Source organism: Poecilia mexicana, unplaced genomic scaffold (assembly GCF_051168715.1).
Source record: "Poecilia mexicana isolate PSO_F unplaced genomic scaffold, ASM5116871v1 scaffold_2, whole genome shotgun sequence".
NCBI classification, from domain to species: Eukaryota; Metazoa; Chordata; class Actinopteri; order Cyprinodontiformes; family Poeciliidae; genus Poecilia; species Poecilia mexicana.
In genome coordinates this window covers 56,369,514-56,437,819 of record NW_028263371.1, presented here as the reverse complement: position 1 = coordinate 56,437,819, position 68,306 = coordinate 56,369,514, and the positions used below count along the sequence as shown (strand labels likewise).

The 68,306-nt window shown below is 43.5% G+C and overlaps 1 protein-coding gene and 1 long non-coding RNA gene across 2 annotated transcripts; both read left to right on the top strand.

The window, feature by feature from the left end:
* Window positions 1-46,342: 46,342 nt before the first annotated feature.
* On the top strand, window positions 46,343-47,754 carry LOC148160978 (uncharacterized). Its single transcript, XR_015762410.1, has 2 exons — window positions 46,343-47,593; window positions 47,664-47,754. It is a non-coding gene; the product is annotated as an uncharacterized LOC148160978 (long non-coding RNA).
* Window positions 47,755-53,047: 5,293 nt separating this feature from the next.
* On the top strand, window positions 53,048-67,860 carry igfbp5b (insulin-like growth factor binding protein 5b). Its single transcript, XM_014973083.2, has 4 exons — window positions 53,048-53,932; window positions 62,441-62,652; window positions 62,762-62,881; window positions 64,230-67,860. Exons 1-4 carry the CDS (start codon window positions 53,593-53,595, stop codon window positions 64,359-64,361), a joined length of 804 nt encoding a protein of 267 aa, XP_014828569.2. The 5' UTR covers window positions 53,048-53,592; the 3' UTR covers window positions 64,362-67,860.
* The last annotated feature ends 446 nt before the right edge of the window (window positions 67,861-68,306 follow it).

The window sequence follows — 68,306 nt, the reverse complement described above, 5'->3', positions numbered from 1 at the left end:
ACACTGACGCTGTCCTTCTGGGACTTGGTTACCTCAGAGAAAGAGGTTAAAGTAACAGAAACTCAGTAATAAAAACATCCCACAGAGTCATTTTCAGCTCCTGTTCTATGGCTGAATTACCTGGAGATTTTCCTTTGTGATTTCAGCCGTTTCCTGCACAAAGACACTTATGCAACACGCCCATGTTCACATAATGTTCTTCTGCTAGATTGCGGTATCATTGTTGTGTAGTCTTCAATTACTAAATTCCCACAATGGACATAGAAATGAGTTTAAGGGAATATTTTTACTTTCTTGCAAGATATCAAATAGTCAAATGTTCCTGTCCTCATGTTTTCCAGGCCTTTATTTGACTGGCATGGCTAGTCGGTCCTCTCTACAACAGGTGCTGCTTTGGCTGGCTTTGGAATCCAGAGGTAGCATAGCGACAGTAAAAGAAATCATCAAAACGTATGTTATTAATAGGGAAAATGATGAAGACACAATAGGAATCCCAACTCGGGCATCAATGAGCAACACAATGGAACCAAGTAGGACACATTTATGGCAAAGTTTTCATCTTGAATGTGATTTTAAACAAGGGACATTATTGAAGGAAGAGAAATTACTTTGACACCTGACAGACGGACACCCTGAACAAGGATTTAAAAGCTCCCCATCTGCCGTTAGCTCAGTGTGGTGGAAGACCACTTGGACCTCTAATTCAAAAACAGTATAATATTTTGGCAGCTTTCAGAAAGACAGGCCTGAAAAAGACACTTCTGACCAAGTAAGATATGCGATGGAAAGAAGTTGCATTATATACACGCAATCCGTCATTCATTTGGCTCAGACACTCAGAAAAGATGAGTCAGTGGTGGATAAAATGTATCGTAGGAGTAAGAAATTCTGATTTGTTTCATATTCTCTTTTTCACAAACCCGACGCTGAAGAAACATTGAAAGTCCAAGCTCGCCCTTTTCCCATTAGATTATGTTTTTGTTGACAAAATCTGGTTTCTGCAGTGAAACTAAAACAAAATGGAGTCTGGTGGTCTCTGAAGAGATGTACCCCCTCCATGTATGGTAACTGCCCCGGTGTAGTGCCCTTTGGCTAAGACAGGCATGAAAACTGTGCCTTTTATAACCAATACGACTACTCTGGCACAGAGAAGCGATCCTGCATGTCCGACAAAATACAGCCTATTTCTGAGTATTACTGATTCACTTATTTAACTATTCAGACAAATTAGTTTTACAGATTTTTCACTTTTCCAGTATTTCTGACTACAAGATTTCAGTAATTTAAAATTTGGCACAAATACTTATCACACTTTGGTTCATGTAATGTTACATCATGAGATTGGTGGCCTCTTTCTGTTGTGGCGTCTTTTCCCAACATAAATGAACAGTGCAGACAAGTCGTGTTTTGAACTTCTGTGATCTTGACATTTGGAATATCCAGCTAAGATTTAAGAGATACAACTCTAACTGAGTTTTAGATCTGGTAAACCAGCAGAACTGTTTCGTCGTGTTTATGAAAAAGGAAGAAGAGAATCCGATTGAAATCCCACAGCGCAACAGACAGGACTCCAAACAGAGCTTGAAGTTGGCTACACGCCATGTGGCGTTCTTATTTCACTCGGCTGCAGGACAGGGATGACTGTTAAAGCTGGAAACAAATCCCCATTAATGACGCACAAGAAGAGGTGTGTGGGTGAGGGACGAAAAGTCAAAACTGGAAGAGTTCAAACAAGAGCTGGTGCAGCGGAAGAAAGTGTAGCTGAGACAATAAAAGGGTGAGTGGAGGAAGAATAAAAGGTTTTGGCCTGGAAACTCCAGCTTCCCTGCAAATCTTTAGTTTGGCCTCTTTGTGTGAGATGACTTCACGCAGCGCACCTGAATACACAGATTTACACACAAGCTTGGCTGCAGCTTCTGAAGCAGAGTGTCTGAGATCACGCACAGCTGCTGGGAATCAGCAGAGCTCCCTGCTGAAAAGGCCTCAAAACGCCAAATCTCTGCGTGATTCTTCATCTCTGCACACTCTACTGCATTTCTCTGCTTTGATTTTACTGTAATAGATAACATTTCACCCAGATTACACCCTGAACCTTTCTCCAAAAGAACTTGCCTACAGAAAGCTTCACTTAGTTTTTAATATATCAAATTTTAAATTAATTTGACAAAAAAAATTTGCAACAGATGAAGAAAGATGAATCTTTGTGTTTAGCGAGAGTAGAACAGATTTCTTTTTAACAGCAATAACAATCTAAAGACGTATAATCAAGGTAATGAACACAACTCTTTCAGTGAGAGACTGTTGCATCATGGGAGCACAAAGGAGCGTTATCACAGGTCCTTCCTCCCAGCTGCTGCTAGACAGACATAAGAGCTCTTTGGACCTTCCCCAATGGTTCTTAATAATTATGGCTAAGCAAAGATTAAAAACCCAACTAATGTTTTTAAATGTAAATATAGACAAATCCAGGTTTTAGCAGTTTAACCCTCTTATGACCAACCTGTCGGCGCCGACAGCATTGCGCATGTGTAATTCCCATTACCGTAATTTCTGAACAGTTCAACATACCAAAAAAGTTCCAAAAGTGCAGAAAGGCTGAGACATTGCGCTTCCAGGGCATATATGATACATTACGGTAGCCACCCGGGAAAGTTTGATATGAGCTTGACCAATCACAAGAAAGATTCTCCGTTGTGTGATATTTGTCACCCAACCTACTTTGTATTGTACCTCCTGAACGGTTGGCCGCATTCCAAAAAATTCAAAAAATATTAGAAAGTGCATAGAATAATCTTTCCAACGGTGTATCACATGTGCATGTTGCAGCAGATATTAGAGTAAATATTTCCGTTACGTAATTTCAGTGGAGCAGCGGAGCGAGAGAGAGAGAAAACGGCAGAGGACGAGTTGAAATCGCGCAGAAAATTATGGAAATGTCTAAAAGAAAATCCACCAGACTGATAAATGGTCCCAGAAGGCTGATGTCTGAAGGCTGTGAACATGAGAGACATATAACCAGCGAACCAGGTTGTGTAAAATATTTGTACAAGCTAACGTTAGTCATATGAACGCTGCACAGCCATTGGCTAACTGTTAGCTCCATCTTGATTCCTGCATAATTTGTGCAATAATTATTTATTATGCTGAAAATAAAATTGTGGCCTTCCAAAAATAATGTCCTAAGTAATATTTTTACCTAACATGATTTTGGCAAAAAGAAAAAAAAAATCACCACCACTTTTTCTTCTGCCAAAAGATGAATTGTGAGGAAAAAAACAATAACAAATCAGCCAAGTGAGGGATTGGTGACCTGTCCAGTGTGTCCCCTGCTTCTTGCTCCTGACCACTGGAGACGGGTACCAGCACCTCTCAGCCTGAAGTGTGATAGATAAAGTTTGGATGGATCCAGATTGGGATTCTGTCTGCAGCTGGAGAGGAACTGCTTTAGAGTCTACCACAAAAAATGAAAACGCCTGAAATAATTAAATAAAAAAACAGGCATAAAAACTTGTAAATTGGAGGCCAGGCTTCACAGTTTTCTCTGCATTTATGTAATAAAGCTGAAAGTTGTAATTGTTCATCTGAAATTGTTTGCCCCCGTCATCAGAAAGTTTTTGTTCAGTAATAAACCTGAAAATTCCAATTCCAATTTTTGTTTTTTCCTCTTTAAACTGTTTGTTCACAATTTTTAATAGATAGAAATGTTAAATAACCATCAAATACTGAAAGCTGAGGTTGTTCTGGAAAAAAGAGCAAAAATTCAGACTCATTGCACATTTTTTGAGAATTTTACAGCCATAAAATCAAAAAAATACCAGGCGGCCCAGTTACAATTATGGTCTTAAGAGGGTTAAATATTTAAGAAATCATTACATTGAATTCAATGTAATGTCAATCATGACATTGAAGGTACTGCAAAAATATTGCAGTACTTGTAATATTTTTAAAAACCAAGTTTTGTTGAAAATATTGTTTTTGTTTGTTTTAAAATAAAGAGAAACAAACATGCGGTTCCTTAAATTTGACATTTCCTAGGTTACTAATCAAAAATGATGTCTTCTTTCAAAAGGTCAGGTAACATTTGTGGCTCTAACTGAATTTTAGTTAAATGGACAGAGGACAAAAATGGTTCATTGGATTGTAAAGGTTGCAGACCCCTACTCTAGAACAATTACTGACAGAACAAACTCAATGAAATGTTTACCTTCCTGTTGTTTTGCAGATTATACATATTCTTCTAAATAATGTGTTAAGCCAACTTTATTATGTTCTTTCAAAGACACCATAACTAGATTTTATGCATGAGAGCTAAATTATTAGCTACCTACACAATATATGGTTCAACCAAAACCTAAAAGTATAACCTCAAATTAGAAAAAAGATGTCTGGCTGAATTGGTGTAGCTGCTCTACATCAGGAAACTCCCATTATGAGCCATAGGCCTTAATGTTACTGGTCTGCACCTAAATCAACCACATCTGAACCTTTAAAACATGAGAGTAACAATTATTACCCAAAAGAAAAACATGGTAGTGATATATTACACTGTTGATTGTTAGAACTGAAATACCCGGAACGTTTAGTTTTTAGTGCTCGGTTGGCGGTAGTCTACTACATGGCTGGAACTCATTGGAGTATTTCTGATGTGTAATTGTACTCACAATTACCTCAGGAGATCTCATCCGTGATATCCAGTCAGTTTCAAACCCTTATGTCCAGGTAGCTTTAAGGTTCTGGTTCTGGTTCTCTGCCCAGGCTGGAATGAACATGGGCCTCAGGGTTAGCAGAGACAGCTTCCTGAGCGCTTCCGTGGCTACAGCTTGAGTGACATCTCTTCAAAGCCCTACATTAGATTTTACACAAATCCCAAATTAGTTCACAAAACAAATTACATTCATGAAACACAAACTCCCATACAATGCTTTCAGAAACTGCTTGCCCAGGAGCACATTGAAGCTAACAAAATAGTAAGCATGGGCATCGCCTTCCTAACAATCTAGGCTCCATAAAAAAGTGACAGCACTAAACAATTTTCTTAATCTAATTTACAACAAATGACATCAGACATCCGAACATTAAAACAAGTTACTGTTAAAACTAAAACTCACACTATAAAAATCTTTAACGAAGCGCCGCCATTCTTCCTTTCCGTTTCTTCACGTATCCTCTTTCCCTATCGGACTTGATCAAGGTCCCGCCCCCTCAAACTTTAGTCTTTCCTGATTGCCCAACTGTTACTGACAGACACCTGTTCGTCCAATTGCATTACGGGGTAGGGGGGAAAACCATAGACATAATGGGCTCTTTGCACCTCAGCTTCCGTGTTCGGGGTAAAGCGGCTCGATTGTTTCCGATCCAATACAAATATAATTTACATTAGGTGCTTGCAGTGCTTGGCCAAGGTTTGTACATCGATCCGAAGCCCCAACAAGTCAGCTGGAGAAAGGTTTTAAGATGTTCGCCTCGTTATACATTCACTGACATGAAGGTGAGTTTTACTTAAACTTTGTGGCTAACATTAACGTTAGCTTATGCTAGTAGGCAATATTCTCGGACATTGTTCTTGTAAAATGTGCTATTTAAGTATCTAAACATTCTAACGGACAATGTTTTTACCTTATTTTCAAGTATATTATGTGTGTTTATTGTCGTTAGTGTCACAGACTAACGGGGTTCGGTTACGGTTCGGACTTTTTACTTCCGAAGCCTGACGAAGCACAACAAGCCTCATAGCTTAACAGTAGCGCAGCTCTGGTGTCAGAGATCTGGTTCAGCTGTTCAGGTTCAAAGTTGCTGCTTTTAGAAAAATATGACCGTGTTGCTTCATGTCTCCGTGTTATTTCGTTTTATTACCTTTGCATGTTTCTTGTGAAGAGCTCAGATAGGACGGTGTTTACAGCAGGATGTACAGGCGGATCAGTTGCTCGGCTGTCTGGCTCTGGTCTGCTCTCTGGTTCCCATAAACTCTTTCAGGCTGAATATAGAAGTGATTCCATGGAAATAACTCAGGGAGGCTCCTTTATTTACCATCCGTATCCCCGGTAGTTTTAGGCTGATCCGGAGTGAAGTGAAGGCTGCAAACTTTGCTGTGTGGCGTTAGCTGGTAGCCACAGATATTTACAAGCCATCTTCTTAATTCAGGATCGCTTGGAAATTAACGAAAACTTAAAAGCCCATTATATTAGGAAGACAACAATGTTAATAGTATTGTTTATTTGCATCTGAAATACGACTTAGTCTTTTCTACCAGTCATGGTAACTCAAAGCGGAAAAAAGTGAGCCGCATTAGCTCCTGGAGATGTGACGTCAACGCCTTAGGTGCAAAGAGCCCATAAGGTTATATTATATTGCTTATATTATGTCTATGCATGTAGCCACGTGGGACTGTCGAGGGGCGTTTCTGGGCGGGGCTTGGTAAGGTCCATTCAAAATAGAGGAAATGACAGATACGACGTTTTCAGACACGTTTCAAAACAGACTTGTCTATTTTTTTATTTTTATTTTTTTTTTTTACATATATACGCCTTAAGCCATAGACATGAATACGCCTGAAGTAGTGCACTACATATTGGGTGTCCAAATTCAGGGATTGCTTCCATCCGGCTGTGTAGACCGGAAAGTGGGCGGCCTTTATTCCCGCTTGTCACTTAGCAGCTGCGACTGCACTAAAAAGAAGCTGATAAAATGGATCTTAATATCTTGCTGAGCTTTTTTATTTATTTAGCTATATATATATATATATATATATATATATATATATATATATATATATATATAAAAAAATTCCCCTCTCACCCTCCGTGGGTGGTCTCTTTCATCCTCTGAGCTCGGGTCCTCTACCAGAGGCCTGGGAGCTTGAGGGTTCTGCGCAGTATCTTGGCTGTGCCTAGAACTGCACATTTCTGGACTGAGATGTCTGATGTTGTTCCTGGGATCTGTTTGAGCCACTGCTCCAGTTTGGGGGTGACTGCCCCGATGACCACAGGCACCACTGTGGTCTTCACCTTCCAGGCCTTCTCCAGTTCCTCTCTGAGGCCCTGGTATTTCTCCAGTTTCTCCTTTTTCCTGATGTTGTGGTCACTTGGTATTGCTACATCCACCACAACGGCTTTCCTCTGTTCTTTATCCACCACCACAATGTCCGGTTGGTTCGACATTACCATCTTGTCTGTCTGGATCTGGAAGTCCCACAGGATCTTAGCTCGGTCATTCTCCACCACCTTTGGGGGTGTCCCCCATTTTGACCTCGGGGCTTCCAGTCCATATTCTGCACAGATGTTCCTGTACACTATGCCCGCCACTTGGTTATGTCGTTCCATGTACGCTTTCCCTGCCAGCATCTTGCACCCTGCTGTTATGTGCTGGACTGTCTCAGAGGCCTCCTTGCACAACCTACACCTTGGGTCTTGTCTGGTGTGGTAGATCTGAGCCTCTATTGCTCTGGTGTTTAGGGCCTGTTCCTGGGCGGCCAGGATGAGGGCCTCCGTGCTGTCCTTGAGTCCAGCTTTCTCCAGCCATTGGTACCTGATATATATATATATATATATATATATATATATATATTAATTTAAATAAATTAAGTAATTATTTAAAAAAATATATTTAAAAATAATTAAAGCTTTTAAATTGTGTACTTTGTCATCCATTCTTGGAATAACTAAATTACCTGGCTGTCATAATGAACTATGAGTTTCTGTACTTGATTATCAATTAATATCTGTGCGGCTATCCAAGTCTGTGAGAGTCACCATTGTGACTGGGTTCTCATGTGCTTACTTCACCCAATGACTTTCTGATTAGTTTTCATGTAAATTTGGGGATTTCAAATTTTTCTTTGCTTATATTTGTATCGTCAACTTTGTAGCAATCCGAGCATGCAGGTGGTGATGGTAGAAAGACAAACTCCATCTGAAAAATAATTCTAGTCTGAGCTCAGCAGGAAATTAACAGTCATCCAGACTTTTGTCCATTTAAGAAACGTATGTAGGAGTTAACTATTTCAGTTCATGTGAGATGTTATGGATGAATAACACTATCATCAGCATATTTATTACTAAATATGAAATGTAACAGAAATTAAATGGGGATAACAGATGCAAAGTGTTTCCACGCCAAAGGTTTAGCACAATCCCAACCACAACCTTTTGGTCAGGATTTCTCGACCTAAACTCTGATTTGGTCCTGATTCCTACAGAGACGCTCCTATGAGTGGAGGAAACAACAGAGAAGCCATACAGAGAACCAGAGAAAGCCAGGTATAATAAAAAGCTCTCTGCAGGTGGATGAATCCTCTTCTTCACAGATGAGTTTTCTCACTGAGGTCTTTACCTCCTCAGAGTCCCAGCATCCTACACCAATCATTTCTTGGATGTATAAAGTCCTGAAGCCTTTCGTTAAAACTACTAGTGCCTCGTTCATAAACAAACCCCAATTCCCTCCCCTCTGCCGGACGTTTTCCACTGCCGAGATGGACGGTTGGATGGTTATAATGAGAGTTCCAGCATCCAGCTATTTTTAAGGCAGGAGACAGACCGTTATTGAGCAGGAGGTAGCGAGGCCTTTGGGGACGGAGGATTATTCCATGGACCTGCAGGCTGCAGACTTTATGGGTCTGAAAATATCTGTCCTGCCACGCTCCTCCCGAGGCAATCACAAACTGCAGCCATCCAGAAACGAATGTGGGATCTGCTGAAACTGTCATCTCTCCCCAATATTTACCCAAGTTCAGGTCAGAATCTTTGCTTTTAAATATGCAGCAGTTCTTTATAGGAGCTGCTGAATTTTTGTCAGTCCATATCTCCAACAGTTCAGCTTCTTACTCCAGGACTCATTCGGACCCCAGGAAGAATAGTCTCTACAGTGGTAGAAAATAATGGGATCCTTAAATAAACAAATAAATTTATAGCAGCAGAAGATGTTAAAAGTCCCAAAAGTAACCTGGCCTGGATTAATATGGGCCAGTAAAGCATATCGAATGTTCATTTTCGGGCTGTACGGTGGAGCAGTTGGTAGCACTGCTGCCCTGTAGCCAGAAGGTTTCGGGTTCAAATCCTACCCTGAGGTCTTTCTGCATGGAGTTTGCATGTTCTCACCATACATGCACAAGTTCTTTGTGGGTACAAAGTCCAAAAAACATGAATGTTAAAGCCCCCACATGCTCTGGGGTACTTCACTCCTCAAAGATCAAGTCATACTCCAGACAGACTCAATGCAGACATCTGTCAGATGCATGTGCTTAACGGTACATTTTTACATCACATTGAACTGTTTTGTACGCGACACCAAGCCGTTAAGGTGGAGAGTCAGCACAACTTGTTGCCCAACTCACTTATCATACTTGTTACTATCCATTCGGATTGTGGGAAATGAAGGAATTTGTCATAAAAAATTATAGGCAATCAGGAGGTTATGAAATCTCAACTGTCCGAGGACAGTGTGCGCAGAGTCCGCACAACGTGTTTGCCTGAATATGTGGGAACCTTTAGGACAAATGTCCTGTGTTGTCCTGGCAACCAGTCCATTCCCAACCCGGCTTTCAGCCATTGACCATTGGTACCAGACTCATCTGACCCTTCAAGGACAAGCAGGTAAAGATGATGGATGGATGAATGATCAGCTTCCAAACTGTTGCCGCCAGTCAGTTTGGTCCTCAGTGAGAAAAGATGCAACAAAATTTGGAGTTGGAACCTCATGGTGTGAACCTGTAACTGTTTTATGGATCCCTGTTCTTCTCACCTTATCCAGGAAGGGAAAACAGAAGGTCTGGTTACTGCTTTAGCCGTGTGATTCTGTTTAGTCGGGCTGGAAAATCCACAGATCTGGATTGTTGAAGTTAAGTTGGAGTGATTTACTGAACTTTGACTAGATCAGGGTGATCTCTTGGGTTTTCATTCTTTCATTCTTCCTGCAGAGTTTGTTGCACTTGCTCTGAACAGGTGGCATGTTCCTGTAAAGGTTGGCCTACCTTCTTGAAAGTCCAGAAGCCTTCTTGTCTTCAGCAGATCCTCTGATTCTCTGGTTTCTGAGGCTGTTTGGATGCAAATTGATGCTGGCTGCAGCTTTTCTTTCTGCTCCTCTTTTATAGCAGCCAGTCTGTGGATCAGATCGATGGATTGATTTCAGTCGGACTCTCTCGCACCTTCACTGTGTACTAATCATACAACTGTGCTGACATTTGCTGGCTGATTGGGGAAAACAGTAAAAGTTTGCTTTTGTTATCAAGGTTTTGACTTATTAGCCTCTTTGTAAGGAGATAATCTGCATCTGATCACGCCGCACAAAAAATTACAAAGTGTTCAAAGCACAACATCTGTGTGGTGGTGTGTTGGTGACAGATGAAGGCCATGACCTTGACGGGATAACTCAAAGGGTTTCTTCTAAAGTTCCATCACTGCAGCTGTATAATGCCTCCTTTCTTTGCCCTTCCTTTTGGCATTTTAAATTCTTCAATAAAAACGATGACCGCCTGATTCTGGCCGGACTCATATGTGCTTTGGCACAACCAAACACACCAGTGGACCACAGAGTAATAGTAAAAAAAAATCACATCCTGATGAGTCATGTGTGCATTTTGTGCTGGAAGAGGAAACAAATAAACCAAAGCAGAGTCAGGATCCGTCCTTCACCCTTTACTCAATCTGCTGGACTCAGCAACAAGTCCTTTGATTTGTTTGAATCCTCCTATAAACAACATGACGGTACAGTTACACATCCGGACTATTACCTTGGAAGGTAATCAGTAGGCTGATTAGAGAGGCGTTCGCTGGGTTTGTATATGGAGCAGATAATGGAAACAAACAAGGGTCGACCCATTGACCCCGAGATCTGTTTGGCATTTAAAGTTACATCCAGTGAAATCCAGCAGACCAATGCTCAGATACAGCAGCAGAGCAAAGTAACAATATCATCCAAAATGTCATTTATTGCAGTGACTTAATTCAAAAAGTGAAAGTTTTTGTCACAGAGTGGTAGATTTAGCTTGGTGAATTAAACCACAAAAACAAACAAAACCAGCATGGAGGAGGCCCGCCTGCAGTTCTGCTGAAGAAACCCAGGTTGCTTTGACCATCAGCTCATCTGCAGTATTGGTTCTGTTTTTCCTCTTCACAGCAACCAATAGGCTCTCTGTTTATGTCAGATTAGTTTACAGGTGTTACCATGGTGATTGAAGCACCATGGTAACACTTTAGTACTTTAGGCAAACCGGGCCGGTACCATGTCCTCCGTTCAGGAGTCGTCCTCCTTAAAGGTGAACCTCCATTCCAGTGTCAACAGGTTTCCCTCTGGGCGTCGACCTCATCCTGCTCCAGATCTAACACGCTAATAACAGAGCTAATTTTTTGTTTAGTGACTTAGCATGTTTGCTAACTTTTAAATGTTTAGCACATTTATCTTTCATAGTGCATGTAGATTAAAATGTTGAAGACAAACTGATGCTAAAGCGTTGCAGTCTGTCAAGGGCAGATACAATTTGAATTGATGTTAGTGCGTTAGCATTAGCTTCTGCTAAATACCATGTTGGTATTGAGCTTTAGCATTAGTGTACACATATAACTTTTTAGTTAGCTGTGTCCACTACTGTAAAAAACTAAAACTGTAACAGGAAATTTAACTTCTATTAAATATTTGTACTTCCTCCTTTCTTTCTTTACTTTTACACTGTGAACAACGTGATAAATGGTCCGCCTGATGTAAAAATCCCATCAGACAGACGTGACTTCTCCTGCATATGTGCAGCAGATCTGGCTCGACTCTCAGAGCCGAGCTGATGGAGACCCTTACATCACCTGGAAGTGAGTTTTGATGAAGCTGTTTAACGATTTCATAATTTCATAAACAGACGAGATAATCCTTTGCAGCACGAGGCAATCAGCCACAGCGGACCGTCGAACAAGAGGAATGTCAGACAAACACAGGTGGTTTCCATCCCGAAGTTCCAGCAGCAGCTGCTGCTCAGCTTTCAACACCAAAACCTCTCTGAGATCAGGACATGTGATTATTTTATGAGATAGGATTATTTTTGGTATGAGGCGATGAAGTTTCAGCAAAAAAATCCATGAAATCTCTCTCTTCTTAGTTGGAAACAGCACTGAGCTGATGATTGGGGGGGGACTGTAAAGCAAACAGCTTAATAATTCACTCAGCACTCAAAGTGTTATTCCTGAAAATAATACTACAGCTACTCAATTAGGACCTTAAACAAAACAATTTCCCCTTGAAACAGGAGACGCATTTATTTACAGGTTGCCGTGGAAACACAGGATGCAGTCTCCTGCAGGCAGGAAGCCGCGGTGACATGAAGTGGCGACTGCGTGTTGTTGTTGGTAATCAGTCAGCTAATCAAAACAAGTTATTAATTTGGTAAAACAATATGTTTCCTGCTGCGTGTTTTCAGAGGTCGCCGTGGAAATCCGAGCTCCGCCTCCTCTCTGTGATGGGTTTCACAGAGGCTGGAATATCCTGACAACACCTGGTTCCTTCCTGGGAAAGCATTCAAGGAACCCTGAAAACTCTCCGGGTCACATCGGACTGGGTTTAACGTTTCTGTGCCCAGAGCACGAATCAAAACAAAGAGTCCAAGTCCAGTTCAGAGGTTTAAATCCAGAGATCATACAGTGTAAATGTAGCTTCATGAAAGACTGGAAGTCAATTCAAACTGATAAAATAGTCCCCGAGTACGGATGCTAAGCTAAGCACAGACCTTGGAAGCTTGTATGAATGTAAACTTTCACAGAGGAACAGAAAGTTTTCCATGGGCCTCCATCTTTTTTCTAGATCCATTTACCCAGGCGGCAGGAATTTGGGATAAATTTCCATTTCAAGAGCATTTCCAGGAAAGGCCACAGATTTACTGCATTTATCTGGTAGAAATTTACCCCAGAAAACTATTGGAGTCCCGTTTGTACAGGTACACAGTCAGAAAACGTACAGGATATTTAATTAGTAAGCCAAATATTTAGCCACAAACTGAAAATATAGTTGAGAAACTGAGAATATTTATTTCCAAAAAATGTTGGTTTTGAAGCTAAATATTTAGTTTGTAAACTAAATATTCAGCTTTCTCACTGCAAACTGAATATTTGAAACTGGGACGTTTATGAATGAATGAATAACGTTGAGGGAATTACTTTGAAAAATGAACCCCATTTTTTTCTTATGACGACGTAACTTTACAAATGTCACGCCGTGGCAAACAGCCGCCTGGGAGGTAAAACTTTTCATTTTGCCTGCATTAAAACCAGATCGACTCACACTGAGAACTGCTTGCTGTTATTTATGAATCCCCTCATAAACATGCACCCAACATCGTATTGGCTGTGTGTTTGGTTTGCTTAGCAGTAAAATAATGTGTGCATCCAACAAGCTTAGGACACATGAAACATTTTTCCTAAAATTGTCTTGGTGTAAACATTTATAGCTGTGTGGGCATTTTGTTATTTTTAAATCTGTGATTAAAACTGTTTTGTTTTTTTGCAGATGCAATTACATCTGCTGGTGCACATCCACGCTGAGTAGATTAATGAGCTCTACAGGAATACCAGGACAGCTGCAGCCGGCTCCGTTTCATTGTTTCATGCCAGATGAGAAACTCAAACCTGGAGGATTAACTTGTGATTTTAACGTACAGTACATGACAGGAACTTTATGATCCTTAAAACTCCATGTGGTCAGATACTATGTATTAATCATATAATGGTTTTAATTGTCCAGAATAACTTAGAAACTATATTTCTAGGAGGAACAATGAGAGACGAACCTGTTTTTCTGCTCCAGCTTCATCAGGGATTTAAGGTGGACTGAGATCTATAATGAGTTTCACGTTGGAAACTGCTGAAGATAATTGGTGTTTCTTTTTAAATTTTACGTTCCTGCAGGTAATAAACTCGGCTGCTGTTTCACTCTGACTCTGCAGAATGCTAATGTTAGATAATCAGCCATTCATTCTAACTGGTCAAAATAACTGATACAAACAGAGGAGGTGGAATTTGTTCCTGCCAGGCCGCTGATACCTGAAGGGACTGCTGCAGTTTCCCAGCGGAAAAGTTGCACAATATGTGGAATAAATAACAATGAAAAACTTTAGCCAATGCCAGACAGCCTGAAACAGGAGCACAAAGCAAAGCGCAACAAGCCCATTGGACAAAGCCAGCATATCATTTATGAAAAATCTACTTTTTCTGCTGATAAACTGTCTAAATATGTTAATTAGGGCTTTATCTTTATGTTTTTGTGCGTAGTTTGACTTTTACATGTAAATGTTTTAGATATTTTGCTATCTCAGTGCTGCCCTCTGTAGGTCGGCGATGGCTAACAGCTGAACGCTATCTGACCACGCCCCTCTGTCCACACTGGTCCCGCCCACTTTGTTGTAACGTATCTAAACTTGTTAGACTTAGTTACACTTTAAGTTTAGCTTTTAGTTGTCTTTTTTTAAGTTGCAGTATGTAACTTTTATTTTAAAAAACACTTTTGTTCAAATTGTCACTGTGACGTAAGACTTTGATATGAGACTAATTGTGGAAAAAAACGAGCTCCCAGTACTAACTAGAAACAACCAATCAGAGCCAGGAGGCGGGTCTTAGCGCTGTCAATCATCCTCATTCCCTCCTCCTTTTTCCACTCTTACTTTCTCCTATGTTGCAGTTAGCACAGTTTGTTAGCATAGCCACTGATGTCGGATAAATAAGCTGTTAGCCATTAGCATTAGTACCATTAGCACATTTAGCAGTGTACATGAGATTGATTGACAGCACTAAGACCCGCCTCCTGACTCTGATTCGTTGTTTTTGGTGCATCTTTTCAGACAGCAATAGCAGCTCAGAAAGAAGATTGATCTTCTCACAGATTACTGTCTCATATTACACCGTGAAAACATAGTGACAGTTTTAACAAATAAGTAAAGAATATATTTTTCATACTGCCGGGTCACCATCAACATTAAGTAGAAGTAACTGACTTTCAAAATAAAGCCCAAACTTCACCATAACATGATGATGTTGGATGCGTTCCCAAAAGCTGTTATCAGGTCCCCAGTTTTCACACAGGCAAGGCTCAGCCATCCTGGCCCTGTCACTCGCCATCTTGTCCTGAGCACTGAGAGGCCCGAGCTTCTGCTTTCCAAAATAAGTCATCAACAGGAGGCTTTCTGTGGGACAAGACAAAGGGACGCTGATAGGAGCTGGGAGCTCTCACATTATGGAGCCCAAACAGCTGAAGACAAGCGCGACAGCTTGAAACTCCGCCGGACGAAGGCATGTGAAAAGGGATATTAGACTCCTAACGCGCTTCGTACCATGAAGAAGCTTTTAGTTGCTAAGCATCAAATCAAAACAAGTACAGGATGTTTTGTTCCTGAATTGTCCCCTTTGTCCAAGCAGTCTTTTGGCATCTTCTTCAAACTTGACACTTCTTCATGATCACCTGAATTTCATCTGTTCATGGAAGTACAGGATCTCCTGCAGGTTTGAGATGCTTTTTACCTCCAATAAACATCTGAGTTTGTTTTGTAAGTTGTGAGGAACTAAAATGCAGAACTTGGATTTAGCCTGGGGATCCAGACCAGGTCCTTCATCAACCATAAAGCCCAGTTTTTAAATTTGATGATTTAGGGTGAGTTCACACCAGCCTTGTTCAGTCCAGTTAGTCCGGTCCAGTTGGGGAATGTGAATCAAACTTTGAGGTGAACTCTGGTCAGCCTACAAACCTCAGTCTGGGTTCGGTTGACATGAACTCTGGTGCAGTTTGAATGCATATGAGAACACCAAGCGGACCAGACACAGGAAGTGGAATACAACGCAGGGCATTCTGGGTAAATACAACCAAAACAAACATGGTAGCTTAGCGCTAGCAGGAGAAATGGCTCATGGTCTTTAGCCGAACACAGAAGAGAAATCCTCAAACCTAAAAAATCTGACACTACTCCAGTTTTGTTTACCTTATTTTCTGGACTGTAAGCCAGTTTTTTCCATAGTCTGGCTGGTCCAGCGATTTGTACATGTCTCTTTCCTCTTTATGAAGCATTTTTGGCTCAAGTGTTAATTCGCACTGATGTACATGAACCAAGGACTGAACATTACCGTTTTCAGAAATGAGAAAAACTAAAAGCAAACTTAATGGAAGAGCTGGAGGACGGAGTCCAGAGTTTGGTGCTAAAATAACAACATGTGAGTCTTCAGTCCACATCCTGGTATTTTGCCCAGAAGATGAAAATAAATGACTTTGCAGGCGGGTCGCCTCACTAAAGAGCGACTTAAAGTGAAGTAGAAAGTAGCGCTCAGTGTCTTCAGAAGTTTTTGTGTTGTTTCCTTCAGTAGTTCTTGGTGCAGCGCCCCCACAGGCCAGGAGGGGAACAGGTTTTTCACAGGGTTTGGTTTGACTCAGAGCAGAGAGAAAGAACCACAGCAGCTGGAGATGGAACAAACATTGCAACTTTGGTCCCCAATCCAACCGAAACGAAAAACAGGAATATGGCCGAAGAGAAGTAAATCCTAATCCAGAAAGGGAGGAACCCAAGAATAAACTACGAAACCAAGCTAAATAGTAAACCAGCATGGCAACACAATGTAGCAATAATGAAGAGAACTGAACATAGCAAGCTCTTTTAAACAATTATGAAAGAATTCAGATGTGACCCGGGATCACAACATGAAGCATTAACGACAGTAATTATTATTTAATACTCTGTGGTGAAAATGATGGTGACAGTTAGGAAAAAATGTCTTAAAGGGAAAAAATAAACATATTATAAATTAATTTTATAGTTTTTCTTTGCCTCAGGGCAGCAGCTGCATTCTACCAACCTCCCATTATTTAATTAGCAAATAAATGACATTAAACTCTACAAAAGGAAAGTTTGCTCATAATTTCCACAGATTTTCCACCAGTTCCAGTTTCTACTGGTGTTCCTGCAGCTCATCATCTTCATCACTTTTTGAGTCTGATTCATCTTCATCATGCTCCACTGGAGGTGAGTTCCTCCCTGTTCCTCCAGCATGAGGCCAACTTCACGCCTCTGCAAATAAAATCCATCATTTCTGCGTAATGTGTGTAAATAAGATGTGCTGAATGCTCTTACAGGAGCAGCGTCTGTCAGATCAACTTCCGGCTCACCGGACGGCGTCAAAATACATGAAATTAATTCAAACTGACAGTTGGATTAAAAGCCCACATGGACTTCGCCGACACGCAGGCTGAAAACTAAACAATCCAACATGGCCGCCTCACAAGCCGCAGCAGAACCGGCATTCTGAGAGAACCGGACCGGAACCAGCTGACTGAATTTAGTTAAATGAGTTTGGGCAATCTGAACCATATTTATACTTACTGCTACTAATAGATGATGTCAGAGAACTTTACATCGCTTCAAGCTTAACTGAACTGAATCAGTTAAACTTAACTGACCAACTGAACCAAACAAACTGAACAAATCGAACAGACTGAACTGAAAAAGCTGAACTGAATAAACAGAACAAACCAAACAGAACCGATCAAACTAAACAGAACCAAACTGAACTGAACCAAACTGAACTGAACTGAACCAAACTGAACTGAACTGAACCGAACCAAACTGAACTGAACCAAACTGAACTGAACAGAACCAAACTGAATGGAACTGAACCAAACTGAACTGAACTGAACCAAACTGAACTGAACTGAACCAAACTGAACTGAACTGAACCAAACCAAACTGAACTGAACCAAACCAAACTGAACTGAACCAAACTGAACTGAACAGAACCAAACTGAATGGAACTGAACCAAACCAAACTGAACTGAACCAAACCGAACTGAACTGAACAGAACCAAACAGAACTGAAATAAACCAATTGAACTTAAACTGAACTGAACCAAACTGAACTGAACTGAACCAAACTGAACTGAACTGAACCAAACTGAACTGAACTGAACCGAACCAAACTGAACTGAACCAAACTGAACTGAACAGAACCAAACTGAATGGAACTGAACCAAACTGAACTGAACTGAACCAAACTGAACTGAACTGAAACAAACTGAACTGAACAGAACCAAACTGAATGGAACTGAACCAAACCAAACTGAACTGAACCAAACCAAACTGAACTGAACAGAACCAAACAGAACTGAAATAAACCAATTGAACTTAAACTGAACTGAACCAAACTGAACTGAACTGAACCAAACTGAACTGAACTGAACCGAACCAAACTGAACTGAACCAAACTGAACTGAACAGAACCAAACTGAATGGAACTGAACCAAACTGAACTGAACCAAACTGAACTGAACTGAACCAAACCAAACTGAACTGAACCAAACTGAACTGAACAGAACCAAACTGAATGGAACTGAACCAAACCAAACTGAACTGAACCAAACCAAACTGAACTGAACAGAACCAAACAGAACTGAAATAAACCAATTGAACTTAAACTGAACTGAACCAAACTGAACTGAACTGAACCAAACTGAACTGAACTGAACCAAACCAAACAGAACTGAAATAAACCAATTGAACTTAAACTGAACTGAACCAAACTGAACTGAACAGAACCAAACTGAATGGAACTGAACCAAACTGAACTGAACAGAACCAAACTGAACTGAACTGAACTGAACCAAACTGAACTGAACAGAACCAAACTGAACCAGCTGCTGCTGGTCTCTGCAGGCTGAGTGTTGGGTTGAGGTCGGCGTTGCGTTGCTGCTTCTCTTCACAGAAAGCTACCAGCTGGTTCAGGAGCAGGAAGGTCTGCGCCCTGAGGAACTCCTGTAGTTTCATAGTTCAGTGCAGCAGCTTGAAGATGTCAGAACCTCAGCTGGACGAGAAACTCGTCCAATAAACGGTTTTATTTCAGAGAGAAATCCAGCCTCCAGGACTCAGTGTGGCAGTCTGACCAGACTCCCTCTGAACGCTGAAGGCGGACTTCTATCATTTCAGCTGCATATAAAAGACACTTTTACTGTCAGAATATGAGGTAAGAGGATAAAACCGAATTGGGCCATCAATCAGCAGACGCCTCTGAAGGAGAACCAGGTTGAACTGCAAACCAGAAGCTGAGGCTGCTCGGGTTTGCTCCACGTGTTTGCCGCGGTACAAATCAGCGCCGGACCCGACCGGCCGCTGGGCAAATCACTTTTCTTCACCTCATTGTCGGGCCTTGGAATCCCGCTCGGTTTTTCCAGATGGCTCCGGCAGCAGCAGAGCCGCTCCAACCAGCCGCTGCTCCCATCTGTCTATTCCAGGCGCAGCAACCCGCTCATTACTATCTGCAACTGTTCGTGACTGGGAACCTAATCTGGACAGCAGTTTATAAGGTCACTGGGCTGGACTGGCAATGGGCAAATAGGGCAATTAGTTTCAGACGGCTGAGTGCGGGGTATCGGTGTCAGCGTGAAACGGCATAAACCAGGAGACGCGGTTTATTTTTGATCCATCTTTCTGGAAAATGTGGAGCATTTGACCTGACGGCCGATCACCATAGAATAAAAATACCTTTAATCATATTTCTGGCTCAACTGCGAAGTGACAGGCAATCAGAGGAAATAGAGTCACACGAGAATAACCTGCTGCTTAATAAGCAAAAATGAAACATAAATAATATTCAGCTACTAAAAATACATCCAAATAAATATACAACTAAACTAAGATAAATAACGACAAAAAGAAAGAATAAATTTTTGCCAAAAACAGAATAGTCTCTGAAAATTTTCATAAAAACATGGAAATATTTAAGAAAAAAACATCTGAATTTAAAAAGTTTTGACTTTTGATCAAAGATCAAAATTTCTGAATTTTCTTGCAAATTTTAAACTTTTTAAACTCAGATGTTTTCAAGTTTTTTTCTAGAAAATTTCTAAGATTAATCTAAAAATTTATAATTTTTTTCCAGTAGATTTTTGACTTTTCAAACGAGAATTTTTCTCATTTTTGGGCAGAAAATTACTTTTTTTCCTAGAATGGCTCTGAGACGCTTTCATCTCCATGGTCCCATAATATACTCATATTAATCTTGTGTCCCAACATCATCAACTGCATTCAGACATTTTTGGACATTTTTGGCTGGTCTTTGTTATATTCTGACCAGAACCAGATCCCAGTGGAACTGGACTCTTTGAACTCTGAGAAGTTTTTATTTTGTGGCTCTTTGTCTTTTTAAACTATAATGTTGCCCTGGGATTTCTGTTTTAGTAAAATGGCACTTCATTAACACTGCAAGTCGACCAGCCATTGCTCCCAGTGAAGTGGACTGCAGAACAGGGCATTCTGGGTAAATACAACCAAAACAAACATGCTAGCCTAGCACTATTAGGAGAAACGGCTCATGGTCTTTAGGCACAGACTAAAGAGAAATCCTCTAACTGATAAAATCTGATGCCATTTTGTTTGGTGAAGGAAGTTGCTCTCAGTGTCTTCAGAGATTTTCATGTCGTTTCCTTCAGTGGTTCTTGGTGCAGCGCCCCCACAGGCCAGGAGGGGAACAGGTTGGTTTGACTCAGCAGAGAGAGAACCACAGCAGCTGGAGGTGGAGTAGATGATGGAGTTTCCAGTTAAATGGACTGGACTTGGATTAAAACGGACTCAATGAATCCTAACAGCTGCTAGGATGAAGGATCTGTGATAACGCTCTTTTGTGCACTTAGGATGTCTGTCATACACAGCTTTATCCATTCAGTTGGAGACGTTACATTCCCGATATTTCCCCAGAATGAGTGGAAGCTAACATCTGGCTGGAGACGTTAGCATCTCCCAAAGAAACGTTAGCATCTCTTCAGTCCCGTTTGTTGGTGTAGAACCAGCAGGTGGTTGTGCCAATGAGCCACTATGCTGGGTGTCGTGGATGAAGTGCAGGAAGTGGGTTAATGAGAAAAGTTCACAGAGAGTCCAGCGTCTGCTTCCACCTCCAGTCCGAAACACAAAGGTGGAAGGATTCATCTCTCTGGGAAGAGAGATGAGGCAACGGGTTCAAAAGTTCAGCTCTGCTTGGGAATCCCTCTGGCTGCCACTGCCATTCGGCACACCCTTGGTGTGAGGAGCAGTTCTGCATGAAGCTCCGGGCAGCAGGAGTCTCCGCACAGACACAGGGCCGATGAAGAGCCTGGTTCTCCTCATCCTCCCTGATGAATCTGTTAAACTCATCCAAGACGTCTCGGCATGGCCCCCTTTTCAGCACTGGCAATGTTTTCTCTAAAGCGTCTCAGGAGACGGCATGAAATCAATTCCTTCACCTGTGACCTCTGAACGCTATGGCTTATGTAATGACTCCCTGAAATGACATCACTTCCTGTTTGCTTCACCTCATCGAGGCAGTCAACTCTGACAGAATTTTATCTGTTTGTTCAAAAATGTAATCATGTTGGTCAATATTTACAGGACAAAGGGATGGACGATTGATGGACGGATGATAGCTGGATGGATGGACGATAGTTGGATGGATGATAGTTGGATGGGTGCTTGACCCATCCAATTGGCGGTAAGAACAATGAACAATGGATGGATGGACAATTAACAGATGGATAAATGCTGGCTGAATGATTGTTGGATAGAAGGATGGATGGATGATTGACTGATTATTGCTGAATGAATGGAAGATTGTTGGATGGACAGATGGATGATTGTTGGATGGTTGTTGGTTTGTTGGATGTATTTGAAGTCAGACTGGGACAGTGAAAACCTTAATTTCTCAGTTTTCTCATTTCTGACCTTCTTCTATCATTGATCCAAACCCTCCAGCCCACTAGGTGGCGGTAAAGTCCAGCTGCAAGTTGAAAAACAGAAAAGTGCCACGACTATCGATGTAAAATGCTTCAATCCAATCGTGATGCGAATTTTAGGTTAACTTTTAAAGCGTTGCATAAAAAGAGGCTACGCTGAGCGTCGTTTGATCAGATGTCAATTTTACGGTTGCTCAACAGGAAGTAGAGGTTGCTAACTAATGGTTGTCATGATGACTTGGTGAGCTGGGAGAGCTTGGGAGATGCGTGGTGTAAAACAAACTCAGTCTCAGTTTATTTAAACTTTTAAAAAATGTTTATGAAGATCAATAAATTTACAGAAGCTGAACAGCGCGTTCTCATGTCTTTCCCATTTTGTAGAGTAGCAAATAGAAATGGGAATCTATGCTGAACCATGTCTTTCTAATGAAATTATTGATATTTGGATGACTAAACAAAGATTTTTCTTCAAAAGTGTCAATGTGAGATTATTAGACCTGTTGCGTTTACCAATAAATCGACTGGATGATAAATTAAAACGAGCTCAATAATTTATAGTTTTTCTCTTTCTACCAAGAACTGGATGACAGAAGTTTTAAGTTTTAGTCTGATGCTTCGGTTTGTTTAAATAATAATTTTGTTTACAGAAACTTGATAATAAAGTTTATTGATCTTTCTGAATGAGTTCTTACAATATCATGACATTATTACCATTATATCAGTTGAAAATGCTCCCAAAACAACATTATTATTGTTTATTGTAGTAACTTCTAGGACGATTGGTCATCTGGCTAAATTAGTTTTCTGGAGAGATCTAGAAAGGCCTGACCTTTGACCTTTTCCTGTCCAATTTGCCTAGAAATAGAGGGAAGAATCTTTACAAGAACAATAAAACTGTTGCTTATTACAAGGCCTAGAAAGAGAAAATAAAGTCCTGAGTGTGACTGATGAGTCCTGACGCTCAGGTCGGAGAGCCCTGACCCGGTTTGGAGCGTTTCGCTGCCGTCGCCACGTCAGAACAGCCATCATGCTGCGGGCCGGGTCTGATCTCCTCCAGCTGACGGCTCGTCTCCCTGACTCTGTGGCTTCGTGCCCAGGGCTCACTTCTAATCATCTCCACAGTCAAAGCCAGCTCTGAGAAAGTCCAGAAGCGCGGTCGTAAAAAGCGCGGGTTTTTATCACCCGACGAACCTCTTTGGTCCCGGGGCACAAAGCTGCGTTTGTGACGTCTCTCCCTGCAAAACGTAACCGGATCCGGAGCGGTTCCGCTCCGCGTCTTATCGATGTTTTAACAGCTGCTTCTCTGGTCGGGTTCCCATTTCCAGAACAAGATAGTCCCAGCTGTCTCCGCTGGCTGGATGGACATAATGTGGCTCTTAGAGAGGAATGTTGGAGCAAAAGTCAGCTGTTGATTTATGATGTGGAATACAACTTGACTTGAGTGCTACTGTCAGGACGCCATGGTCATTAGGCAGAATCGCCGCGCCGCTCCGTATCTGCCTAACATCGGCCTGCAGACAGGCGAGCCCATCTGCTGCGCTTTAGGAACTCCACAGAGATCCAGCTTTTTATGATCTGGAAGCGTTTAGAAATACCTCGCGTCGGAGCAAACAGGAGAAAATTACACGGAGGCGTAATTTTACAGTGCAGCCGTGGTGAAAACAAAGCAGATATACAAACAATGATGTGGTCTGCACCAAATCTAAATGCTGATTCCACAGCGCAGATGAAGTCATGGAAAAGTTTAAGTATGGGCCAAGTTCTGCTGGTCAGAGGCACCATATTCTGCTTCCTGTAACAGGTTGGGACAGATCTATGGCCTATACAAAACATCATTACGTTTCTCCACAAAATCTTTCTTCAATAATCAGATTTTAGCTGGTTTAGGGGTTCTGTCACTTTAAAGCCAAATAATCTGCTGCTGGCCACCCCTCCAAACTCAACGTTTACAAGTGGCTGCAGACAGATTCACAATAATACCACCGTAGGTCTTTGAAAAGCAGAAGTGGAGCCTCCTGAACAACCAAAGTGGAAGTCGACAACAAAACACTTTACGTTCCACACTGCAAAAACAGAATTTTATCAAATATTCTTGGTCTAATTTCAATGCAAATGTCTCAATAAACATAAAATTAAACAAAACTTGTAACTTTTCAGCAACAAATAGGAGCCTATTTAAGTCAATAATTCCTTAACTTTACTAGTACTAGTCAAGTGAAATGAACTAGTCTTTTTTTAATCTGATGAACCAGATTTTTTCTGACTCGTCCTCATCACTCGTTTCCCTGCAGTGCTTTGGATATCAACGTTTCTTCCTGAATTTCTGCGGCTTCCAGATTAATAAGAATTAATCTGTGAGGATATGGGAAACGTTTCACTTACCTTCCAGGTTTGTTGGACTCAAATGTTTAGGGTAAAACTTCAAAACTGCTGGACAACTTTTGGAAAAATTTCAATTTAAAAAGTGACGATCACATAAAGCCTTTTGTTACATTTTACATCCAGGAGATAATTAGTTAGAAAGACAAGAATCCAGGGACGTAATCCCACATAAGTCCGAGCCTCTGGGATTTCGCAGAGCGGATTTCTGCAGGCGTATAATTTATCGTGAAAACCCGACAGACTGCAGGATCTTCTGACGGGTTTCCAGCCTCCGGGGGTTTTCAGGAGTTCAGCCGCGGAAGTGCGAAGTGAAGCAATCTGCAATTTCTGGATTAGTTTTAATCCGTTTGTGAAACACGGAGCTTTGAGAGTTTCACTGAGGGTCGACCTGCTAACCAGCAGCTGGGAAACCAGCAGGTTTCAGCTCCTCTGCTTTCAGCAGCAGATTCCTTCACTTCATCAAATATTTGGATAGAAAAAATAAAAGACTCAATACTTTATATGAGTAAACGTCATTTGTTTTTGTTCAGGGCTTTCTGATTTTTTGCTGTTTAATGAATATTTTACATATTGACCCGGCTTTGACTCAGCGTCCATGTTCTTCTTCAGGTCACGTCACTGATTTTCAGCTTTAGTTCTGGATTCAAACGTAAATTTAAGAATTGAATTTGTCTTTTTCTTGGTTGATATGTTTTAATTCAGTCCATGACTGACACATTAGTGATGCCTTTCAAAGCAAAGCGTCATGCTAACTTTAGCGCTCGATACGGACGCGTGTTTTAAAAAACATGGCAGTCGGTTCGGCTGCTCTTAGCCTGAAGATGTAGAGAAACTTTCTGAAGTTCCAGCTGATCCTGATTAGGAAGCCCAGGATTGGATCATTCACTGTCAGCATTCAGTCCTCCTGACCAGAAGGAGGCGCCAGGGGAGAGGAAAATCTCCCCTTTCACAGAAAGAAAGCTCCAGCAGAACCAGAACCAGGCTCAGTACCAGTCTGCCACGATGAACCTGGAGGAATTTCTGCATTAAAGTAAAAACTTAACATCATCATATCTCAGCCAATCGGAACGCCAGACCAGCTGGAGCTTCTAGAGAGAAAAAACTAAAAAAAACTAAAGACTAAAAGTTAGCAGGAGGAATGCCAGCAAAAAATGAAAATTGGAGAGTAGTAAAAGAAGAAAGTGCGGTGAGTTTGTCCTCCAGCTGCATCTAAAGCAGCAGCGATCAGCATGACCTGAGCTGTTAGCAAGAGGCCGACATTCATCATTAAATTTAGTTTCTTCATGTTTAGCCTCTGGCCAAAGGGAAGCCGTTCCTCAGAGACGCTGATCGGTCTGTGTTCGGTTCAAAACACTGCAGTTAACCGGCTCTCAGCAGCAGAGCTCGTGTTTTAACTAGGCCTGGAAGTTTTTCTTATCTCTGTTTTCAACCCAATGCCTGGAGAACAGAACCAGAACTGGGTCGAGATTCCTGCAGTGAAACCGGCAGAATCTCTGCAGCCACTTAACGATTGGAACTGGATCAGGAAACCAGAAACAAAACGCAGTAGAGCTGCGGTCCCTCTGGAATGAGTCTCCATCAGACGCTTCTTATCCTAGATTTCACCTAAAACTCACCGCTTAGCTGCTCCTTCTACATCTTACCTAATAATTCATCTCCAAATATCCTCAAAATGTCGTTGATGGTGATTCTGTGGGGAGGAAGGATCTCCAGTAGCAGTCAATCTTGCAATGACTTTGAAGAGCCCTCTGACTGAACACTGCTAATATGCCAACAGCTCAGAGTCCTAAAATAGAAACGATGTTCCACGGTGACATTTGGTTGGTTGGTGGCTGACTCTGCTAATCCACCTCCTTTTCTTTTGCCGGACAGAGAGATGTTGGAGTAGGGGATTTAGCTTCCTCCTTTTCATCTCCTCTGGGATTTGGATTTCAGGGGTTATTTGAGCTGTTGAGATGCTAATCAGCAACCTCCTCATTGTGAAAACAAAACCTGGTTTCCACGGTTACGCACCATAACATCTGTCTGAAAGCAACAAATGTGAACATAAAAATCCTTCCAGCTGCACAGCACCCAGAACCAAACATCCAAAACGAATCAGAAGCAGCGTGTTAAAGTTTCTACCATCATTCCAGAGCTCATGAACGGCTTTTCTCGTTTTATTCTGATGGACGTAACAGTGAAATGAAGCAGCTCAGACACATTTCTAACAAGTTAAAACCAAAGAGCCGCAAAGTGGCAGCAGGGAAACCGCTGCAGCCGGCCCCGAGAGAGCCGAGTGGTTCCACATGTTCACCGAGACTCAGAGGCAGATAAGAGGACAAGATGGCGGTCGCTCAGAAACAAGAGGTCACCGCTGAGGGAGGGGCAGGAAAACGCACCATCAGCATTTCCCAGGGATGAAAAGCTCAACAGTTTGAGGGTTTGATGATGCAGGTGGAGCAGCAAATCCAACAAGTCTAATCAGGTCTTATCTGGCTCGGCTGCCATTTCACGGCTGTTTGAAGCCAGTGGGCCGTGTTCCCGCTGGAGACGACAATGTTATCTAGAAAAGCAGGCAGGTACGGAGAAACATGGCGGCTGGTGCAGGAGGAAACAAACCGATCATATGCGTCTGTCGTTTACACTGTAAATAATAATTTGGGTTATTCAGTTTGTCATGATGGGGTTTATCAAAGTCACGTTTTCACCAAGTTACTCATTCATTTATCAATGTCACAGTTTCAAAATAAATGATTAATTAACATGCTAAATATTTATCTTACAACTAAATATTCTGAAAATAAATATTTAGTTTGGCGATATTTAGCTTAATAATTACATGTTGTTTTTACCTAAATGTTTAACTTGATAACTGAATGTCTAGTTTGAAGATAAATATTTAGCTAGCAAATTAAATGTTTATTTTCAAACTAAATATTTATATTTATATATTTAGCATCAAACTCAATAATTAGTTAGCAAGGCAGTAAAATATTTAGCTCAGAGCTAAAAAAATCATGGAATATGCATTTTCACTTGCCAATAACAGGAAATGGACTACCAAAATAAAAGCTGGGTCTTCCATACATATTTTAAAACTCCTGCTTATTACCTTCTTTATGAGGTTTTTTGTTCTTATTGGACCTAAATATTTAGTTCAAAACTGTGACCTTTATAAATGAATTAATAACATGGTAAAATATTGTGTATTGTTACAAGCGACGCCATATATTTGTCAATAAATATAATTTATTGACGGGTAGAGATGGCCGTTAGCCGGATTTAATAATACAAAGAACCCAGAAAGCAGAATTCATCACATCAGCAGAAACAGAAGCTGAACACATTCCAGCTTCTCTGATTATCATTCCTGGAATCAGAAAACCTCACATCCTTCAAACCGTCACGACGAGAAGAAATGTTTTTATTCAAACCTCCAATACTGTTTCATATTTTTAACCACTTAGATTGAAACACTGCATACAGCCCTGTGCTAGCTGTGATTATTTGCTTGAGTTTCTGGGTTCGGCTCTGGTTCTGGAATTATGTGGTCAGAACCGGGTCAGAGAAAAGCCAGGAAGTCGAATCGGATCCAGTGCTTTAGGTTCCGCTCATTTTTCACATGAAGAGGGCAGAAAAACACAAGCCATCACATGAACCAGCTGACTTCAGCTCCTCCAGAGGCTCTCTGCTGAACCGGGCCCAGATTCGGGGCTTGGCTTCAGAATAATGCTCATGTATTCCCCAAACCTCCACAAAACAGACAAATCGGTTGCCTCTGCCTCCCCGATGAGTGCATCAGCCAAGTCCTCATGTGTTTGCACTAAAACTTCCTGACCTGAGCGCAATCCCCCAGCAGCCGCAATAAAGCGCTTAATGTCGGAAAGCTTGGACGGCCCGGGTCCCGCCGCGGCCACGCCCGGAGCTAGCCGGCCGGCCGGCAGCGGCAGGTGCCGGCGAACGGCCGCTCCGCGCCGCGGCTCGGGGAAAACACCGAGCCGGGTTTTATGACACGTTAAATACTGATGAGCAGGAAAAGCCGATTATTGTTCTGCTGAGATCAGAACCAAATACCTTCCGACTGCTGGATGATGAATCAAAGAAAAGGGATGGAAACGACATAAATTCATGATTTGAGGTAGTTTGTTCGCGCTGATGACAACAGAACGGGTTAAAGGTGGCTTGACGGCGTGGAAATCAAAGTCTGAACATCTTGGACGTTCTTTCTTCTTTTCTAAATTAATTTCTGGAGCTTTTCTTCATGTTGTGGAGGAATATTTTTGGTTCGGCTGTTAGCTTAATCTAAACAACCAAGTTGGGAACAATTCAAAACCATTTGTCCCAGACAAATAGAGATTATAAGGGTGTTTGTTTTCATACTTGCTTATACTGTACAGCCTACCATGTACCGTGGTCTTTAGCCAAAGACAAGAGAGAAATCCTCCAACCGCTGAAATCTGACGCCTCCATTGTGTTCGGTGAAGAAGGAAGTTGGGCTCTTCTTCTTGTTTAATGGCGGTTGACAAGCAACTCAGGGGGCGTTTACAAAACGATCCAACAAAAACGGCACTGTTGTTCCGTTTTTGTTGGATCGTTTACACGATAATGTTCTAATTACGATCTGTGTTTACACAGTAACGGTACACATCGAAAACGTGTAATGTCCTGCCACACCACTAGTTGGTGCTAGATTCTTTGAAACTTAGGTGCGCATGCGTAAAAAAGGAGTTGTACCTGAAAGCTGTTACAACCGTTAAGATGGCAGCGAATAAAGTATTAATAAGTCGATGCCCCCTGTTAAACTCATCTGGAGACGGGGCTGGTCCATAGTTCTCTAGATCAGAGGCTGAACAAGCAGCCGTGTATTTTGCCACCTGGGCGGTGAAGAGACGCTGAGGGAACCGTATCTGATGGGGAAACAATAACACCAGCATTGTGAGTAGTTTCTTCTTCTTCTGTGGATTGTAGGAAGCAGCTATGTTTTGCATCATACTGACAAACAGATCCGTTTTCTCTGTTTACACGGCAACGGAAAACGGTACGTTTCAGAAACATCGCACTCTGGAAGCTGTTTTCAATCTGTGCCGTTGTCAAAGAAAACATTCGGTAAACTCTTCCGTTTCCCCCGAAATCGTTGTCGTGTAAACGGGGCCTTAAAGGTGTGCATTACCGCCACCTACTGGAATGGAACGTGGCTCAGAATGCAACTTATATAATCTATAAAAAAAACTTATATCCTTTCTATCAGTTTATTTTTCTTAAGATAGTTTATTAAATAACATAGACATTCAGAAGTAGAAGAATTCCCCAAGACATCTTGTATTTCTAACTGTAATTTATTCTTTAGAAGTCTACATTCTAACTTCCTTCTTCCATCAGAGCACTTAGGACACAACAACAAAACATGTTTTACTGTCTCTTCTTGAAAACAAAAATCACAATTACCTGTTGGATGTTTCCCCATTTTAAATAGTGTACTGTTTAAACCTGTATGACCAAAACGTAACCTCGATATAATGTTTTCTTCTTTTCTACTTCTTCCTTTTGGAAGTTGGGTTCAGTGTCCTCGGAGGTTTTCATGACGCTTCCTTCAGTGGTTCTTGGTGCAGCGCCCCCACAGGCGAGGAGGGGAACAGGTCTTTTGACTCGGTGCACTGAGAAAGAGAACCACAGCAGCTCGAAATTTAAGAAATGTTGCAACTTTGGTCCTCAATGTAACCGAGTTTTTCCGACTATCAGCAGGAAAACGCCCTAAGAAAAAAAAACCATCAAGCTGAGGTCCAAACTTTTATACATCTTAGACTGAAGGAGAATCACCAAAAACACATCATGGCCACTGTTTGGTGGGGGGAGTACAGTGGATCCCCTCTAACGGTTAAAAACCACAAAATGTCCTCCAGCAAAAGGTCTAACCAAAGTCCAGAACTCAATCCGACAGAAGATCTGTTCAGCTGAAGGAGATCCTCACACGCTCAGGGTTGCTCTATAGGAAGTGATGACAATTCTAGGGGCCCTGACCAACAGGGGGCCCTCCACAATTTAATTATTTATTTTTTATTCATAGAAATTAAAATAAAAAAGAAATCAGCACCCTGTCAATTATAAAATTAATCATATTGTATTTTCAAAGATTGTTTTTAGCAGTAAAAATGTAATGTTTCCTCTCCTACACATCCATATCTGCCCCTGTCTGCGTCAAATGGTTCGATCCTGTTGGAGCTTCAGAGTGACGCCGTCAGCACCAGTCAGTGGAAATCACGAACGATGGTGGCAGTTACTAAGCTGCTAAGAAAAGTTATAAAATCAGGTTTTCAAAAGAAAAAAAGAGAGAGAAAGAAAAAGGCAAGAGTGTTAATTTATAACCCACTTCTTCTGGGTTATCAATGGTAAATGGACTGAACTTATGTAGCGCTTTTCCAGTCATTTTTGACCACTCAAAGCACTTTACACTTCACACCAATACGCAGATCGGTAGGTTAAGTGCCTTGCCCAATGGCACATCAGGAGGAAGCTGGAATCCAACCTGCAACCTTCTGATTGCAAGACGACTACGGTACCCACAGAGCCACAGTCGCCTGTGTGAGATCATCAACCATTTAGCATAATTAGCTTAGCTACAAACTAATGTTTGCCTCGTTTTTACTAACATTTAATGAATTAATCAGCTAGCATAGCACAGAGCTGTGCAGATTCAAACTGTGAATGCTCAGTTTAGTTAGCATAGCTACCAATGACGGCAGATAAACGGTTTCTTGTAATCATGAGTTGTTTCTCCCCCATTAGCACATTTAGCAGTGAGTGAATGAGGATAATTGACAGCGCTAAGAGGGTCCTAGTTCTGATTGGTTGTTTTGGTCAGAATGATGCATTACTTTAACCAGTAATAGTAGGTCAGGAAGGAGATGGGGTGGGGGGCCCAAACAAACTTTTTGTTAGGGGGCCCAACATTCCTGGCGGCGCCCCTGCACATGCTTACCGATAAGGAGAACTGAGCGATCATTTAATCAGTCAAGCTAAAGGTGGAGCAAATCTGGAAATGATTTATCAGTTTTGAAAAAAAAAATTCAAATCAAAATCACTGGATTTTCTAAATAAAATGCAAAATAGCACATAAACCTCCTCCAGACAAACAAACAAGGCTATAAAGTCAGAGCTAATTATAACAAAGCTAACAGAGCAGAACAGCAGGGATTTAGAGGAACTTCCTTCATCCCAGGATTCAGTCTCTGATTTACAAACCGAGTAAATCTGTCATGGGAGAGCGGTCAAACACAAAACAATACGCTGGAGGTCCAGTAAATCCATTTCTTTCCTACCAACCTCCAGCAATCGGCGAGGTTTATGAAGGTGACATCATCACACCAAAACCAAAAGGAAGGAACTCATTAATTCCAGAAACCACATATTTTAAAGGAACGGTACGTGTTTTACGAGGCAGTGAAGGGAGAGCCGGGCGGCTGTTAAAATAGGGCTGAATCACATCAGTAATCCGCGCTCACGACATCAGATCCCAAAAACAGCGTCCGCTAAAACTTACCTGGCAGAAATACAGCGAGGGGCATTTAACTGGCGGTTTCACAAACTCCCCTGGGAATAATGCATGTAAACTGGTCTGACACGCTTACAGACGGAGAAATCCCACCGTCCACTTTCACATGGAAAAGATTTTCCTCCGACTTCGAGTCCAGCTTAACTCTCAGCTGATTGCTTGGCTTCATTGTCAAGCACACCCATTGTTCTTATCCTTTATGTTTCCCTCTAATCTTTAAGAAATGTCTTCACTCAGTCATAGTCAATAAAGCTGTCCTTGATTTTATTTATAAAATTTTAAACTGTTTTTTATAAAATGGAGACTGTTGGGAATCAAAATTTGCATCAACAAAAGTATTAATAGAGTTTTTTAAGTTGAAGAAGCTTTGACTAGCTATTCCAGCCCAGACAGTTAAAAACAAACTCTTAGCATGTGTTGATCTCAGTCTCAGGTCAAAGTGAAGTCCAGAGGTCTGGAAAAATTTAAACAGAAAATTAAAACTCATTCTGGTCTGGTTTTGTTCTCAATGTTTGCCGAAGCAGCTTCAGCTGGCTTCTACGTCAAAAACTGTTTAAACTGTCCATCTTTGAAAAGCATTAGTGGGGCCACCTGCACAACCAACAATAACTCAGCAAGTGGTTTCTGGATGGTAAGTCATAAACAAAACACTAGTCTTTTCCAGCAGCCATTATGCAGACCATACAGCAGTAAAACCAGCTGACCAAACATGCTGGAGATCTGCTCTGGTTGCTAGGTAACGGACTCGACTCAGCTTGGGTTGGGTAACGCTTGATATTACATTCTGGAGGTTTTTGAAACAGCTCATTTTCCAGACACCAAATAATATCAACTTATTGCCAGAAAATGACTGGGAGTTTGTTATTTGGGCTGTTTCTAGGAGCAATAGAAACACAAATGGAAGAACAAAAACATACTAACTGTGAATTTTGCATAACACATTCCCTTTAAATCACAAAGCCTGCTTTTCAGTTATTTCCATTCATGGATTTAATTAAAATTTACATGACATGAAGTTCAGCCGCAGCGCTGAGCGTCTCCTGTATTTATTGTAGCGTTCGGGAGAACAGCAGGCTCAGACTCAGACATAACTGGCTTGTTTATTGGGTGACACATTTCAGTTTATAATGTTGCTGTTTTCTGTGACAGGAATTCTGGTTTCCACAGACATTTACTGCCTTATTTGCTTAGATTTGCTTGTTTTTAATATTGTAAACTGCCAGTAAACTTTCTGCTGCTCTTTTTTCGTTCTCTGGCTTACAGTGGATGCTATTTATTGTTGTATTAATGGAAGAAGTCATTAATAAGGCCCGTTGAGCGCTTAAATGTTGGGTTGGATTCAATGTCTGCTTAGTTTGATCGATCAGGGTGAATGTTTACCTGAAAGTGGTTCAGAAACTCTGTCTGTTTCTGAACCACTTTAATGTGTTTATTGTGTACCGAAAAGCTTTAATAGCTCTTCATAGCATCTGCACACACTAAACACCACAAAATACATTTTTCTTTGGGTCTGCTTAGTATTTTGCAGTTTGATGCAGAACTAATACAAACTGCAGATGTTTTAAAAACAAATGAGTTGATATGTCGACCCCTCTAACACTTCCTGTCAACAGAACAGAACCGGCTCTCAGCATTTATCGTTTCTGTTGGTTACAGATGGACAATCCCTCCGGTCCAGAGTCTTGGTTCCTCCTTTGACAGAGAAAAGCTCCAAAGCTTCACAGATCCTCCGATAAACTTCAATCGATGCTCAGCATCAGACCAGAGTGTTTGCTGCTGAACAAAGTTCACATTTCCAGGTTGAGCATCGATTGTCATTTTTAGACTTATGAAAATCAATTTACCTCATCTGAATATCATGTATTCTTGTTTTTCCATTTTGAGGAGCAGCTAAAGGAACAGACCTCTGTGATGTGTCACATTCAAACCCTAAAACAGGAAGTCATCATTAATCATTAGAAGTTCATGAATGAAACAGTGACTGGAACACCAGATCTCTGCTTTAAGTACCAATTATAAAACAAGAGAAAACAACAAGTCAAAGTTAGGCCTAAATATTTCATGAAGCTAATTCTTTATTAGCTTGCAGCTGTCAGGAATCCCTGATGGAGATTAACGGAAAGCGTTGTGCCAGGTAAGAAGAGCCTCAACGAATGCAGTCCAACAAACATTTCTTACGTCTGTAAAGTCTGCAACATTAATGAGCTTCCCATGTCTGTCCCCGTCTCACTCTGGGAGAGTGGGAACGTCCACACAAACACATAAGGGCGGATCAGAAGGACCATGGAGCCATGTTCTCACCACACAGCAATTTGGACTTTAAACGTAGCGACGCAGACACATCCGCGCCTCACTGAAGTCCAGCAGCAAAGAGTCCAGTTAAGTCTGACCGTGGGTTACGTGAAGACCGTCAGACGCTGCTTCACCCTGACTGTCTGCTAGTCCAGCGTCGTCCGGCCCCTCCTCCGTCTCAGCTCGTTAATTCCTGCTGCCTGGTTCCACATTACCACACGGCTGGTCCAGCACAAGGCGCTGTTTGGGGGGCGAGGTCTGTGTGTGGCTCTTTCTTTAACATGAACAAATTTCAAGAAACTTTGTTTAGTCACGACTCACTGTGTCCATCGGCCTTTTGTGTCCCCAAAGGAAGCCAAAGCAATGACATTCCCTTAATGGCCAAACTGTAGCCATGGCGATTGCCATCTGCTTAGTCGGGCTTCATTGCTACAACCTGGTGAGCAATAATGTCAAACAATAGCCTTTTTCAAGTCACTTCCCCAGAACTGTAAACCAGTGATTCCCTGGAGTGGTTTCTGCTTTCTGGGACGTCATCTGGGCTGAAGGAATTCAGGTCTTATTACCAACCAAAACCCAAACCTGTAGAGAAGGTCCGCATCCTGATGCAATGACCCAGATCTCCGTCACCGCCGTATTACAGCTCTCCTGTCTCCACCTGTTGATCTTTCCTACAATCAAGTTGGCACAAGCCACCATTGGGGACAACAAGACACCATTCTGAGACTCTTCCTCTACCCAGAACAGAAAACTAATTCCTTAAAAAAACACTCATACTACCAAGTAAACATCTGACGTGCACTTAAAAAAATTAAAAATCTCAGTCAGTTTTACTGTCATTGGCCACTGGGTGAGGGAAAGTTAGCTTACCTGAAGCTGCTTCCTGTCATGGTTGGACACTACGCCTCAAAAGCTTCTTTCTTTGAAGCATTTGTGCGAATATTTCAGTCTCTGTTGTGAGAATCAGAGAAAAACTTTCAGTTGGAAGTTAACAGCGAGACTGAATTAGAGTATGATTTTTAGCACATTTTAATTTTACCTGATATTTCAAGCAACAGTAACAACTGTTTCTTTAACCAGAAACAGTTGTTACACAAATTGATATTTTAGCTTGTATGTGTAAAACTATTTTAGCAGTTAGCTGGTAATGCAACAACAGATGTTTTTTACCCACTAACTGTTCCAATGCTAATTAACTTTGGGGAGCTAACTGCTGGTCAGTTAGGTGAAGTTGAACAGCTAACAACTTTATTGCTACTACCTATTATTGCTATGCTTGCTGTTATTTCTAGTAGCCAAATTATTGCAACGCAGATATTTTAGCAGCTTGTTGTTAACGGTTATTTGTTGCCACAGTTATTTTATCAGCTGTTGCTGTGCTAACTGATATAGCCACATTTTAAATGCCAACTTTTAGACTAACTTGTATTTTATCTGCTAGCTGTTAGAGTAATGTTTTTAGCAGTTAGCTTATGCTACAATAACAGATATTTTCAGACACCATCTATTGTGATGCCAAATATGGCTAAATGTTTAGCATCTGTAAAAGGCAGCTGTTACACTACTAATGTTTTAGCATTTTTTACATTTCAGCATAATTTCTGCTGGACTAACTGACATGTTAGCTACTGTTGCTACACTGTCAACCATTACACAGGGATATATTAGCAGCTACCTTTAGAATAATTATATGTATTAGCATCTAGCTGCTTCTAAAGTAACTAAGATATTTAGTCATTAAATGTTACAATGTCAAGAGATTTTTAGTATTCCTAGGTTATTTTAGTGGCGTCATATCAGTTATTACTATTATTATTTTAGTACCTTTAGCATGAAAATATTAGTAACCAGCTGTTACAATATTGCTATTTTATAACAGCTTTTTGCTACTTATCCTGATTTTCTTGGCCACTAACTGTTGCTACACATACTGTATTTGCTACTGTTAACAACAAATATGGCTAATGGCTAATTAATTTAGTTGCTAACTGTAGCAACATCTAAGACTTTACTGATATAGATCTACTGTTGGTGAACAGCAGCAAGGTTTGTTTGTAACAGTTCTTAGTTATTAAAGACAGTTGACTGTAAATAATATCAGCTGACATGGATAATCAAATGTTTAGGTGTAGATACAGTGGCAGTGATGCCACATAAAACCCTTTTTAAGCACAGAAACAAAAACACAGTTTGTGCTGGAGTCACTGTGTCCTACGTAAAACATGTGTCTTACAGCTATATCTCTCTGCTTTGGCTTTAGATTTTATTACCACAAAAGGAAAAAGAACATTTGATTTATCCCAAAATGTTCTTGGCCAATATTTCTTTGGGGCAGCGTCCTCAGAAAGGAGAAATGAAAACACCCAACATGACTTCAGCTAAAGATAACAGTTCCCTCGCTCAGTTTCTGCGGGATGCAGATCCACACTCTCCTAAAACAATACAGAGAAGCTGTCAGCTTCACTTAGCGTGATAAAGAAAAACACGGCCCAGTGGGTGAAGAACTCTGCTGTGGATCTTTCCACCCAGTGTTTCCAGTGCTTGTTTTGACCAACAGTTAACTCGCTTTGTGTGTGTCGTTACCTCCTTCGGTACTTAAAAACTCCATTTCCAGATTTCCATTCCCCCTCCTTACGTCTTTTGCTGTTTTTCCTCTCCAATATGATTTTATTTTCATATCGTGATGCTTTTTTTGGTATCCGCCCTTCCTCTCATCCAGCGCTCATCATCGTACCCACAGAGAGTATCAGGATTCTAACCTCACCGAGTTTCGGTTCCTGAATGACCAGAGAGGATCCGACCGCTTTCAGCGTTCTGCTTCCTCAGGGATCCGGACGGAAAGCAGCAGCCTGCTGGCGATCAAACACATTGATTAGCTGATTATTGCCAGAGGGGGCAGGAGTTTTGGCAACGTGTTGCTCCGGAGAACATTCCAAAATATTAACACAATGCAAGACGGAAAAACATCCGCAGCGTTAAAAAGTCCAAACCGTCTGAAGCTCATCGTTCTTCAAAGACCAGAAACCGCAGACTCTAGGCCTCAGTTAGCAGGTTAAAGGTCAAAGGTCATGAATCTGAACCAGTACGACTAATAGAGGTGTGCCAGAAAAAACAGATTCACGATTCAGAATTGATTTAAACTGTGATGATTTTTAAAAGTCAGCAGCTCAGGAAGCAAAACCCAGAGCATGATTCAAAGCTCCTGCTGGTCCAGAGGGACGGTTCACCTGCAGCAGTAAAAACGCCGAGTTTTCTCTTCCCTGGTGAATTCCAGTACAGAGCTCTGTGCAAAGTGTTGCATGATTGTTTGTGTCTTATGCAGAAATTTTGCTTCATAGTCCAGTTTTTGTATCTGCAGGGAACATGAATATGGAGCGTTTATCAGACTCTGCAAAGAGCTGCGTATATTATTTACCGTTATTCTCAAAATAACTACAGAGGCTGTCAGATGGCTAAAAACTCCTTGATGGAAATTTCAATGTTGGAGTGGAAAACAAACTTCAGTTTCTCAATTTGTCTTTCTGCCCTGCAGAGCAGACTGGAGTCCATCATGAGGATCATCTGGACGTCTGCAGACTGAAGCACAAATCATTATGAAATTTAATCAAAAATCAATTTTGAATCGAATCGTGACACAAAAGATTCCAAACTTTTAATGGTTGTTTGGAAAATAATGAGAAAGTCTTTCCTGACAAAGAACAAGATGGCGGCCAGACTTTGGTTTGCAAAGCTGCATCGGAAAGCAGCAGAAGATTTGTGGGACGTCGATGAGACCGGAGCGGAGACGATGGACCACGATGGACCAAACTTCATCATCTGTAGACCAAAATATTCTGGGATCAAACATGAACCCATCTGTCCAACTGCTCCAAACCAGAGCGGATGGAAAAGAAGATAATCAAGGTTCTGCTGTGACCTAGTCAAAGTCCAGCCCTCAACTTGAATAAAGTGCTGTGGTAGGATGTTTAAAGAGCTACGACAGTCTGCACAGTTCAGAACCTGAAGGAGAACCAGTAAATGATGGAGGTTTGATTTTTAAATGATTTAAATGCAGATTTTTGCTGAAGGGACCGTCAGGCTTGCAGAACCGGCTCACTGGTTTATCTGAGTTTGTTGAAGTGCTTTTACGCAGAAATATTACAGTCTGATAAACGGAGTGACATCATGTTCGTTATCAGACTCAGATGATCAGCTTCACACTGGATCCTTTATGCTGCTAACCAGCAGCTTTCACCTTCACAGAAACCCCCGGCTTATCACCACGGCTCTGAATCTGTTCAAATCACAGCATGGAGATAGCATCCAGTTCCTGTTTGAGCCTGCAGGAGAAACGGCGCATGAATGGAGTCACTGGTTTAATTTATGGGTATCAGACTGAGGGAGGGCCAGGGACAAATCCACAAATCACTTCAAATCTGTTTTATAATTATGTTCAAAACTGTGTTGGTTTGTCAAATAAAATATATTGAGGTTTGTGGTTGGAATATGAAACTCTGGAAAGTTTCAATATGTATGAATATTGTTCTGTAGTTAAACATCCCACTGACAGCTGAAGTGCCAAGTCTTTGTTTGCTCAGTAGTTTCTGGAATAATTACATAATAAACCCTAAATGGATTATACTTACCCAGAATGCCCTTCTCTGTAGTCCACTTCCTGTTTTTGGGGCATTCTCTGGTCCACTTGGCGTTCACATCTAGATTCAAACCGAACCAGAGTTCACACCTCCCCAAACAAACCGACTTTCTAAATGCTGAAACACTGAAGCGATGCTGCTGGGGATGCTATTGGCTGGCATTTGAAAAACAACCAATCCAGGAGCGCCATTTAAATTCCTTGGCGCCGATTGGCTGAAAACTGCAGATGCTAGCTTCCACAGCTTCTACTGAATGTATTAAAACAGATAAAGGTATATTTAGTGTTATAAACATTATAAACAATTTTAGAAGGTATCTAAAGTATTGGTGGTTAAAAAAAACTGTAAAAACTCACTTTTGTTTTTGTGTTGCCTAAATACCAGGCTAATCAAAGTCTTACACTAAACGAACAAGTTCTGCATGTTTTTCGGGTCAAACACATGGACCCAGTAAAAACAACTACAGACACTTCAGCAAAATGAGAAAGTCTGTTAAAAATTAAAGAAATGCTTAAAAAAACAACTTTGTTCTCTAATTAAGTGCAGGTCAAGTTTGTTAAGCGGTCTTAAAGCTCCAGATGCAGCATCTGCTTTCTGTCCCCGCAGGTGTTGATGAAGAAAGTGAGCTGGGCCTTACCAGAACCTCCAGATTCTGCTCAGCTCCAGAACTTGTAAAGCTTTTACTGCAAAGCGAACATCTTCCAACTAGAGAGGAATAAAAGCTTCAGGGTTTTAGGAACAAAGCAGAGCCTCTCTGCCTTCAGACACGATTCCAGTCGTTTTATCAAAACATGATTTAATCCAGAGGGAAAAAAAAACAGGCAAATTATTCATGAGACAATTTCTACAAGCGTCATTAGCATGTCGTCACTGCCTGAGGCTGCGCCGCTCAGCGTGGCTAATCTGATTAGCATTCAAGTGTCATGACATCAGAATACCTGAGCATCACTTCGTCTGATGACAAAACTCCCAGATATTATCCATGAAGACGCCCAGAACAACGAGGCGCTGCGGCTGTTGCATCACGCTGACCTTTGCCCTCCATGAGCAGCACCATGCCATCATCCTCCGTCACCAAACGGACAGGATTACTGTGTGGTTGGACGGAGAAGGTATGAGCAATCAACATTCTCCTCCAGATAACAAACATAGCAGCAGCTGTGTTGCTATGCTAACTGAACTAGCTTAACTGGCGCTCTGGACCACAAAAAACAGCAGGAATGCAGCTGCCTGAGCAACCGCAGCCATAAAATCCAAAATGGAGGCAGTTTGAATGAAATGTAGATGTTTGTCCAAATTCAGGCACCGAAGGTCGCGTCTGAAAACCGACTAACGTTTTTCTTCTCCATGAGAGAAAGAGCGCCACGTTTCTGTCTCCTCTGTGGACGACAACATTGCATCCTTTGTACTTATTTAGTGAATTTATTTACAATTGCAAATAACATAACAATTTCTCACTGCAGCGCCTGAACATTCCTTAAGTGTTCATACCTTTAAATTAATTTTTACAGGTAAATTTTAAAGCTCTAAACTACTTGACTGTTTTATAAACTTTCAGTTGAGTAAAGTTAAACATCTGTGTTGAAGTTTTGGTTTCCGACTGTTAAAAATTTGTTTAGATTCATGCTCTTATTTTGAAGGGGGTAAGACCATTCCATTTCCTCTCCTCCTTTTTTTCCAGTAACTTTTTAAAACCTACAGGAACAAAATAGAAAACAACAGCAGTGAACAAGATATGAACATAAATACAATATTATGTGAACTATAAAGATAAAATAAAATTTGTGTTTGAGGGTTGTAGTTTCTTAATGGCAGATATAATTTGAATTGATGTTAGCACTTTATCGTTAGCTTTCACTAAATTACATATTGGTACAGCTCCTTAGCATATCTAATGTTTATGATTAGCACTTTTGTATTAGCATTGCTAATATTTATGATTAGCGCTTTAGGGTTAGCATTGCTAAAGTTTTAGCTAGCGGTGGCCACCACTGTCCACGGTCAGCAGGAGGTCTGGACCGATTCTTGCTGTGATCGTCTCTTCACATCTTCACTGAATCTGTGAAACTTTCTCCTATTTCTAATCAAAATAGACGTTTGTTTTGTTTGAGGTAAAAATTGCAAATTAATTCCCCAAAAGTGCAGAATTAATATGTTTAAATAACGAGAACAGAACTGAACCGTAAAGCCAGAGTATCATGTGCAGCAGGCACAGCGTTGAGCTCGTCAGCAGTTTTTGTCAGAGTAGCTCATCAGTTCTTGTTGCGGCTTGCCAACACGGCAGCGCTCCAGGTGCAGCGTCTGTCACGAGAGGAGCAGACGGCGGCTCGCACGTGGAACTGGATCTGCTGCAGCTAAACCTGCAACGCCGAGCCGCCGCTGCCGAGGCCGCCGGTACCATCAGCAACTTCTCATCTCCTTCATCGTCACAATCTGAGTTTCTGCTGGAATATCCTGACAGGACCCCGGGTTTGGAGACCAGATGTGGTTTCTAAAACATCTGGATCACGTTGAGATCGTGGCGATGCTTCACTTGCTCATTTAACAAGGTTGCATTCTGTGCATATTTAGGAATACCGTTCTGGTTGAGCGGAGCTGCGAAATCCGTCGTTATCATGCGAAAGGAGAAACGTTGCTGTCGCTGCCGACACCGAGAAGGCCCGTAAAGATTCAGCCATAAAGCTGCAAACCTAAAGTCATGTTTTTCCAAGAAACCTGGAGGTAGCTGCCCTGTGTAGCTTTCATTTCATGGCCGACTCCAGAGCAGATCTATCAGAGAAATCATCTCTGGTCGCCTCAGACAGACAGAAGTTTAAATGAGGAATCCTACGGGAATTTATCAGGGAGTAAAAACTCAATATTGTCAGAAAAAAATCATAAACTTGGTCTGAAGGCAAGTTTTCATGAGAAAAAATCTTGGATTGAGTTACTGCTCAATCGTTTCAAAGTTCTGCTGCTGATTATAATTTAATGCTGATGAAGATAAACCAGAACTAAAGAGTAACTTCACAGCATGCTCAACATTCCTCATTTTAATTTTAAATAGCTTTTTTTGTTTGAGTTTTCAGGAAATGACTTTATCCTCCTGATATTACATTTTCATACATGTTCATGACTTTTCCTTGTATTGACATGTTTTAATATTCCATCATAAATAATTGATGATTGTCTTTACAGAATGCAGGTTTCTGGTTTTAAACTCGGTTTGTCTCCAGGTTCTGCTGCTGACCAGGAACAGATGCTCTGCCTGCTTTGCTGCCATGAAAGGTTCCTATTGTTGGCGAGTCAAACAGAACAAGTGTCCTCCACCAGGTCAAAGGTCAAATCCAGCAGAAACACACCAGGTTCCAAACGTCTTGACCTGTTAAACGGGTGCGATGCGATACGGCTCACAGGTCAGCAGTTAAATGCTGAAAACAGGCCCACATGCCGACACGTGCCCTTTGACCCCTCCCTGAGCAGGTCGTGTGCTGCAGCAACTGAGGCTGCTGGGGAAGGACCGATAGGAGCAACACACGAACGTAAACAACGATCCAAATGGGAAACTATTGGTGTGCTCAAGATCTGCTGAAAGGAGTTAGCCTATTAGCACAGCTATGCTAAGCTAAGAAAGCATCTCAATGCTAAACTGCTAATGCTAATGTCAGCGTCTACATTTCTAAAGAAGCTCAATGAACAATCAACAGGGTTTCCCGAAACACTTTGCTCCATTCTGACGGGAGAGGAACAGATTAAAAACCAGAAACATACGAGATAATATTTCTGCTTATTCAATAATTCAGCAGCAAAAAGAAAAATGGTTTTCAACTGAAAATGTTACTTATGTCAGAATATAGTTTTAGATTAAAATGTGACTGATTTTGATTAATTAACTACAGACCCTGCAAGTAACTTGTTTAAAAATGTAACCAAGTCTCACCTCTAGTTTATACGTCAGTCTCCAAATCCCCAAAAAAACTCGTCAGGCGTTGATTTTAGAGGATCTAAAAATAGCAACAAAGATGCTAAGCTAGGTAGCACTGAACTAAATGTTTAGTTTCAAATTATATATTTAATTTGGAGCTAATTATTTACCTTGCTCACTAAATATCCACATTGATGCTGAATATATTGCAAATTAACCAACAATGTGGATATTTAGTTAGCAACATAAATGTTTAACTTCAATGATTATATTTAGTTAAGCTAAATATTTTGCTGGAAACTCAAAGTTTAGAACCAGGAAGTTAAGAAGGTTCAACAACCTGATAAAGGGGCATGGTTCTGGTTCTGTTCTGGATCAGCTCTGGTTCTGGTTCTGTTCTGGATCAGCTCTGGTTCTGGTTCTGGTTCTGGATCAGCTCTGGTTCTGGTTCTGTTCTGGATCAGCTCTGGTTCTGGTTCTGTTCTGGATCAGCTCTGGTTCTGGTTCTGTTCTGGATCAGCTCTGGTTCTGGTTCTGTTCTGGATCAGCTCTGGTTCTGGTTCTGGTTCTGGATCAGCTCTGGTTCTGGTTCTGTTCTGGATCAGCTCTGGTTCTGGTTCTGGTTCTGGATCAGCTCTGGTTCTGGTTCTGGATCAGCTCTGGTTCTGGTTCTGGATCAGCTTTGGTTCTGGTTCTGTTCTGCTTCTGGTTCCAGTGAACTCTCTATGTATGTATGAAGAAGGACTCTTCATAAAATCAAGGAAATTGCAGACAGATGAGTCTGCTGCCGTGTCTTCAGTCAGAAGCTTCTTCAGACGTGCTGTATAACAGACTGCTGCAGGAGCTCCTGCCTACAAGCATCAGCTGTTGAAGAACTTGAATATGAATTTAATTTCCCTGTTGGATTAGTAAAGCAGCTTAGAAACTGGATTAAAAGCCTCAGTCAGAATAAATGTATGACTAATGAGCAGAAGATGCTGACTCCTCATATCTACTCTGCACATCCCCGGCTGGAGGAATCTCTTCCTGGTGATCTGAGATGTTTGGAGGCCTTACTCTCTGTTTCTTTTCATTAATAAGATCCGTGTTTTTCTGGCTGATTCAGTGAAACCGTCCAGCAGCTCCGGCCTCTCGTCTCATTTCCACCACAAGCTTTTCAGCTCCATTTGCTCGAGCCGCAGCCGCTTCATCCAAAGTCATCAACCCGACGCACTCCGGCCGTTGTTTCCGTCCTGGTCCAGAACGGCTGCCGAGACCGACCCCATCATCACCAGGTCCTGAGCGTCCCGCTCCCCTCCCCCACTTACTGCTGCTTCAGGTTGAAATAAAATGCTGTACCTGGTCCATCAGAGCCACTTCCAGGTGCGCGGCCCCAGGAAGCGCCTCGCTCTGGGCTTCTGGTCAGCCGGTTTAGAAAATGAAAGCCTTCATGTTTAGGTCTGAATAATTCACTGTGTAATTATTTTCTCTGCCAAAGCCTCCGTGTCCAGTTTGTGTTTCTCCGCTGCAGCGGCGCTCCGACCAAATCAGGATTCAAACCCAACTCTTTAATCACCCACAGCAGACAGCTGCTCGCGTCCAGAGGAAAGGTTTTATGTTCAAACCTCTCCGGCGGCCGGACGGCGCTCAGGTCAAACCGAGGAAGCGGCGCCGAGCCCGGAGGAAACGTCTCTGCTCGGCCTGAGACGGAGAACGACGCAGAGAGGAACCTGTAATTAATGCTGGATAAATCAGCCCGCAGTCCACCGGTCCATATATTCTGGTTTTCATGCTTGTCTTCATCTGAGGCAGCGTTAATGCCGCGAACCGCTGAAACGGCTCCGTTTTACCAAACAGAACCAGGGGGTTTAACCTCAAACTGTGCAGAATAATCTGGTCTGGTTCTGATCGGTTTGAAAGCTTCAGGTTTGGGAAAACAGAGGAATCGTCCCTTGTTGCTACTGACGTCATTTACGGAAAACTCTCAGATTTTTCTCATTTTTTCTTCAGTAACAAAAAGCATCTTTGGTGTTTAGAAATATTTTAACGTGACAAAATGTCAGCAGTCGTGAGACGGAAGCTCCATCCAGACAGTTTTTGCTGTCTGTGGATCCGTGATTCTGTGTTATTTTTAAATGGCCCAAACATATCAGGGCCGAAGAAAATAATCCTGAGGTCCGGAAACGGCCCCCGAGCCTCACGTTGGAGACCCTCCTGTAAAACAAACAGCTTAGATGTGAGAAAGTGTCCAGATTTGGTGGGTAAAGGTTGAACCAGAGGCAGATTATCGAGTCGTTTCTGGTTCATCTCGTCTGTTTTTGTTCTGCAGGTTTTAAATGAAGCTGATTTCCTCTGACTGAATCACCAGGTTGTTGTTCGGCTCTTTATTCCAGCAGAACATGGCCGCAGCACTTTGTTAATGACATTTCTGTTTGTTTTCATCTATTTATGTAACTCTGACTTTCCGCCTGCAGAGGAATTTTAATGCAGATGTTTGTTTTAAGACGCGAGCGTGGGCTGAACGTGACAGCCTGAAGACGTTGTTTGGACGCGTGTGAAGGAGCTCTCCACGCAAATTTCAAATATTTGTTTATGGGATTAGTCAGTTTGGACCGGGCCGGTCGCCTTCACGTTCGCAGCCGGATTCCCACGCACACCAAGGCGAAGGCAGCCTTCATTTGTCAGCCGCACCGCATGCAAACGGCTCAACATGACGACACAAAAACGGCTTCAACAAATCACAGAGTTTATGTTTCTTAATGAATGCCATCAATATTCCTGAAAACGCTGCTTTTGTTGTACAGGTAGGTCCAGTCGCATCCCATCTTCACGACCAGGAGAGTCGTCAGTGATTTACACGTCTGATTAAAATCATTTTCATCTGCCAAGTTTCAGCAAACAGAAATCTGCATTTTAGATAGAAATTAAGAAGCTTTTCTTGTAAATATGTTTGTGCAGAGCTTTTGCAAAGAAAGGAAGACATGTTTGAACAGCTCATGTCCAGCATATGTGGGATCTGCAGAAATGTTATTTGCCCTTTCTCTGACCTTTGACCTGTCAGATCTTGTAGATGTTATGAATTACATTTTAACTTCTTTCTCTCAGCAGGTTTTGATGCTCAATTAAGATTTTTTTTCTGGAATCTGTTTCTTTCTGCGTCGTCCTTCATGCTACTGATTAGATGTGAAGCAGTCAGATTTCCGTGTGGACGGTTTACCGCAGCGCAGAAGAAGAACGAAGCCACTTCAGGTAGATTCTACCTGGTACTTTTTAAATGTCTGCAGTCAGAACAGCCACGCTGCATTTTATACGACTTTTATGTCGCCGATGTGAGACATGAGTCATAACATTCATAACATCTACAAGATCTGAACTGTACGTGTCAAAGGTCAGGAAAAGGGCAACTAACATCTCTGCAGATCCCACACATGCTGGACATGAACTGTTCAGAGTTCAGTTTGAGGCTACAGATTATACAGAAAAACTTTGTATATTCACAAGAAAATCTTTACATTTAAAATGGTTTGTTTTCTCAAATGAAGCTGATTCTGAATAGCAGGTGGATGTTTGATAATCCAAACAATTCAAAAACATGAGACGATTTTTCTGCTTTAACATCACAGTGAGATGAAGTATCTGGTCAACCTGCTGCTGACTCCGTTATCGGCAGCGTAAACCTGCAACACATTCACTTTCATTTCATTTCATCCAGGCTGAGAACATCAAATCAGCGTTTTCACAAGAAACAAACCCGAACTTATCTGGGTTTTTATATCTGATTACTGTAAAAACGATCCTTCACATCCAGTATTGATGTTTGCAGCTCAGATTTTAATGAGGCGTAGAGAACAAACGGGTCAAACAGCAACAGAGGATTAACAGAACCGGCGATCGGATCAGCAACGCGTTGCCTGAACGACGGAGGGAAACTTTGTGGCTTTTCTTGTATATATCTTGAAGCCAAACACTTCAAGATAAAAAACGCCTTCAATCGGTTTACTGGAAGGTCAAACTGCAGCTGGCCGTGGCTTGGATGGCATCTTGGTGGCAGTTGACAGCGTTGCCATGGCGTTGCCGTCAACAGCGGGTGGGACGTGCGCCCGGCGGGTTTCCAGTGGGTGAAGCTCCCAGGAGGAACCTGCATGAGGCTGTAACGCGAGTCGGGCTTATCTGAGCGCCGCGGGGCGATAAGCCGGCCGTGTAAAACCTCTCACAAGCAGCGGCTGTTTTTAGTCTGCAGATGTTCCTGAATAATTTCCGAAAGCAAAGAGCAATCCAAGGAGCTGGAGGGGGGCAGCGAACGCAACACGTCTTCAGTTTTACGCCTGGGATCTCTGAAGCATTTTACTGGGACCGACTCCAGACCAGTTCAACGTTCATCAGCCTGAAGTTTCCATTCAGCTAAACAGCAAGAAGCTGATTATAAATAACCATCACTGAGCCTTTCGTTAGAGAACAGGAACTTTAGTCTGTCCTGATGCTGCCTGGATAGTTTTATGTTCCACTTCGGTCATATTTGTCAACCCGTTCGGGTCGGTCTGGTCCTCTGGGGGCTTCAGGCAGTCGGAGCCGAGAAGGGCGAGAAGACGTTTCATGAGTGAAAAGTCAGAAAACCCAACATGACTGTTTCAGACTGTAAGCACTTTGGGAACTACTGGTTATGTAACCGATTTAATTCCACACATGGAAGTGGCTCAAATCACAGTTTGTTTGTTAGGATTTGGGGAAGGCTGGTTGGGCATCTCTAGTTTCTCCACCAGGGGGCATCCTGGGACTTTCTGGAGGGCATGGACCTGCAGCGGCCCACCTGCTGCCACTTACCTTTGTTTGGAGGAGTTCGTGAGGATGGAGCTGCCGACTCTCCTGTTGGCCTGTGATGTAATCTCCTTCTGTGCTGCCTCTCCTAGGTTGTCGTCCCGCGAAGCCCTGAGTTCTTTCAACTTCCACGAACCTCGGCATATTGACCAAGATCCTCGAGACCCCGTGGATTTTACCTGTTGGTGGCCTCAATCCCAGAGACCCGCTCTGAGTTCAGCCAGTGGCGGACCCCCGGTCAGCGGTTCCCTCCCCTCCACTCACCTGTCCCCCCTCTAGAGGTGAAGCTCACGCCTTCGTTCCAGCCTGCAGCTCCGGATCCTTATGGTACACCTTCATGTGCTCAGACGAGCTCGTCAGCATGTAGGTCTCTAGCAGGACTGTTATTTCCCACGACCTCTGAACGCCCCTAACCCGTCTCATTTCCACCCAGAGATCCAGAACCACCAAGACGAGCCCCAGTTCCGGATCATCTTGTATATATTTCTGTTTGCACTGTATTTAATAAATCACCTTCACCTTTACCCGTCTCCAGAGTTTGTTCTGCTCCTGCGGGTTCGACAAGTTAATCGCAACATGACGGTTTGGATGAAAGGATCAGAATTAAGTTGTTCAAACTGCCGTGAAAAAGTCTAATTTGTTTAAAAAAGTGGATTTTGGTGCCTTTGTTTGTCCTTCTGCTCCAGCGACTTCCTGACGCCATGAATATGGATAAATTATAGATTTTAAATTTCCTATAACTGGACTTGACGTCGTTGGATCTGAATGTTAGTTGGGAGGATTGAACTGAACTGGACCTGATGGCCATGCGGGCGCATGCAGCGCATGCCATGCGGGCCCATGCAGCGGATGCAGCGGATGCAGCGGATGCCATGCGGGCGCATGCAGCGGATGCAGCGGATGCCATGCGGGCGCATGCAGCGGATGCGGGCGCATGCAGCGCATGCCATGCGGGCGCATGCAGCGGATGCCATGCGGGCGCATGCAGCGGATGCCATGCAGCGCATGCAGCGGATGCGGGCGCATGCAGCGCATGCCATGCGGGCGCATGCAGCGCATGCCATGCGGGCGCATGCAGCGCATGCCATGCGGGCGCATGCAGCGCATGCCATGCGGGCGCATGCAGCGGATGCAGCGGATGCCATGCGGGCGCATGCAGCGGATGCAGCGGATGCCATGCGGGCGCATGCAGCGGATGCGGGCGCATGCAGCGCATGCCATGCGGGCGCATGCAGCGGATGCCATGCGGGCGCATGCAGCGGATGCCATGCAGCGCATGCAGCGGATGCGGGCGCATGCAGCGCATGCCATGCGGGCGCATGCAGCGCATGCCATGCGGGCGCATGCAGCGGATGCCATGCGGGCGCATGCAGCGGATGCAGCGGATGCGGGCGCTGCACCAGAGGTTTTCGCATCCAGCTGAATTATATGTAGTTGCGCCCCTGTGGCCACGTAAAAACCCTGGAAGTTACAACACAGTTCTCATGTGACGACACATTTCCATGGAGTTTGTAACTGACGGCCATCTTGGTAGGCAGTTTTCTGGAGTTGCTATGACAACAATAAACAAGCCACGAGCTTAGAAGCAGCTCTCGCCTCGTTCACATTACAACTGTTACTACATCACAGTTGTGAGTTCTCACCTCTGTGTAATACTAAGATAAATATCAGTGATACTTACTGCTGAACTAGCAGTTAGCTTAGCTAATGTAGCCTACATGTTTGCTACTACCTCATTCTGCTGGAACCAGGTGAATAAACACTCTTCATGTTCACAGACATCATCGTCTCCGTCTCGTTCGGGTCGATCCCGACAGCAGCCATTTTGTTTATATATATTTCTCTGGCTCATTGGTGGAGTGTGTCCGTATGTTTCTGTTGCTGTGGCAGCCATTGGTCAGCTGCATGTTGTGTGTTTTCCTACCAAGATGACGCGGATCATTTCCGGTTCAGACTTGTGGGAACGATGTGATGAAACTGTGACGTCTCCCGTCTGCATGCGAACCCCACAGCCTCCACGCCTGCTGCTGGTTCTGCATGTGGGCTGAATTACAGCCGGTCGGACCTGCAGCTGGAGTGACACAGAGCAGACGCGCCTGCAGCTTTCGAATGAGCAGCAGAGCGGAGGGTTTGTTGTTGGAGCCGCGCTGTCTGCTCACAGAAACAGCTTTCAGGACGGTTTGGGGAGCGCAGCCGAACGTGACGACCTGATGAAGTGGAAAGCTGACGAGCCACTTCTCTGCTTTCCAGATGAAAGGCAGATAAACACCATAAAATCACCTGAACGCCGCCGGTGATCTGAACTCAAACACGTCTGAGGAGATCTGACGGCATGCAGACAGGAAGCTTGGAGTTTAATGTTCAACAACCAGGAAAAACGACAAAAAAGTCACAAATCCTTCTGGAAAACAGGAAGTTTGAAGGTTTTTCTCTGATGCTGCCTCCAGTGTTCGTGTATCGTTAGCATCCCGTCCATTCCCGCTGGGATCCGAGGCTCTTCTGGTGTTTTCTGGAATTTGACGTCAAATCTTCAGTTAGTTTAAAGTTAGCCGCTTTGATCCGTTCCAGAACCAGTTTGGATCCTTTTGCAGCTGGAACCGGGATCCAAACATCCAACATGCTGGTTTAACGAATCCAGACGTCTCAATGGGACTGCCAATGGAAGCCCCACAGCATGATGCAGCCACCGCCATGCTTGGTAGATTAAATACATGTGAAGGATGGAAGGGGGATGATGCCTTAAGCAGACCAGATTTATTATTCTGGACTTGTCCACCAGAAGTCTGAGTGATTTTGACTTCATTACTTTATTACTCGGGACGGCTGCAGGTGCATACTGAGCGTGCATGCGGCGACAGCGGAAAGGAAAACTCTCTAACAGGAAGAAAGCTCCAGCAGAACCAGAGCAGGCAGCGAGTTTCCACGTCGCCTTCAGCAGCTCATCTAGGAGGGAGGCTGAAGCTCTGGGGTCAAAGGTCAATCAGGATCTATTAGAATCAATCAGAGGTTAAATCTCTTCATTTAATTGGTTTGCAGCTTAAACATCACATTTAAAGTCTGAATGAAAAATAATTAACTGGAGCAAAAAACGGATTTCTTCTTGTTTTCATTTGTTCAGTTCTGTTCTAAATCTCTTCTCAAATTATAAAAGCAGTCTCTTTTAATAAATCTCTTTCGCAAATGTGCTGGTAATTTACTGTTATGCATTTTAAACATAGCTTGCAGAATCCAACAGTCCACCAAGTCGTGAAATTTCATTAATCATGTCATCATGTAATCATGTCACTTCATAACATGAGTCCAACCTGCTGCGACGTTCCAGAAAATAAAACGGCTCTCTCAGGAACAAGCTGTTCTAAAAGCTTGGAATTAAAAGTTCAGAAATGGATCTGTGGCTTTTTTATTTCGGTCCAAACTCGGCTCGGCTGCAGCACGTTTGAAGACGGGGACCGGCGCAGCGCGGCAGATTTACGACCGCAGCCGAGGGCAGCCAATCAGAGCGCAGCGTTTCACTGGCAGGACGGCCGGCACGGTCAGGGGTCACCGACGGGGTCAACCTGATGGAGGTGACTGCCAGCCCTGCACTTCAAAACATTATTACTGATTCCCTCAACTCGCTGCCTCCAAATGCTTCAGTTTTTATTAAATTAACTGATTGAGTAACATTAACTGGAGCAGTTTTAGGGAGCGAAGCTTCATAAATCTGGGTTGTAATTACCTAAACAGCAGCCAGATTAATTTATTTTAACTTGAGCTATGGAAAAAGAAAATTACTTGATTGAAACAGATCCTGGCTCCTGCTTTTTATTTGTTTCTCCACTCAGACTTTTATGGAGGCACATTAGAGCCATTAAACAGAAAAAAAGAGTAAATTTGAAAGAACAAAGCTCAGAAATGTTTCAATTTTTGAAGCTCCAAAAATTGAACATTTTCAGCTTCACAAGCCCAGAATGTCTCAAAGGTTTTTCTAGAAAATATGTGAAAAACAAAAAAACAAGTAAATTTGGAAAGAAAACCCAGAAATTGTTAAATTAATCTCTAAAATGTCCTATAAAAGGGACATTTCTGAGCTCCAAAAGTCAAACTTTTGTGAGAAAAAAAATTCAAATTCTGAGATTTCACATTTTTTTCTAGAAAGACGTTTTCTGAACTTGAAAAGTAAAAAAATAAAATAACTTTTTTTACTCTTCAAGCTCAGAAATGTTTGTGTTTTTCCTAGAACTTTTTTTAGACTAATCTCAAAATTTCAGTTTTTTTCTCTGACAAATTTTTAACTTTTGGAGTTCAAAATTCATTTTTTAAAGTTTTTTTGTTTGTTTTTTATTAATCTCAAAATTGTCTCACAAATTGACTCCTAAAACAGGAACAAAAAACCACCAGTGAGAAGGGATGAATGGAAATAAAACTGATAAAAAAGACGAATAAAATAAAAAAAACCCTGAAAATAACTCAGGATCCAAGTCGAGCTTCAATCAACAAAAACTTTTACTTTCAATACTTTGAGAATTTTTAGAAACAACTTCTTACTTTTGGTACAGAAGAAGATAAAAGCAACTGAAGAAACAGAAATCAATCCCGACTTTTCCTCTGATTTTAGTCTCAACATTTTGAAATATTCAGAATTTGAACTTTTTTTCAAATCAACTTTAATCTCAGATTTTTCCGGTGGTCCTAACCGTCTCTGTAGTTTCACTTTTAATACATTTTTTTTTTCTTCTTTGGACTGAGTATTTTCTCTGCCTCTGCTGCGTTTGGTGATGAGTCCAAAACTAAGAGCAGAATTTCAGACATGAGTTTGCACTTTTCAAACCCACTGGAGCTTCTTTAGGCCAGAAGGATGGCTGGAGGAGGAGGAGGAGGAGGAGGAGGAGGTGCCGGCTCCGAGGGAGGAACAGATGGATTGATGCATGAATAGATCCGGGGGGAATTAGGATTTGCATCGAGCAAAGAATGGGGAGCAGAGGGAAGAAAGGAGCTGGAACATTGAGTTCCTTCAGTGGTCAAAAAAAGAGCACGATGTACATCCTTTAGCTGGAGGAAATTTCCCCTGCAGAGACGCATCATTAAAACCCTGCTGCTTTATTGTCCTAATTAATCTCTTCATTATCACCAGATTTATGTCTCCCAGGATCCTGTCACGCCCCTCAGTTTCTGGAAACTGCTTTTATTTGTTGTTGTTTGGGTCGAAGGACTGGTTTGTGACTAAAACGTTCCCAACGTGTCCCTCCAAAACAAGAGCCGGAGGAAGCGAGAGCAGAACCCGCACATATGTCGGCTTTGATTCCATCAGCTGCAGAGAGCAGCCTGGATGTTCGGCTCGGTTCTGCAACGAACCCAGTCAGATTAAATCATTACGCAGTCATTCATTCCACGGAAAAGCTGAGTTTTTTCTGTTCTCTCAGCAGAGCGTGGATTACAGCTTCAAGTCGGAGTTTGGGGCTGGTAATGTGATAAAACTGTCATTTCTGAGGAATGCCGGACGGATGGAAGCGCTGCGAACAGCGCCTTCTAGCGGCGAGCTCAGCAGCAGGCGCCCAGCTTCAGAACACAGCGGGAAAAGTTGCGGATTTCTCCAGAGTTTTGCATTAAAAGCGGAGAAAATGCGATCAGAACGGCGGTTTGCAGCAGAACAGCGCAGCCCTGTGCGCACTTTGCGCTCCTTTGCGGCTAAAGCAGCGCAGCAGAACCTGCTTCCCTCTGGACGCAACAGGTGCTGCGGAGTTCAGACAGGATTTGCACACAAACCGGGAAGAAATGCAAACAGTGGGTGGGGTGTTCCCAAACTGTTCCCTGAACTTTTGCTTTCATTTGCGCTGACAGGAGACAAACTGCGGGGATTTTCGGTCGAACAGAAAACATCTCCACTCTGATTTCTCTTTCACTTTTTGTGCGTAAACGTCAGAAGCTGCGCGCGGTTCGGTGGTTTTGTTTGCGGGATCCGCAGGTTTTGCGCATCAGTTGAGCCGCCGCTCGGTGGCTCGGGGTGAAACTGGGATCCTCCTCCTGCTGGCCGCCGGCCAGGCCGGGAACAAGTGCGCCTCCCTCTGCTGCTGCTCGCTGTATTCATGGTCCCGGGTTTGCTCGGCTGTTTTAAAAAGGCTCTGCAGGTCTGCAGCTGATCAGTCTGCTGAGGAAAACTGCTGCTGCTGCTGCTGCTGGAGAAAGTCTGCAGGAGTCCAACAGGAAGGAGAGGCTGCGCAGGACCGCCGCTGGTTTGGTTTTTTACTCCCAGAGAGAAAAACTCCTGAAGCCCAGAGAGAACTCCTGCTGTTCATGACGGGTTTACTGGAGAGCTGCACTCCTGGATAAACTGTGAGAATCGGATTATCTGCGCTGAGTCCGTCAGACCGGGAGGACTGAAGATGTTCCTGAGCTGCTGCCTCCTGCTCACCATCATCCTGGGGCTCTCCCGCTGCTCGGCCTCCTACGTGCCCTGCGAGCCGTGCGATGACAAGGCGCTGTCCATGTGCCCGCCGGTGCCCGTCGGCTGCCAGCTGGTGAAGGAGCCGGGCTGCGGCTGCTGCCTGACCTGCGCGCTGGCCGAGGGGCAGGCGTGCGGCGTCTACACGGGCACCTGCACCAAGGGGCTGCGCTGCCTGCCGCGCAGCGGCGAGGAGAAGCCGCTGCACGCCCTGCTGCACGGCCGCGGCGTCTGCACCAACGAGAAGGGCTACAAGTCCGCCGCCGCTGCCGCGACCGGAGGTAAGCCGGCCCGAGGAAATGCAAACTGCTCTGCACCTGTAACCAGCTAGTTGAAATTTAAAATGTTCACAGTTGAAAATGAATCATTTTGGATTCAAACATTACATTTTTTTCCACTTTTACTTTGCTAAATTAATTTTGTGCAGTGTCTTTTATTACACTGCAAAATGTATGGAAGAAAAACAGACTCAAAAAGCCTTTTTTAGTTTCCTTTTTACAGTTGACTCTTTTCTGGTTATTTGTTGTGCCGGCCCGAGCAATATGCAACTGCTGCACCTGTAACCATTCAGCCTCAGTTTCAAACCAAATTTCAACCATTTAGAGTTAAAAATGATTCATTTTGATACAAGAATTTTATTATCTTTATATTGACACATTTTTTGTTGTTAAAATGTAAAATGTATGGAAGGAAAATACCTCCAAGAAGTCTTTTTTTTCCTTTTTTTTTTTTTTTACAGTTTACCATTTCTTTTTGCATGGCAGTTTGTTGTGCCGGCCCAAGGGATATGCAAACTGATCTGCACCTGTAACTTCACAATGTCATTCAGTCACTTTTGTTTTTACAGTTCATTTTGATATAAAAATCACTCTGATCAATAAGATTTACACTTTTTTTTTAAAAAAAAGAAAAATGTAAGGAGTGAAAATGGCTACAAAACCCAGATGCACTTTTTGTTGTTTGTTTGCAGTTGATTTTTCTTTTGTGTGATGATTTGTTGTGCCGGCCCAAAGAATAAGCAAACTGATCTGCACCTGTTGCTACATATCTTGATTTATGTGAAATAAATGTCAAATGTATGGAGGGAAAGTAAAGACAAAATTCTAATGTATGATTTTTGATGCACTTTTTTAGCTTTGCTAAAATCAATTAAAATTATTTTTAGGATATTTTAAACCCAATTAGACATTGTTTTCCTGTGTGAGGTTCTGCATTCTGAAGTTTTGCATCACAACTGATACATTTGCAAAAGATGCAACTTTTCCCTGTGCCTTTAGCATAATTGATATGTTTTGCATCCAAGTGTTTAAAGGGACAGCACAGCGGTTGGTGGGTTTAGCTGGAGGTGGATCCCAGGGTCTGTTTCTGCCCCGGGCCCCATGCGGATTGGATGCAGCCCTGCTGGATGAATAACTGAAGCTGGAAGTGAAGAAGCGACGCAACGTGACTCATGTGGTCGTTTTAGAGCGTGGTTGTTATGGTTTGTGTCGTCGCATCTCATGAATTTTCATTGCTCACGTTTTTTCCTCTTTATTGAGTTTGCAAAGCATCGTTCGTGTGGCTCAACGGGCGATGATGCAAATTGGGTTTGCAGGCCGCCATGCCTGGCTGTTCAGAGTTGGATTACCACTAAATCTGCGTGTGTGAGGCTGAGAGATGGAGCCGTTTGTCTTGAATGATTTAAGGTGCGTCTGTCACTCTGGGGTTTCATCGGCTCACAAGCAACTGGATCCAGTTAGTCCAGACAAAGGTTTCAGAACGAATGTGTTCTGTTGTTCTAAATATAACCTGGCGTTGTGTGAAGCATCAATCACTATCTGACGTCACATGAAGCCAGAACTGCCTGTCAGAAACGTGTGTGTGTGACTCAGGCGGGGCCGTGTGGATTGTAGTTGGTGGTGATGACAAGTCAGGCAGTTTTACACCCAGAAACCTTGGAGTCTGAATGCTCCAGAGGACGCTCTGTTCACAAGCTAACGTCAGGCAGCTAACCGTCAGCCAGCTAACGTCAACCAGCTAACGTCAACCAGCTAACCATCAGCCAGATAACCGTCAGCCAGATAACCGTCAACCAGCTAACCGTCAGCCAGCAAATGTCAACCAGCTAGCCGTCAACCAGCTAGTCATCAACCAGCTAACCGTCAGCCAGCTAGCCGTCAGCCAGCTAGCCGTCAGCCAGCTAACCGTCAGCCAGCTAGCCGTCAACCAGCTAACCGTCAGCCAGATAACCGTCAACCAGCTAACGTCAACCAGCTAACCGTCAGCCAGCAAATGTCAACCAGCTAGCCGTCAACCAGTTAGCCATCAACCAGCTAACCGTCAGCCAGCTAGCCATCAGCCAGCTAGCCATCAACCAGCTAACCATCAGCCAGCTAATGTCAACAAGTCAACCGTCAGCCAGCTAACATCAACCAGCTAACGTCAACCAGCTAACCGTCAACCAGCTAACGTCAGCTATCTAGCCGTCAACCAGCTAACGTCAACCAGCTAACCATCAGCCAGTTAACGTCAGCCAGCTAACCGTCAGCCAGCTAACGTCAGCCAGCTAGCCCCCTACAGGTGCAGGTCAACAGCCGGCGGTGTCTCTGCTGGTTTTGGTTTGATGGAAGTTAAAATCGTCACATTTCTACTGAGATTCAGTGACGATAAAAACCAATCCGTCGATACAAATCGACATGCTACGTCTGCTTTTGTTTGACCTGCTTTAGCCCAACGGAACGATCTTAAAATTAGACTGTTTTGGCTAATTTGTCCCCATGCAAAGCGGCTTAAAGTTGCTCAACCAATCAGATCCAGTTGATCAACTTTTGAAGTTCAGACGTTCCCGAAACAAGGGAACCTGTTTCAGGGTCCCCCAAGTCTCAAGTTCATCTTGGGAAAATGGTCTGATGATGCGACGGTTTGACTGACGATGTGCCAAGTAAACCACATTTACTTGTTGGTGTTTGTAGGTTGGAAAAGTTCAGGTAGTTGACAGATTTTTCACGCTGATTTTTGTCCTGACTTCTCCCAGTTTGAAAGCTGCCCTGATTTTCAGGATGATCTTGTTTGATTTTCCTGCTGTGTGTTCGGAGCGTTCTGCTCTGGTATCAGGGATATCGACATGTTGGATTGTCTTGGTCCGATATCAGCCCATTGAATGCAACATGTAGCCAATCAGAAAGCAAAGTGACAGAAACATGGAAAGGAATCAAAATACACCAAAGACAGAACAACTAGAAAGTCCAGCGTATCGGTTTTTCTGTGAAATGTTGTCAAACTATCACCGTTGCTTCTTCCCAGTCGGTCATGTTTGGTTACTCTGAACTCACGTTTGAGATTTTGTGAGATTTCCAGAGTAACGTCTGAATTTTGGTGATTTAAACCAGTTTGAGACTTTTTATCAAGTCGGGGTTTTGAAGATGTTGCCATGTGAACCAGGCGTGATGCCTGGAGTCTCTCAGGTTGGACTTGGCCTCTGCTGGGGGAGACCCTTGGGTTTGTTGGGTCGATTGGTGTGAGGAGTGCCGGACTGATTCCTGGAGGCAGACGCCTCTGCAAACCTGTCCTGAAGAGGGATGAGTGAGTCCAGGCCATGGACGGATGAAGTGGACTCCTGTTTGTTTGTTGAACCCGGTTCGGGTTCGTGATGCTTGTCCGTTCTCCTGGAGGCGTCCGGTTGTGGACCGGCCAGCGCCTGGTTTCTGCTGCCGACCAGCTGGACGAGCTGAGCGAGGAAGACCAGGAGGAGGAACCGTGAACTCTCACGCCTTCCCATTAGTTCCTGCTTTCCTCCTGCGCTGGGATCCCAGTTGCTCCGTGTTGGTGTGTGCTCCGTTGGCTCTGCCAGTGACTCAGACCCGGGGAAGCTTGCCAACAGATATGACTTCATGGCAGCAGGCCTTGTACCCTCGGGGCTTCTGAAAGGGCCTTATGTTTCAACAGATTTCTCTCTGCCAAGAAGCAGAGGATGATTAAGAAGTAGTTCCTACGGCAGAATGCTTGCAAAGCAACAGGAAACCTGCAGCAGAGTCTCACCCTGCATGTGCAGCGTTCTGCAGCGAGACGAGGCAGATCTCACGCCACTCTGGCATTAATATTTACAGCCATCAGCAGATGAGGCGGCCGCAGGCGTCCAGTGCTTCATGTTTGCATGAGAACTTCACATATGTACGGCGGCACCAGAGTGTTCCTGATTAGCATGAAGGAGCCGCATGTCGAAGCTCCTCGGCTTTTAGTACCGACATCTGTTCACACGACCAGAACGCAGAACATCGTCCAGTCAGGCGGTCAGACCATCAACCTGACGAACCCGTCGGGCCAGAATGCGTTAATGAAACCCGTTAAGCTTTAATAAATGTCTGCATCTATTAAGTACTTCTTAAAATTTAATATCAAATATCTTTGTGATTTTTGCCATCTTGTGACTTTATAAATATTTGTGAAAATTGTACTATATGACAGTAAATGTGGCTTTTTGTTCGCTCACGACGCTAACGCTGAGGCAGCCATGCAGAAGTGTGAAATACTGCCACCTGCAGGTTGGAGTTTGTCACTTAAATCAAATGTTTGTGACCAACTTTGCAATAAACTCAATCATGAATTTCCATGAAAGCCTGGAAATTGATTGATGTAATTAAAAACTGCTTTGATTTGGTTGCAGCTTCTTTAAACGTCTCTGTTGCCGTTGGTTCCCATCAGAAACGTGTTTCTGTTCCCATAATCAGCAGGAATCAGTGAAAGTTTCTGGTTTTTGTTTCTCAGAGGGTTTCCTGTTTTCACTTCACCAGAACAGAGCTGGAGATCCTGCAGCTTCTAGCTGCTAACAGAGTGAGAGTCGACATGAACCTTTTGACCTCCATGATTGTAGACGCAGCTCTGAACCTCCAGGATGTTTGGCAGCGATGCATCCTTCTCCTCTGGTGAAGGAAGCAACGTTTCAGGGAAATAACATCCACAGTTCATGAAATTCATTCAGCAGCTGCATTTATCTGGAGCTTCTGCAGAAAAATATCCAAAGAAGAGTGGATTAGGTTTTCTGCTTTGGGCTCCTCTCAGCCGGACCTCCACCACCTGCACTGAACAGATCCGCTGCATGTGTCAAACTCAAGGTTCAGGGGCCAAATCTGGCCGCCCAAGCTTCTTATGTGGCCGTCTAGATTCCAGACACCAAATAACATCATTCAGTTTCTGCAGTTTTTCATGCAAAACCAACAGATGCTCACATTTTTCTGCATAACTGTGAGCTGAATGCAAATTTTGTGCAAAAATGATGAAAATGATCATTTCCTTTTACAGTGCTGCTGCCTGTACAAAAAGTCACGTTTATATACAAATACTGCAGAATTCATTGCAAATATTTCTGAGTTAGAATCACAAAATCTGTGATTCTGACTGCAAACAATCACAAAAATCCTGAAGGAGCAATCAGTGTGCAAATGTATTAAATATGAAGACGTCCTTACTGAACGCAGACAGAGCTCTAAAGTTTTGACAGTTTGTTAAAGGGCATTGTGCTGCAGCTGGCCCTTTAAGAACATCCATGGTGTTGAAAGTGGGAATGAGCTCGACGCTTCGCTCCGGATCCTCCAGATTTGGAGGATTTATCTGGAGGTTCGTCTGCTCAGAAACCCGTCACACCCAGTAATTGCTCTGCGGTGGTGGAGACCCAAGCAGACGCTGCCTGCATGTGTGCGGCTTGTTGCAAACCCAAATATGGGACAAGACCTCAGACCAAAATTAGCCGAGTCCAGCAAAGCAGCCCGGCCGTAAGCAGCTGCAGCAGCAGTTGCAGCTGCAGCCCGGCCGTAAGCAGCTGCTACAGCAGCAGCAGCAGCAGCAGCAGCAGCTGCAGCTCTTCCTTCGGGGACGCGCTGCCTCCTCCTCCAGTCCTGTCGTGAAATGAACGACCCTTGAATTGTTCTGGTTGCTGTTTATACTGTGGATTCAGAAAAGCAGGAAACTGTTTGATTCCAAAGGAGAAGTTCTGAGCTCACAATGAGGCGCTTCCTGTGCACAGATTCACAGCACCAACCTCCGGATCAGAACCGGATCAGAACCGGCTTCACTGATCCGACCAAAACCTCGTCTTTTCAAACTTTCCTGACTTTCAGCTGCATCAAAATGAGAAAAATAAATTCCTACAATATTCTTAGTCTGTAGTTAAAAAAAATAAAAATAAAATAAATATTGAAAATAACAATCAGGCATAACATTATGACCACGTGCCTGGAAGCCCAGACACGTCGTTTTACATGTTCCTTTCCAAACTCTGCAGGTCTGCATGTTTCCTGCTGCGCTGCAGCGTTTTCAGGCTGAAGCCTTCAAATATTCAGCGGCGGCGGCCCCGTCATCCTGCGGGATGGTTTACTGTCATTGTCCTCTGCGCGCCCCGCGGCCCTCAGGCTCGTTGATCTCCATTCACTGCTGTCTTACATCTGGTAAAGATGTAATTTCAGAGGCGGCCAATCAAAGTGGGCCGCGGCGGACCGGGAGCCGCGGAAACCCAGTGAGCGCTGGGAGAACCGGACCCGCCTCTTTCCGTCCTGATGCAGCGCAGAGAGCAGGGGCTCGTCTTTCACTGCTGGCCCGCAGGCCAAGAGGAACCTGGGATATTCATGAGGCCTAATTGTGTGCAGATGTTAATTTTTAAACAGGACTATCAGGTGCTGCGCTGCTCAGCGAAGGGCTGCAGCTGTCAGGAGTTAAGCCAGACCCGGAGCCCGGTGCAGGCCCGGTACCAGAGCATGGAAAAACTGAGCTGCTTTGCAACGGATTATTAACGCTTTTTTAAATTTAAATTGAGATTTCTCCTTAAAGGGGCAGTAACGTGTTTTGCAGGCACATGTTGCCATTTTATAGCACAATCTAGTCACCATGTTACCTTCAGCTGTTATAAAAATGCTAAAAATGTAAATCAGATATAACTTCAAAGAAATAACACTTTGAAATTGGGTCTCTGTCTCTTTAAGAAGTTCCTGCTCTTTCTGAAGCTCCGCCTCCAGGAAGTCATCTCAACATGGCTCCTCTATTAACCCTTTAATGCTTTTAACTGAGCAGCAGCTCCTGTCATGAGCTCAGCAGCTGTTTGCTAATTGCTCCTGGCTAGTCTGAAGGAGCTGACAGGGGGAGGAGCTTCAGCTCCAAGGCGGGGCTAGGTCCACCCAGGCGTACAGTTTAACGGTTGCCATGGAGATTAAAGGACTTCTCAAACATGAATCAAAGCAACACTGCAGTTTGTTCTGATGAGAGAAAAACATTCAAACATGAAAAGTTAAAAAACCTGATTTTCCATGATACTGCCCCTTTAAGTCAGTGAGCTGTGTGTTTAATTTATGGCCTTTTTTGTTCTGCTGCAAATGAAATTACACACGAAACAAGAATGTGTGTAAAAAAAAAAGAAAGACCTTGTTTTCAGCAGCCGTTTTATGGCCAAATATGTGGCATTTCAATCCAAATTATTGGACTGTAGCGCAGGAGTAATGAGTTTTTCCACAGCGGTCACATGTAGGAATGCTTGAAGTATTTATTTATAGCGAGTGACAGCCTGGCAGTCTGAGCGCGGAGACACAGTGATGTATCTAAACACGAAGCCGGGCCTGCCAAGTCATGAGTTGTTAGATTCATTTCAGAGACGGGGAGCAGAAGCCAAGTCCTGATAATCAGCCCCCCGCCGGTCCCTCCGCTCCAGACGCTCACGCTGGGTCAGGCTGCTCCTCTTTAACCCAGAAGAGCAGCGTTTTCCCTCCCTACTCGACCCGGGTCCGTGTTCGGTTCCGACAGTCCCCTGTGGTTCTTTGGGTCACGCCGCCGGGTTTCCTTACTGGATAAATATAACCGGGTCATCCGCTGGCACTGCCGCCACAACAGCCCTGCACTTCGGGCCAGCCGAGCCGGGAGGGCGGAGGGGTGTGTTGGGGCGGGGGGCCGGTTCTGTGGCCTTAAAGGACCCCTGGCTGGGGGTCCGGGCTTAAGAGGCCGAGCCCCAGAGACAGGAGGGGGCGGGGATCTCCACTGGGGAAAACTCACATTTAAACCTGAAACCCAAGCAGCACTGGTTCGATTCGCGTCTCTGTTTACAGATCATATTCTGACTGAAATATATTCCTGCGACCCACTGATATCTGGTCCATGTCTGCCAGCGAGCCGCACCAGAACCGCAGCCATGGGGAACCGCTAGCTGAAAGTTAGCTGCACTAACTCTACAGCAGTAGTCAACACTAGCTCAGTTAACAATGAATACAATGTCAACGTGTTATTTAGCATTAGCTCATGCTAAAATGCTACATCAACTTGTCCAAGCTAGTGCTAAAGAGGAAATGGAACTGCTGCGTAAACAGCCTTTATTCACTTCAAAATAAAAGCATAAATATGAACATCAAATCACTTGAAGAATCCTCAACAGTCAATAACCAAAGATATTGAACTTTATTCAAAGTTTACAAAGTAAATTATGTTAAAATTTATCCAAACTAATTTAGGTGAACTAAACATTTCTAAAGTTAGCAAAAAATTAGCTCCGCTCTTAGCGCCTTAGCTGCTCACCAGTTCAGCTTGATGAGTTAGCGTAGCTTGCTAACAGATATTTAAGTATTGCTGCTTTTGGAGAGAAAATCCTATAACATCTGTTGACTCACCGCTGCAGAATATGGATGAATTTCTGTTTTTATGCTGTTTATTGCTTTGCCTCCTGTTTTGCACAAAGACGCATCATTTCTGCCCTGATGCAGCAAATCCTCCAGTTAACATCCGTTTCTCCTGCCAGTCGGTGTGAGTCGCTGTAACGGCGTTTCGCTGGTGTCGTCCTGCAGATCGGGAGACGCGGGTGGACGTGGACATGACTCCGGACGTTACGGGCGTGGTGCCGCCAGCCAAGGTGCCGCTGCATCCCAAAGACATTGTGAACAGTAAAAAGGTGATCGCAGTGCGCAAAGAGCAGAAGAGGAAGCTTGGCAAGCAGCGCTCCTTCAGCTCCGGCGTGGATTATTCCCCCATGGACATCGACAAGCACGAGCCTGAATTTGTAAGTTCTGTTGTGGACGATTATTGATGTGGGATTTCTTCTCCTCTATCTGATACCTTTTAAAGGTTTTAAATGCTGGTTTTTAATGAACTGCTGAATTTTTCTGAAGGGTCCCTGTCGGAGGAAACTGGATGGGATCATCCAGAAAATGAAGGACACTTCTCGGGTCATGGCACTGTCTCTGTACCTTCCCAACTGTGACAGGAAAGGGTTCTTCAAGCGCAAACAGGTGGGTTAGGCAGCAGTTAGCAGAAGGTTTCTTCTCTAATTTTATAGCCACATCCTTTCTACATCTGGAGCAATCATTGCCTCACACCCAACCAGTGAGGCACACGATTAAATCTCGAGTAAACACTGCTAATAATTCAGTTTAGCAGGTGCAAAGCACTGACAACCTTCTGATTTATCTTTTGCATTATGGCAGAGATTTGCTGATGAAACCCAGATAGAAATTCAGTTTTAAGGATGAAAGGATTTGTACTTGACATTTTGTGGCGCAGAACCAACCATTGAAACGTCTTTATCAGGGTTTAGTGGGACCTGGATGTGATCAGGTTTCCTCAGGGATGATGCAGCTTTGGTGGCAGCTGGTATGTTGTTCCTCCACAGAGGAAAGCAGATAAGACTGGATTTAAGGACCTGGGGAGGTTTGGGTGGGTGTTTGTGGTCAGTGCAGGTCAACAGGGCATGGACAGAGTCCTTTTGGTTGCTTTAGCACCAAACATCCGTCCACTGGTCACCGGTTGGCTCATCCGTCCATGTGTACCGGCTCAGTCCTTACTCGGGGCTGGTGGACACCAGCACCTCAGAGATGTGGCTTTACTGAACCGCTTCCATTAGAGCGGTCGATCAGCCTAACGTACATGTTGTAGGGCAGTCAGAGGAAACCCAGAGGAAGCCCCGATCTGGGCCACCTCAACATGTCGAACAGATCCTATAGTTTTCAAAGCGTTTTATTTAACTTTTAGGTCACTGGCGTGAGACATGCATCATAATTCTGCTCCAAGAGACGACAGATCTGGTGGATCTGGACGTAAACAGAGGCTGAAGCAGCTTCTATCAGCGGCGGCCATTTCCACCTCCATAGGACAGAGTGCTGCTGCGTGACAACTATGTTGTTCTTCTGTGCATGCAGGTCGCTTTGGGGTCTCAAACTGTTCACACCGAGCTCTGATTGCAGATGCATTTAATTAGCATGAACGACCAGGCAAAAAATAGATACTGGAATTAAGCAAAATGTCGGCGCTGAGCATCAAGACCTGCTGTGTGACTGTAGTTAAAACACCATAACGTCTATAAGATCTGTACAGATCACAGGTCAGGAAAAGGGCAACTAATGTGACTGCAGATCCCGCACATGCTGGACATGAACTGTTTAGTCTTTAGCCTTGAAGTCGACGCTACAGAGGCAGTTTCTCTGAACAGTCAGTGCTCAGGCCAGTGAGTGTGGCTGCTGGGTTAGCCCGTCTCTTCAACTGCCTTTAGCTGTGCTGCAGACATGCGGCCCAGTACACCGTATGCTTCTGTTTGCTTTGTGTTCGTTTCCACTGAAACTATCCTGTTCTCTGGTTTTGCAGTGCAAGCCGTCTCGCGGCCGCAAGCGGGGCATCTGCTGGTGCGTGGACAAATACGGCGTCATGCTGCCAGGGACGGACTACAGCGGGGGGGACATTCAGTGCAAAGACCTGGAGAGCAGCATCAACGAGTGAAAGCCCCGGCCCCTTCCCCCCGCCCCCATAACCGTCACATGACCCGGGGCCCACGCATCTTCTGAGTCACACCTGTATGCTCCGCCCTCTGCTCACACCAACAACCTGAGAGACACAAAGAAAAAGCACTATTCTCTGATTAAGGAGACCACTTCGGATCCCCCACCTCTTCATTTGACTGTAAAAAATTCACCACAAGACGAAGAAGGAGGAGAAAACTGACCCAGCTGCGTGTCGTGGGACCGAGAATTGGCTGAGAAATGATTGGTTTCTGGTTTTTCTGGGGGGTTTTCAGAGCACTTATAGAAAGGGGATCCTGTTTAGAAACCTGTGTGACGCGTTGGTGTGTTACAGAGCGAGCCTATTTCAGAAACAAAACCAGCAGCAGAACGTTGTATTTCCTCCTCTCTTGTTCGATCGTCGCCAACACGACAGCCCTTCCTCTCCAACGCAGCGAACGTCTTTGGGACTCGGAGCGTTCAGACGGTCGCAGACGAACACGTGAGCGGCTCTTCGACCACGTAGCTAGCCTGACATGCCAACTGTGCCTATGAAGCTGCCGGGCGGCGCCACGCAGCTCCGCTGGTCAAATCAAAGACTCTCAGCTTCAGCGACGGGAAGCACGTTTGATTTTTCCGAGTTGGGATTGTTTTTTTCGGGGGCGGGGGATCGACCTTGCCGATCGGGCCGTTTCCTCTCTAACTGACTCTTTTTTTGTGGTTTTATTTGTGATTTCTTTGCCTTCAGTGAAGTAAAAGACCGCCCTACGTTTTGAGCCATGTTTCCCCGTCAGTACAACATATTCATGGTGTATTACTTTTAAATATTCTTTGAGGGTTTTTCCTGTAGAGAAAAGCCAGATCATGTAAAGAAAACAAAGACTTTTTGCCTGTAAAGAATTGGAAAGTGTCCTGTTACAGCAGCTCACAGGGCAGTGGGAGCTTTCTGCCTTTTTCTCAGCGGAGCGCCGTGAGAACACGACATGAGCAGGTCTCCGGACCCGGTTTCTCCTCTCTGTGCCTTCCTACAAACAGACTTAAGCACTGGTGTGAAAGCGACACCAGGGGGCGATATTCAGGACGAGGTTCGAGGCTAACAGAGAAGAACGATGAATGTGGTCGGTCCCTTAAATTCAGTCCAGCTCCGTTTGTCCGCGTTGTTTCAGAACCTCCTGCTCTTCCTTTGACGACTTAATAAGCTAAGATTGTCACTTTTTCTGTTTTTATGTGAATGCCAACGACTGACGGGGAGTTAGACGGGAAGGTTAGTTGATTTTCCTGCGAATGCGAGAGGGAATGCGTGCATCCAGGGGTGCTGTGCAAAAATCCCCAGTCATCCCTCGTTCCTTTAACTTCTGCTTTTAAACAATCTCTTTTAGTCTTTAAACTGGTTTTATTGAGCGGTTCTCCACTTCCTGAAGGGTTTTCATTGTGTTTTACGACAGACTTTAGTTGCTTGATGTTTTATATTTCAGCCGTCTTCTAATCATTCAGGTGTAACAGCAAACAGTTTGACATGCAGGAAATAGTTGATGTACAGATTTCTTAGCCACAGAGTTGTTCCCTCTAATATTGAAAAAACAAACAAACAGTATATTAGTTTCTGTTTATTTTTCATTTTAATTCTTGGGAGATTTGACACTTTTTTCCCTTCTGGGACCCAAAAGGGAACCCTAAAGATTCATCTTCAAGTCAAGTTACATCTTTCAGTGGTGGGCGCTAACCAAGGAGCTAGTTCTGGTAACACAGAAGCCCTTCACCAACATGCTAGTTAGCAGAGGCTAATGTTACAGTGCTACCTTCAATTCAAATTACATCGGCCCTTGGAAGACTTCGATCCTCTGGAACCAATTTCATTTTAAAATGTTGCCATAAGATTGTGAAACAGCCGTTAAAGAAAGAAAACTGAAGTGCTGCGTAACAGTCTTTATTAACTTCAAAATAAAAGCCTGAATACTTGAAGAATACAATAATCAAAACTTCAACATAAATGTCCAACTTTATTCAACTGAAAGTTTACAGAATAATCAAGTAAATTAGTATTTCAGAATTAACCCAAAAACATTCACCTAAGGGAAGCTAAGTATGCTAAAATGCTACATCATGGTATTTAGCTGAAGCTAATGCTAAAGAACATGACGGTGGAGTCAGTCGATATCCAAAATTTCAACAAAGATGTTGAACTTTATTCACGGAAAAGTTTAGGAATCAGTCAAGTTTGGATTAATTTAAGGGAAGCTAAGTTCGCTAAATGTTCTCAGTTAGCTAAAGCACCAAGCTAAAACTTAGCTCCACTATTAGCAGAAGTGTGCTAAAGGAGATCACAAGATAGTTTCCATTTAAAACCCATTAAGATTTACACTAGCATTCATGGATGGTATTTAATCAACCAGATTGGGCAAATTATGAACTCGATTGATAAAAGGAGCTAAAGAGAAACGTCAGAAAACTGGAAGATCTGTTGCTCAAAACCAGCATCAGCATTTAGCAGAACATTTGACGGTTTGCTAGCAAAGTGTTAAAAAACGAGGAGTGGTTTAAAACTTTTGCACAGCACTATACCAGTCGAATCACGTTAAGCGAAGCAACTTGCACTTATTTCACAAACTCACAGTAGATCCTGATGCACAACGACGATCCTGAGGTCGGCAGAGACTAAAGCCTGGAAAACTTTCCTTTCTGAAGCCGCGTTTCAAGCTAAAGTGACGGGGGCCGCCGAGGGGCCCAAAGTGACGGGGGCCGCTGAGGGGCCCAAAGTGACGGGGGCCGCCGAGGGGCCCAAAGCGACGGGGGCCGCCGAGGGGCCCAAAGCGACGGGGGCCGCCGAGGGGCCCAAAGCGACGGGGGCCGCCGAGGGGCCCAAAGCGACGGGGGCCGCCGAGGGGCCCAAAGTGACAGGAGCCCAAAGCGACGGGGGCCGCCGAGGGGCCCAAAGTGACAGGGGCCGCTGACGCCCACGCCTGGATTCAGACGGTAGCAGCGACTCTCTGGGTTTGGAGACGCTGCGCCGAGACGGAGAGGATGAGGGGGAGGAAGAGCGAGGGAGCGCCGTGGGCCGTGGGCGCTACCAGGCGGTAGCCACGGCCCCCGATGAGGGAGCCACCGATTCACCGCACAGATCCAGTTAGAGACAGAAACAGGGAGTTCTGGGAAATGTCCCGTCTCCAGTTGGTTTAAACTCGTACTTCATTATTCAGTAGGACAGTTAGCAGTTCAGCTTGTTTGTTCAGAGTACATAACAGATTTTTGGTTGTAAAGACAATCGGGCTTTTGTAATTTGGTGTTCTGAGACAGACCCATCGGTGGCAGCCGGAAATATTGGTCAGTATTTGGAGCGACGGATTAAAAAAAAAAAAAAAAAACCTGAAAAAAATCTCAAATTATAAAAGTGAATATCACTGTGTAATATTTATTCAACTTGTAATTTATGTACTCTTTTAACCTTTGTCTTTTTTGTAATGACAAAGCATTTATTTAAATAAAGTTATGTATTCATTTAAGCCGTCTGGTGTTTTCTGTAGAAATTGGCTTCATGTGCCGTTTGAGGAGGAATCATCCTGATCGTAAGCGCCGGGTAATCTCCGAGGCCCGAGCTGATAAACCTCTTAGAGGCGTAAGTCTGAGGCGCAGCGAGCAGGAAGTGACGCTACGAGCCTGACCTGAGGCGAGGCAACCGGACGGATCTGCAACTCCACCATGTCGACCGCAGAAAGGACCTGGAAGCTCCTGGTCATCAAATCTGGAGGATTTGACTCAGTTTCTCTGTTTTGGTCCAACCTTTCAGAAGGTCCCGGGTTGAAATTCAGGTTTTTACATCTCCATGATTAATTCTGATTTCTTGTAGAAATCAGATTTTTTTGCTGTACTAATTAAATGCAACCCACTCAGACTTCAGTGTGAACAGTCTACAACAACAAACCTCAAGTGCAGCAACGCAATGTTTACA

What these genes read in the sequence shown, in the direction of transcription:
- igfbp5b (XM_014973083.2), top strand. Translation starts at nt 53,593, where the DNA reads ATGTTCCTGAGCTGCTGCCTCCTGCTCACCATCATCCTGGGGCTCTCC. An exon ending in CGCCGCTGCCGCGACCGGAG is followed by an intron (nt 53,933 to 62,440) that starts GTAAGCCGGCCC and finishes GTCGTCCTGCAG; the next exon opens with ATCGGGAGACGCGGGTGGAC. An exon ending in GGTTCTTCAAGCGCAAACAG is followed by an intron (nt 62,882 to 64,229) that starts GTGGGTTAGGCA and finishes CTGGTTTTGCAG; the next exon opens with TGCAAGCCGTCTCGCGGCCG.